Source organism: Melitaea cinxia, chromosome 12 (assembly GCF_905220565.1).
Source record: "Melitaea cinxia chromosome 12, ilMelCinx1.1, whole genome shotgun sequence".
NCBI lineage: Eukaryota > Metazoa > Arthropoda > Insecta > Lepidoptera > Nymphalidae > Melitaea > Melitaea cinxia.
The window spans coordinates 8,340,726-8,401,673 of record NC_059405.1 but is presented as its reverse complement, the minus strand read 5'-3'; the positions used below and the strand labels follow the sequence as shown (position 1 = coordinate 8,401,673).

The 60,948-nt window shown below is 33.1% G+C and overlaps 2 protein-coding genes across 3 annotated transcripts; one reads left to right on the top strand and one right to left on the bottom strand.

The window, feature by feature from the left end:
* Positions 1-222: 222 nt before the first annotated feature.
* LOC123658369 lies at positions 223-25,058 on the top strand. 2 transcript variants are annotated; one of them, XM_045593801.1, is made up of 7 exons: positions 10,624-10,739; positions 10,776-10,851; positions 11,143-11,384; positions 18,019-18,107; positions 19,456-19,637; positions 21,517-21,659; positions 22,463-25,058. In XM_045593801.1, exons 2-7 carry the CDS (start codon positions 10,796-10,798, stop codon positions 22,636-22,638), a joined length of 888 nt encoding a protein of 295 aa, XP_045449757.1. In that variant the 5' UTR covers positions 10,624-10,739; positions 10,776-10,795; the 3' UTR covers positions 22,639-25,058. The 2 variants fall into 2 exon arrangements, with proteins under 2 accessions (XP_045449756.1, XP_045449757.1); XM_045593800.1 differs by lacking the exons at positions 10,624-10,739; positions 10,776-10,851 and adding an exon at positions 223-320.
* LOC123658370 lies at positions 7,069-7,918 on the bottom strand. The gene is made up of 2 exons (XM_045593802.1): positions 7,671-7,918; positions 7,069-7,530 (listed from the first exon to the last, which is right to left on the bottom strand). The coding sequence occupies exons 1-2, from the start codon at positions 7,805-7,807 to the stop codon at positions 7,137-7,139; spliced, it is 531 nt and encodes a 176-aa protein (XP_045449758.1). The 5' UTR covers positions 7,808-7,918; the 3' UTR covers positions 7,069-7,136.
* Positions 25,059-60,948: the final 35,890 nt, after the last annotated feature.

The following is a 60,948-nucleotide window of genomic DNA, read 5'->3' as shown; positions in this document are numbered from 1 at the left end:
CTCAAAGAGTGTCCTGAGCGCTTATCAATAAGTTATTTATATTTAAATTTTTTATTTTAAACCAGTTATTGTAAAGTTTCGTATTTGTTGTTTTTATGTCGTTAACTATCAGTTTCTTATCATTCTGCTCAAGATAAAACACACCTAAGTGGCTAAAGTGATTTTATATTTAGTATTGTAACTACTGTGTCGCTGATAAGTTAAAGAGCGTTGTAGATTTATATTATTTGGAATTTAATAATATTAAAGATGGCATCGTCTGATCCAGAAATCAAGGATGGACTGACCCTTCCAGTTTGGATGAAATCAAAACCGACCAAGTAAGTAGAATTTTTAACATTTATTTATTAAGCTAAGACACAACTAAGATATAATAATATTTGTGTGCGTCTTTACATAGGTTAAGTAAATTTAATATTATCATAATGTTTATATTATCATTTATAAATGTATTGTCTAAAATATATAAAAGCGAAATACCACTCACTGATTAATCACGAAATCTCAGAAACTATAACACCTACAAAATTGAAATTTGGCAGGAATGTTCCTTATAGAGTTTAGGCTAGGGGTATAATACGAGAGTTGGAAGTTTGTATGAAAGTCCTATGTTTTTGAAGTAAGAGACTTGAAAAATAAAATGTACGCTTTACAGATAGTGTGGAGGTGTACTAATATGTATCTTTAGAAATTATCCACCTTTTGGGGTTAAAACAAGGAATGGTAGTTAGTATGAATGTCCAATGTTATTGAAGTTAAAGTAATTATGATAAATAGGATCAGAGAAGAGAACTGCATCTATTGTGCCGAAAACCAATTTCAATATTTTTAAGCAAACCTAAGTCTCGCTGTTTTGTAAGTTACGGTCAGTTCTGGGACTCGAACTGGTCGAAATGTTCTCAGGTCCTTCTCTGCTAACCTTCTTCTTAAGGCTCTTAGGCTCACACTTACGTTTCATACCTCAAACAAGCTCCAGTTACGAGCCTCAGAAGATGTAGCGAACCGATTTCGATGTACATCTTCGGCGACCTTTCCTTGACCTTCTTGTGCAAGAACCGGTCTTCCTGTAACACTGAAGAGCGTATTGAATTACGGTTTGTGGTTATCTAAGCATCCAGTCAATGCAACACTGGTTATACTCACCGTCCGCAAGTGACAGGCCTGGCTGCTCCAGCTGTGTCCAGGGGCTTTTTTTTTTTGGTGTAAATGAAATAATAGTACTTTACACCTCGATTTTAATCGAAGGATTGTTATCGCATTGTTTTACGACAAACGTATCCTTCTTACAGAATGTACAGCTAGTCAAACTTTTTCTTTGATCAAAAGTATGTTTAAAAACTATTTTATATTTAAAGATAAATGAAACGCGTTGCCGATTTGGAGGCTGTTATATTTTTGACTTGAATAAAATATATGAATACATTCATGTCTCTTCGAAACAAAACCACGAATTTTTTAATGTTTTATTTCCGTACTTAATTCTATGAACTGTGGTGGCAATGCTAAGTCAGCGGAACAGTTACGTACTAGTCTAAGTGGACGGTTGAGTTGACGGTTAATTGTGACTGATTATATTAGTAGATGGATATAATATGACAAATCAGGCTTAGAGTTTCTGTATTATTATTTTTTCATAAATTTTTAATATGGTACTATTATGTCTGCAGATTTTGTTATTACTTAAAAATCGCCATTCGAGAACCTAAATTGCCCATCGGTTGTCGGTTCTTCTTACAATATGGCCTACTTATTGATACATTAGCTTGCAGATTTTGAGAGATATTTTGGTGACCTTCGTTCGTCTAGGGATTTCATAATTACGGATTCTGTCGCGTAAAGAAATATCAAGTATAGCTCTTTCTATTCCTCGCTGAGCTACCTTGAGCCCATGGAAAAGGCTAACGATAAAAGGTCACGCCCCAGCGCCGTAGCTCATCACTGGTAATACACTGCTCAAACCCCTTTGCCTTCAGACACTATGGTATACTAGACGAGAAGATACTTTGTAATTCCCGAACGCTGCCCAACCGAGTTGGATTCTACGAATTGCCTCTCTCTCACAGTTGGGCTTACCTATACGGATCAGTTGCTTCAGGTAGAGTAGCACTGTCAATAACGACGAGTATGGGTGTGACATTGACCCAGATCTTTGTCTTGTCCATGGTGATCTTACGACCCACTCATTGTGAGGCGCTATGATGGTTACCTAGCATAGTGCTGAGTTCTTCTAGGGGATCTGCAAAGATTACTATATCCTCGGAAAATCTAAGGTGCATGAGGGGTTTGCCATTGATGATTTTACCTGGTCCTTCCCACTCCATCAGCTTAAACACTTCTTCCAGTGCAGCGGTAAACAGTTTCGGGGATATAATATCCCCCTTGTCGTACGCTGCAGTGGAATAGGTAGAAGCTATTGACATACTAAGAATACTACAAGCACGCTAAGTGTCCTTAAACAAATAATAATATTTTTAACGTCATTCATTAGCGGAATTGTAGGTGATAATTTGTGACGTTGCGATATTTACATCTAATGGTTTCAAGTTTGTGAAATATATTATATAGATGACTTTGAAAGAGTAAAGATTGCATAGAGTACTAAACAAATAACCTTGATTTGTAGTACATTCACCATAAGGCCCGGCCAAACCTGTATTTTAATAAAATAGTGTGGGTCGTTTGAAATTCCAATGTCATATAATGTATACAGAAATATAATATGAATTGTAAAATAATATGTCCATTAATGATTCAATAATTGTGTTTGCTTGCTTGCTAAATTAAACTGACTTAAAATTCCATCTATATGTATTATAATGAGAACAACATCAACACAGTCGAAGTAAACTAATTGCGCAGTATAACTCAAAAAGTATTTGTCAAATGTCAATCAAATTTAAATGGGACTCACTACACTACACAGAAAGCACCAGCTTTCGATGAAACAAAGAATTATCAAAATCGGTACCCACAGTAAAAAGTTACACACAAAACAACAACACACAATACAAGCTATCATTATTGGAAGCTCTAAACTTATTTCTCGCGTAAATAAGACACGATTATCTCCAGTAATTTTTAACGGTGTTGAAATTCCATGCAGCGAGAAAGTGACAAATTTAATCATATTTGATCAAAACCTCTCTTGGTGACCACAGATTTGTGAAGTAAGTCGATTTTTTTTTCTGCTGTGGAATCCCTTCGCATGCTACAAAATTTCATTCCTACGTCCACCAAAGTTGCGCTAGTACATAGTCTTCTCTTACCTATCAATGACAATGCTGACACTTTCTTTCTTCACATAACCGAGGAGCAATTGAATAAGCTTGAGTGCATTCAAAATTTATGTATCCGATTCATATTTGGTCTCCGCAAACATGATCACATTTCCGACTTTCGCAAAAAAATCAAGTGGCTCCCAATTCGCCTTCGCAGGAATACTCACATTCTCAAGCTATTATACTGCATTATGTTTGATCCGGCAACTCCCTCTTACCTAAAAGAGCGGTTAAAATATCTAAATCTAAATGATTTACATGAACGTAGTTTACGGTCGAACGACAATCTACTTCTCGAAATTCCTTCTCATTCCTCTACTTTCTACATAAAATCCTTCACCTAAAAAACTGCTCGACTTTGGAATTCTTTGTCCTTATGGATTAGCCGTTCTCAATCTCTTCCTATTTTTAAGAAATCCGTTAAACAACGCTTTCTTAAAATGAATGGGATTTAATCCTTTGCTTTAGGTTTCCAGCCTTATGATTATCTCCTTTTGTCACTATTAACTTTGTTTAAAAACTTCTTATTTATGTAGTATGAACTTATGTGTGTGTATGTGTGTGTATCTGTATCTATATGTATGTATGTATATGTACGTATGTATATGTACGTATGTATATGTACGTATGTATATGTATGTGTGTATATGTATGTATGAATATGTATGTATGTGTGTGTATATATGAATATGTGTGTGTATGCGTATGTATGTATATGTAATCAATCTATCTATAAATGTATGTATGTATGTCTATATGTCTATTTTTTAACATTAAACATTAACATTAAACTGTACACCTACACCGTCAATATATTATTATCTCCTTTGCCCTAAGGTTGCCTGGAAGGAAGGTCGCCTTTTGTACATTTTTCTACTAATTATTGTTAATGTTGCTTGTTTATTTTATTTCCTGTTTGGTGTAAAGTCTAAATAAATAAAAAAAAATCGAATTGAGAACCTCATAGATAGTGCATATGATTGCAAGCATAAGTGCAGTGTTATATAACAAAGCTGATATAGATGAATCCTTATCAGTTTTATTATGAGCAGTTTTCAAATGTTTTGACGTCATGACAATCGATCTCAACACTGTTACAGTAAAATAACCACACAATATGTTTTGTTTTGATTCTTGTACATAATATTGTCATATCAGACATGTTTATAAAACATGGGATTATTATTTACTAACATTGAATAATAAATTAAAAAACTACGTACGTCGACGTATATATATATATATATATATATATATATATATATATATATATATATATATATATATATATATATATATATACTAGCTGACCTGGCGAACTTTGTACCGCCTTCTTTATTTTTTTCTTAAATATAATAATTAATATATCAAAATAAAATATAGGCCTATCTTTCAAGTTGGATCGAACTGCACATGGTGTGCGAATTTTATTATAATCGGTTAAGTGGTTTAGGAGTCCATCGAGGACAAACATTGTGACACGAGATTTATATATATTAAGATATATATATATATATATATATATATATATATATACACACGACGTACATATACACATATATTCTTATCATTACGTCTTTAAAGTTAAGTGTTTAATAATAAAACGTGATGCTTTGAGGTGTAAATACTCATCTGATAAGATTGTCGTAGGCTATGCAGAATGATCCTTGGAGAATACCATGGTTTGATGAATTCAAACTGAGTATGAATACGTTAACCACAGCATTTAGACTCCGTTCCGGTCACATTCCACTTAATAGTGGAATGTATTCCACTTAAGTTTGCTTACCTGATGAAAAAGGTACCTTCTCCGTTGTGTACCGAATGCGGCATCATTGAAGATGCAGTTCACATTATGGTGGAATGTGTCCGAAATAAAGATATTAGAAATGATATGCTGCAAAAAATTCAAAATTTTAACGAGCTTGGAGGTTGTAATTCAATTTTGGCGTATCCTCTCTCAGAACCGGCTAAACTATTGTACAAGATTGTAAACATTGGTATGCGACGACGACCTCATTAATTTTTTGTATGTAAATGTGTGATGTTCCTATGGAGTGGCCTAGTCCTTAGATTAAAAAGATTAGAATTACTTTGTGAAGGGAACGTCTTGTTCATTAATATTATTGCTAGTTTCCATAATTATAACTTAAATTTATTACATCTAAACCAAAGAAGAAATAAAATAATAAGGATATATAGTATAGTACTTATATAGACAAAAAGTATACAACAACAACAACATTACAGCCTATACAGTCCACTGCTGGACATAGGCCTCCACAAGTTTACGCCAAAAATAACGTGAACTCATGTGTTGACAAAAAGTATGTTAAGGTATTAATAAGTAAGCCGTGATTTCGTAGTTTCCTTTACCGCTGTGGTGATTTTGACCTTCGTTATGTCAATGAGAACATATTTATGACTAGCTGCCCGGACCGATTTCGTTCGGTCAAAAGTTAACAGTAAAAATCATTTTAAAATAATATAAAAAAAAATTGTATTAAAACCTTCCGTGGGCCTTAAGGAACATACAAAAAAAGAAATTAGCCGAATTGGTCGAGCCATTCTCGAGTTTTGCGCTTAGAAACATTCATTTTTATATATATAAGACTAGCTGACCCGGCGAACTTCGTATCGCCTAACAGTCGATTCTTTAATTTTTCTCTCCGTAAGAACCACCCTCGTACTTCAAGGAATATTTTAAAAAAAGAATTAGCGAAATCGGTCCAACCTTTCTCGAGTTTTGCGCTTAGCAACACATTCAGCGACTCATTTTTATATTATAGATAGATATAAGATAGATAATGAAACTAATTGTAGAAATTAAAAAATGATGATATCAGGAAGTAACGTATACGTAAGTAATTGTTATCGGTAACAGGTGCACCAAAGATAAAACTTTCTATCATGTAATTTTTTTTTAATCCTGTAAGTATATAAAATAACTAGCTGACTCGGCAAACGTTGTCTTGCCGCTAAACGCTTTTTAAAAATAGGGGTTGGTGGTAGAAGGGTGAAAATTTGGGGTTGTATGTATTTTTTAACGCCAAATCATAATAAAATAAAAAATAAATAATTTATCAAAAAAATAAAAAAATAAAAAAATTGGGGTTGACTACCCTTAACATTTAGGAGGATGAAAAATAGATGTCCGATCCTCAGACCTACCCAATATGCACACAAAATTCCATGAGAATCTGTCAAGCCGTTTCGGAGGAGTTTAACTACAACCACCGCGACACGAGAATTTTATATATTTGATTAGATTATTTATTTTACACCAAACAAGAAATAAAATAAACAAGAAACATAATTAGTAGAAAAATGTATAAAAGGCGGCCTTATGCTAAAAAGCAATCTCTTGCAGGCAACTTTAGGGCAAAGGAAATGATATATTAAAGGTGTAGGTATAGTTTCATGTTATGGAAAATAATTTGAAAGAAAATAGACATACATACATAAAATAAATAGACATACACACATTTTTGTGATATTAAAATGGATTGGGGTAATAAAGAGAACCGAATCGCTGTGATTGCATTGCACAAAGTAGGTATGGAGCCAAATACAATTTTTAAAACTATCCATACGCTTGGTATTAGTCTAATATTAGTGTACCGAGAGTATGAGAGTATGGCTTGCTCTAAATTCCATGATAATTTGGAGTCCCTAAAACAATTCATACGATTGGTAGTGAAGAATTTTCCCACGGAAAAAGTGCATGCTTCTATTGATACCTAGCTTCAATTAAAGGACTGTATTGCAGCCAATGTAGTCGTCTTTGAATAAGCTTTACGCCGGCTCCACACGTTGGCCCCAATATAGGCCCCAACGCTACTTGTCCAACGTGTGGATCTAGAAAATGGCATTGGTCCCAACGTTGGTGCGAGCGTTGGTAGTTGGCCGCCTTGTGTCGGTTTCATCAAAGGAATCTGCGCCAACGCACGCGATCTGTCCACACGTTGGCGCTTTGCGCAGTTCTGTTGCAACAAATGCAACACGCAGCGAGTGCGTACTTCGAGCGAGAATGGCTTCCTCATCCACAAAATCGTCACCGGCATGAACAATAGCAACAGCAAGGCGTACTTTGCTTGGTATTGAGTCTCTGAATACTGCATCTTGCTTTTTTATTCTTGGTCCAATCAACTGCAGAAGGTATTCGAAATCTATCGAAGACATACGACAAAAGTTATCAAACTGTCCTGATGGCTCTTGAATCAAATTACTCAATAATCGGGTTCCATCATACCTAAAAAAGAAAGAAAATGTAAATATAGAATAGATACTTTAATATTACAGCGCCTATAGACAACTGCTGATATAATTGTAGTTTGTTGTTGACGTTATTAGAATATTTAAAATGGAGTGTATAACTAGATCTTTACTCACTGATTCCGTGTTTTATGATGTGTCGTCATCCACCATCTTCTTTGTCGTGGCTTTTTATATTTTCTCAGTAACAAATATAAATGTGCACTCAGTACTATAAAAGCGCTCAGAGCAGTTTCGATTTCTGTATCGGACATCTTCACATTGGCCCTGACGGGACAGAACTAGTTTATTAGCCAACGTGTGTACGCCTCACCTAATTTGCTGTCCAACTTTGGTACGAGCGTTGGGACCAACGTGTGGAGCCGGCCTTATATATTTTTAATGGTTTTATATTAATGTATTAAACTAACACAGTGTAATAGTAATAAATGTTACGCGCTATAGAATTTTTTTTTTTAATTTTATTTGTAACAATACTTAGGGCAAGACTATGTAGTAATCGCAGTGTAAACACGAGAAGGAATAACAAAATTATAACTCAAATAAGGAATAAAAAATATAAGTTTCTGACTGCGCAAAGTAAACGTCTCTTTTCTATAAACATCTCCTTTATATTGTATTCGCATGTATAATAAAATCCCACAAACGATTTTGCGACTGTCTTTATATAAATTGTATTAAAAAGAAATATATTATATGTAAAAAGCTTAGCTAAAGCTTATTATTCGGTGCAGGATTACATAGATGGAAAGATGCATGGACTTCGTGGCGCTGTATTGCATGCAAGATATTACCAACTTTGTATCGACACACTTTGTATTTCATTTTTAAAAGAGTACCTAACTTTGGAGTTTCTTGCCGATTCTTCCCCAATCTACATTCCAAATTGGTGGTAGCTTCACTTTAAAAAATAATAATAATCATCATCATCATCATTTAAGCCTATCACAGTCCACTGCTGGACACAGGCCTCCACAAGTTCATGCCAATAATTGTGTTTGCTCGCAAACGAAAAAAAAACCGACTTCAATTACATCGACGAGTAATACAACGTAGATCGACGAAAAAATAGTCAAGTCTACGCGTTATCAAAGATTACTCAAAAAGTCAATCAGATCAGATCTCGATAAAATTTATATGTGACCACATGACAAACATCAGCTTTCGAATAAATCAAAAATTATCAAAATTGGTACACCCAGTAAAAAGTTATTGCGGATTTTCGAGAGTTTCCCTCGATTTCTCTGCGATCCCATCATCAGATCCTGGTTTCTTTATCATGGTACCAAACTAGGGATATCTTCTTTACAACAAAAAAAGAATTATCAAAATCGGTATATCCAGTAGAAAGTTATGCGGTATAATACAACGTAGGTCGACGAAAAAAGCGTCAAGTAAAAACGCATTATTAGATATAACTCGAAAAGTAGTTGTTCGATCTCAAATAAATTTAAATGGGACCAATTGGCACACACCACCTTTCGATTAAAACAAAATTTGTCGAAATCGGTCTACCCGGTCAAAAGTTCTGATGTAACATAAATAAAAAAAAAAAAAATACAGTCGAATTGAGAACCTCCTCCTTTTTTGGAAGTCGGTTAAAAATAGCGTAAACTTATGTGTTTTGCCCATAGTCACCACGCTGGGTAGGCGGGTTGGTGACCGTAAAAATAATAGTTACTTAAAATTTTAATTTTAGAATGACAATTCAAAAATGTTTTTTGAAGCCTTTTTGTATAAAGCCATTTTAATTAACTACTATACTATATATATAGATATATAATATTTTATTCAACAATCAATTTATTACTGTCGTTCGAAAATCTTCGTTATGTAAAACGTTCGTAAACGTTCGTTCTATTAAACGGCTGGTTTTATTTTCCTAGTCGATTTGTGACGTCATAAGCATATGGGTATCAAGGTCACTTTAGCGTAGAATAGTCTGCTGATCTGCTCTTTACCGCCTAGTTTTAATTTGAAGGAGATTGTTTGTACTGGCTTCTTCCTATTTATAAATGCTATGGAAATATCGAAGTGTTGACTTTTTTATTTTGGTATATAAGAAGAAACCTTATTGATGCACTATGCACACGCAAAGTTCGAAGTGAAACTTCTTTAGGCGCAGGAGGCTAAAGTTTTTACGGATGAAACAGCAACGTTTTGATGAAACGACAACGTTTTGATGAAACGGCAACGTTTTTGTCGATGGCACTGGAACGGAAATTTGAAGCTTTAGATTTGTATAAATTTAAACGAGACTCAAAAATTAGTTTACCAAAGAAGTTTCACTTCTGACATGTGCACTTTGTACTCACGTACTTCTTTCTATGAATTTATCGCTTAAAAAAAATACGTCGTGTTGGCCGTGAACAGGTTTAAATAATATTTTCAGGTCAACATTAAATTTCATTGTGCAAAAACCGTTCCAAATTTAAAAGTTTAAATAATTAGTGATTCATTATAAATACGGTTTTAAGATAAAATTCCATGACCATTTTGCTCATTAAAGAAAAAAATCTGAGCACAATTTTGGTAGTCTTTCGGTGCTCTATAAAAATCAAAAGTTTAATTTTACTATAAATTTAACCGTCGAAATCAAAGAATTTGCTCTAACATTGATATGTAGCAGTAAAAGGAAATGTTTCTGTTTATTAGAAATTTCTGTTATTGTGACCAGTCTATTTTATTATGCAGAGATCTAGAAAGCTGTCAAAATACTCTTGTATGAAAGCCAAGTTAGTTATTTTTAGCGATAATAAAACACGCTGTCTACTTTTAAAGTTCCTCGTTGTTGCTTTCAAAAACATTTGGCACCTGATTGATTAAATTATGTGCCAAGAATAATTTTTAAACTACGAAACATTATTTATTAACAAAATTAAAAAAAAGTCATAGCTCCTGCCTGTCTCTAAATGTACAATGAATTCTTGCATATTGAAATGTCGTAAGTGTTGATTGTTGGGGGAGTGCTCGAATAAACGGACGCCATTGGCTGACTAGATACGACGTCACAAGCTATTTTTGTTTAGTTTACAACTAAATTATCGTGATAAGATTAACTCGCCAGCAATAGTATTTGCGGTATAAAATGTAAGGTGGTTTCTTAATAGCTAAGTTTGCGGCATAATTTGTGAACGTCTAGGTCTTTTTACTTCAGTGACAAGTGAATTTATGGAAACTTCTGTCTAACTATTATTATTATATTATTATTATTATTATTATTACCAATAAACATTGTTACGATGATGAAAAAGAGAAATATTGTTGCACAGTTCAGTAACTTGAATAACCTTTTGTCGTAAGTATTACTCAAGTTGATAAACTTATTGCGTTATACTAAATTGATAATATCACGAATAAAATCATTCGTTAAATGCAATTTGTTGTAAACGTTTTTGTTTATGACTTTATATAGTACGTTAATTCACTTCACGATCACGCTACTTATGATTAGTTAATATCTAATTAAGTTATAGTTAAAAAAATGGGTTTATTGTAAATCTATTTAAAAAAAAATGACTTGTTAAAACTTGTTACAGGTATACTCATAATTATTGTACGTATTTTAATGTAATGTAATTGTTCGCAGGGAATTTGAACCATTCGCTACGTCGCCTCCAGAAGATTCGTTTTTCTACATTCGATATCCAAAGACAGATGTATTGTTTGGCAAACCGAAGTTTCCCAACGAAGTTCCGAAGGTTTTGATTGAACAACCTAACGAAGTAGCAGCTTCGGCCACGTTTAATGTGATCAAAGATAAAGATTGGTCGAAACACACGAAACCCTGCCAAGAAGTTCTGCACGGAATTGCACCTATTAATACAGCTGGTAAGACTCAAAACTTTTTGCAAACTGATTAACGAACATTTTAATTGATGTTTATGAAAAAATAAGATAACCTTGTCTTGAATGCAAACTCCACAAAAACTTATTATTTAATAATAATAAATTGACGACGCGTTGGCGCATCGGTCACATTACTGGTTTGAGGCTGTTACGCTGGCGGTTCGATCCCCGTACATGACAAACATTTGTATAGGTCATACAGATGTCTACCGTGGTCTGGGTGTTTGTGCAGTCCTTGTGGGTCTCCCACCGTGCCTCGGAGAGCACGTTAAGCCATCGGTCTCGGTTGTTATAATGTACACCAGATAGCGGTCGTTAATCATAGTAGGGAATATACCTGCCAACCCGCATTAAAGCTCCGTGGTGGATTAAGTTCGGATACTTCTCCTACATGGGGAAAGAGGCCTACGCCCAGCAGTGAGATTTTTCAGGCTAAAGCGTTTTAATAATACTATTTAAGTTGAAATAGAGCGTGGTTGTTGTTTATAACAGCTATACAAATAAACAAAATTGGAGTGTCTGTTTGTAATATTAAAATAATGTGTCTGTCTGTTTGTTCCGGTTAATCTCTGAAACAGCTGGACCGATTTTGACGGGACTTTCACTGGCAGGTAGTTGATATAATGCGGAGTACTTTAAGCTATTTTTATTTTAGAAATTTATTTATTTTATAACTCTGCGAACTGAAAAATAACTTTTTTGGTAAATTCCACGCAGACGAATTCGCGGGCACAGATACTATTTAATATAAAAGTATGCCTAATTGTTTTCACAAAATTAGAGATTGGTATATTAATTTTATGATAAGTATAAACTTTTCATAACATTATTTAACATAACAAAAACTTTATTTACGTTTATATTTAACTATAATATATTATATTCTCTTGATATTATTTACATTACAAATAAAAGTTTTTAAGTATCTATCATGAAAAAATCGGATGAATTGTAGCTATTTCTTAAAAATTGAGTATTTACGGAAGTACGTAACTACTTAAATTTATTTATCATTTAAATTACTTATCAAATATGTTTTTCAATAACAGGATTATTAAAATAGTTACTTCGTATTTATACATAGATTGTTACAAAGCAATTCGTAAATATGATCACGTGTTGTAATAGAATTTTCTTTACATAATAATAATTCAATTTGCATTCGCGAACTGCTTGGTATGAACTGCTATAAACATTTTGCAACACGTGACGTATTAATTTTCTGCTGTCAGGAAATACGTTATTTAATAAACAATGATAAAGTTATTTGTATAGATTATGATGTCATTTAGTTATTATCTTTATATACATTTGTAAATATATACATGGGTAGGCATTACAGGAAGTATCCTGCTCAAGCAGGATGCTTCCTGTAGTGCTGTGCAGTAAGTATCCTACTCCAGCAGCCCGTCTGGGGAAGTACCTCGACCTTATAGAAGATCACAGCTAAATAATTCTGCTTTCAAGCAATGTTGTATTGCTGTGGTGAGTTAGCTGGCCAATGTTCCGGGGGATGGGTTTGGAGCTAGCGTCTATAACGAGCTTGCGATAATTGCTTGCCACCAGGTGAGCATTACGCTTGTTTGACGACCTATTTGTATAAAAAATACACAAATTAAAAAAAAAGTTAAGTACATATTTATTCAATTCTAGTTATCTAACGACAACTCAACTAGATAGGTAACTTTTAACGACTCGATCTTTTTAGAGTTAATTTAAAAAGTTAAACGAGCAATTCTATATATAATCTGAATCTCGGAAACTGCTCCAACGATTTTTATGTAGTATGCAGGGGATAAAGGGCGATCTAACTAGGATTCGTTTTTAGAAAATGTCGTTTTATCCGTGTTTTTAGGCAATAAAAATCTGCTACAGGGTGGGCCATTTAAGATTTGGAATTTGAATCGACTTTAAAAAAAACTAATGAATATTTTTTCAAAGTTGTGAGTTTATTAGAAAGATTGAACCTTTCCATTAAGGAATGAAAGACAACATCATTCGAATGACTGCCACGGCTAGCCTTACAATACCCCATTCGATCAGTCCAATTTTTCAGTACATTTTCGATTGTTTGGGCCTCTATTTCGTCAACTTCGATTTCATGTTTCAAGTCGTCAATCGTTTCGATGGTTAACGTAACACTTGTCCTTAACGGCTCCCTACAAAAAAAAAAAAAAAAAAAACGGCGTGAGTTAAATCGCAGCTTCGAGGTGGCCAATTAACATCAGCATTTCGGCTGATTATGCGATTTTCGAAAATAGTGCGCAAAAGATCGATTGTTACGTTAGCTGTTTGGCACGTTGCGCCGTCCTGTTGAAACCAACTGTCGTCTATGTCATCCTCTTCAATTTTGGTAAACAAAAAATCGCTTAGCATGGCGCGGTAGCGATCGCCATTCACTGTAACGGCCTTTCCTTGCTAATTTTCGAAGAAAAATGGCCCAATAATGCCGCCAGATCAAAATCCGCACCAGATAGTCACTCGTTGTGGATGCATTGGTTTCTCCACGATGACGTGGATTTTCAGCGCCCCAGATACGACAATTTTGCTTATTGACGTATCCTCCGAGGTGGAAATGAGCTTCATCTGAAAAGATGATTTTTCGGTAAAAATGCTCATCTTCGATCAAGCGGTCTTCGGCCCATTGAGCAAACCCAAAACGCATCGGATGATCATGCGGCTTCAGCTCTTGCACAAATTGAACTTTGTACGCATTCATACCGAGATCTTTATGCAAAATTCATCTCAAAGAAGTGCGTGAAATGTTCAATTCTTGAGAACGATGACGAGTTGATGTTGATGGTTGTTCATACACACTCTGAGCAACAGCAGGGATGTTTTCGGTTGAGCGTTCTGGAAGAGTACGTACACGAGTTGCTTTATCCAACAACGATCCAGTTTCACGAACTCGCTTTACAAATTGATCGACAAACTGTGTTTTTGGCACATCCTTTTTGTTAAATTTTTTTCGTAAATTTCTTCCAGTTTGAGTAGAAGAAAGTTTGAGTAGTTCCAAAGTGGTGAGCACTTTGGAAAAAAGTTTTTAATATTTCCCAACTTTGTTCAAGTGAAAAGCGACCCATTTCATAAATGTCAAACATAAAACTAACTTTCTGTCACATCGGAAATGTCATCAAACCTTCCAACCTTAAAATAACCTATAGTTCCAATTCCAAACGTTAGATGGCCCACCCCTTACAATATCATTAGAATACGAAGGTAAATTTCGCCACCATCTTTAAGTTTTATAATAGGTGGGAAATCGGCCGTTCCCGAAACGAGAAGACCACATGTCTCTAGATCGATTATTTTCTCTTTTTTTCTGGTTGCACTCGTGATTTTTAATTTAACACGTTCCCTGTCCTAGTACAAAGTTATAAAATGTATTCGTACGTCCACCTACAATTTTGCCCTAACTTGACAATAATCATTATAAGAGATTACATTTATACTAATACGGCCTAAAAAAAATTTTTTTTTCAGGAAAATAGTGTAAAAAAAAATATGACTCCCTAAGGAGTCATGAACGTGTGAACTAAAAATTGTGTGACTCTCTATGGAGTCATGTACGTGTTAACTAAAAATAGTAGTCAATCATATATTTTTTTATATGTTCTGTGGTATGAAATGTCAATATCAGCTGTGAAATGTCATCATTGTATGAATGTAAAATAAAATCTAGTGCCCACAAAATACAATTACTGCTACGCTTGTACCTGTAACAAAGTTTGAACAAAAAGTTCAAATAAAGGAGGATCTTTATTTTCATAATGGCTGCTAAGAACATTCGTGATGCTGACATAATCCGTCTAAACAGTGACCAATCGAGTTCCGAGGACGAAGATGCGCTGGTTTTTGAACGTGAGTCTGCACCAACTATTATTTATGAAACTGTAGACGATATTAGAGACTTTATCGAGGAGGAGCTACGCCAAGAAGAACAGCAGTCTAATGTGCCCATTCATGCAAATATATCCCTACAAGATCCTCGAGTAGAAAATCAATGGTTGTTTCAAGTAGATGACCTACCCCCAGAAAATTTTACAGGTTGGGATAATCTCTCTCGACAGTTTATTCACTTTGATATGAACACGGATGTATTCACTATATTCCGTCAAATTGTGAATGACAAAGTTTTAAAACTAATGGTGGAACAGACGAATATTTACGGCAGGCGTCTAAAAGAGAGAGCTTTAGGAGAATTTAGTCGCATAAAAAGATGGACTGACGTAACAGAACAAGAAATGTTAAAATTCTTAGGAATGGTGCTGTTCACTGGACTTGTCAAACTACCCACACTTGAGAGTTATTGGAAGAAAAACCCTCTATATTTCCATCCGCTCATGCACAATATAAATTTATCCTATAATCGCTACTGCATTTTACTAAAATGTTGGCATTTTGCTGATAATGAGGCTCCAAGAAATGATGATGACAGGCTTTATAAAATAAAGCCACTTGTAGACCTGATTATGGAAAACGGCCACGCAATATACACACCAGGACGTGTTATTGTTGTCGATGAATCAATGGTGCACTTTCGCGGACGCCTTTGCTTTCGGCAATACATACCATCTAAAGCTCACAAATATGGCGTTAAAATTTACAAACTATGTACAATTGATGGTTTTGTATGGGAGTATGAAATCTATTGCGGTATAAGCCAAAGAGTCTACGATTTGGATTTATCGGGAAGTATAGTCGCACGCCTTGCTGAAAACCTGCTAGATGAAGGTAGGTTGATAATAACTGATAATTTTTACACCAGTGTACCTCTAGCCAATTTTTCGAAGACCCGTCGTACTGATTTGTTAGGTACAGTGAACAAAATGCGAAGAGGCCTTCCGCAACAAGTTACTGGACGTAAATTGAAGAAAGGGGAGATTGCAGCTATGCAGAAAGGCAATATTACTGTGCTAAAATGGCACGATAAACGTGACGTTTTACTTCTTTCTACATGCCATGGAAAAGAAATGAAAATGAGTAGTGGGCGAAGACCAGTACTCAAACCTGAAATGGTTTTAGAGTATAATAGAGGGAAAAAAGGTATCGATGTGTCGGATCAGTTGAGTAGCTATAATAGTCCTACAAGAAAATCGATAACTTGGTACAAAAAAATTGCCGTAGACTTGCTGTCAATTGCGGTGGTAAACTCGTGCCTTATTTTCAATGAACTGCAAAGGAACTCGGGACAAAAGAAGCTTGCCATGTTATCGGCACATGAAATAATAATAAAAAATCTGCTACAGGTAAGAGACGAAAACCAAACATATGTTGGACGCCCGCAGTCGTTACCTGAAAACAAACACACCTTCGAGAAAATGACCAAGGAACCAGGTCGTAAAACGAATAAAAAACGATGCAAAGGCTGCTACAATAAGCTCATTTCAGATTGACAATCTTCAAAACTTGCTGGTACAAAGGCTTCTAAAGTGATAACGTGGTACCCCAAGTGTAGTGTAATAGTACTCTGCCGTCCATGTTATAATACATTACATTGATTTAAATAAATAAACAACATTGCCTCCAAAAAAAATAGTTTTATTTTACCCTCTTCATATATGGGAAACTGGCAAACATTTTACGGCGGCTCTTTTAAATTTTCGGTAGCTTTGTTATCTAACCATACGTCCATGAGAAATTTTTTCCTCTTATTCATACGTCCAGTCAAATAAAAAACATTGAATTTACTTATAGATTATGACTCCAACTAGAGTCATGGACATATGAGTTTGGTACAAATGTGACTCCTTTGGAGTCATTGGACAGTGAACGTGTTAAATAACCAGTTCATATTTTTTATTATTATGTCGGTAAGATCGAAAAAATATGATTCATATTTTGATGAATGTATGTAAATAAAATTTTCATAAATACACGATTTATCAAAAAAAAAAAAAAAATCCGAGCTAAGCATGGTTATCGAGGTATTAATAATTCTATATATTTATATATTGTTTAAGAATACACACGTTGTGAAACGTAGTGAATTTTTTTAAAATCGTCTCTTCTGGATAACTGGTTTTCTGGATATAATGAAATGGAAAATTAATGAAAAGAAGGAAACGTCAAATAAAAGTAACGATAAAAGTCAATCGGTCGGTAAATGAGTAAAAAAAGTATAATAACGGTTTTTTTATTACATGTTGTATTGTATCGTTCGAAACTAGTTGACATTTCGATTTTTTATTATTATAAGAAACATATTATAAGTATAAATAACTGGATATACTTCATTGGTCGTTGAACTAAACTGGACAAGATTCTCAATTTGCTTTTTATAAAAAAAAAAAACAAAAGTCACGCGCACATTTAAGTCTGCCTGATTATGACGCTCGAACAATTTGTCAGTATTTCCTTTTAACCATTTATTGAAAATACTACTTACTACTACTACTCGTTGCATTTGAATTGAAATATTGCTAGCTTGTCAACATAAAGCATTATTTTATTTTTAACATTAATGTCATTCAGTTCATCTTTCGTCATATTAAATTGACAAATTTTTGTGCTTGTGAAAAGTCAGTGATAAGAGTGATTAAGAATGATTAATCACAATGACTTATAATTTTTTTGTGTAAAATTTTTATCGTTAATTTATATTCACCTATTTCAGCAAATTCAAACAATGTTAAACCTAAGCCCGCGGGTGTAGACGATGGCTTCAAAGGAGAAGGCGCGGCGTGTGCTACTTCTATCGTCAAGGTCAGTCAAGATAACATTATTGATAAAGTGAAACTTATTTGTCACCTATGATGGTGACATCGTCTGGACGATTATTATTAAGTGAAAGTGTTTTTTTCATGGAAATAAAATATTCTAATGAACAGCTTATTAAGAAATTAGAAGCAGATTACAACTACCTTGATTTTGGTATTTGTAAAATTATAAATAAAATTCTATAACTGTTATTACAACAAATATTTAATGCTTGTATATAGTATACATATGTGATATAACTTAATGCTTATCGCTTATATCCACTCACTACATGTTTGATATACTGTTTTGACTATTTTGTATACTGTTTTCATTGTATGTACCTTGTCTGAACTTAACAATAATTATAAGTAAAATGAGTGCATTTTTCCAGTCACTACTCACCAGTCTGCAAAAAAGTAGATCTAGCCATATCTCAGTGATTAATTGCATTCAAGGTACTTCCGAGCGTTATTCTATTTCAAATGCGCTCGCGAAGTGACTCAGCGAATACATTCTCTCCTTTTCTGTTCGACATACATTTGAGATGAAATTCCTATTTGTTTTTTATTACGTTTTTATGGAGGTCTCGACGATGTTCAATTGTATGAGAACTAAAATCTACTTAAAATTGATTGTTCTAGAATTTTATCGTAACTAATTGAGATGAGCGAAACGATAAAAGTCATTTTTGTCAATTTTTTACATTTACGTTATATAAATACGTATAAAGTCTCGAAATTGTACACAGTATTGCGGTCATTACGTTTTTGTGACTTTATTACATATACAGGTAACGCTAGTTAAGGTTTTTAAGTCATTAACTGACTTTGAAACTGCTATATTTTTCATTACTTTTGTGCACCGTGTTAAATTGTGTTAGTCGTTTATCTAATCTAAAATCAAAATTCGCTTGAACTGTTTGTTTTTATGATTGTATTTATTTTCCTCAAAAAGTTTAGAAATAGAGTTAAGAAAATTATAAGGAACAGAGTCCAGACTAGTTCAAAAGCATAAAGTTGCCTTGAATATGAGGATTGGTTACGAAAAGAAAAATATTATAGAAATTTATAAGTGGCTTGAAGGTTTTACGTCTATTGAGATACGGTACAGCATGATATATCTTGCTCAAAATCTGGAACAGCCCGACTCCTTCAAGCAGTCTTGTGTTCCTATGGTGAGTTAAGGTGGCCAGAGATCCTGGGGAGGGTCGGGGGTAGAGTAGCTGTGCTTCTGGTGAATGCCTGTAAGCTACCGTAATAGCTTACTATCAGGTGAGCCGTATGCTTGTTTGTCGACCTAGTTTTGCATAACTATTAGGATACGAGGTTAATAGGGTTTTCTGATATTTTAGGTCGCAAGTCAGATGACACAGACTCGCTCGCCCCGTGGCTTTACAGTAGCGACTCCTCTAGAGGACAGTGGGGAGTTACAGCCGAGACACTTAGCAAGGCGAAACAGTAAGAGCCTGCCCGCCACTCCGGCACACTCGCCACCCACAAGCCCAACTTCTCGTAGAAGGATGAATGGCAACCGGTAAGAATCTTATGCTCTGTACTGCTGTGGTTAGGTGAAAGGATTTGTTTGAGCTAAATAAATGGTAATATATGTTTAATATAATTGTTTAGTCGCCGGAGTATTTTCGGTCATGCGTTGTATTTTGCTTCAGTTCATCTGGTAGAATGTCAATTTTTTTCCCTCCAGGAAATATTTTGGAGAGAACCTTGTTACAGCATGTTCAGTTTCGTTATATTTTTCTGTGCATTCGTGAGCAATAGTTGTCCAAACAATTTCATCCTTCCTTTCATTAATCTTGCAACGAATTTTATTCACCAATGTTTGGTTTAACCTTTCATTCAATTCATTTGAAAATGGTGCATTTACTGCAGTGAAAACTATAGGTATGTTTTCCTTTTCTAATTTTTTTTTTTTAATCTTTCGATTTTATGCCTGGATAGCTGATAAAATCAAGTCAATTTTGTAATCTTTTATTACTTTTTGTACAAGTTTTATAAAATCATTCGCGCTTTGGGTTTTGGATGTCTAAATATAGGCGTAACGAGTGAAGTGATCTACTAGAAGATGTAAATATTTATTAATATTAATTTTATGTATATGCACTGACGCCGGTTATTTTAAAAATATTTTATAAATATTTTTGAAATAACCGGCGTCAGTACAGTTGACATCATATTGAGTTAGCTAATGCAATTCAAGAGTCCATTCGATACTTCGTGAGGGTTAATCTCAAGATATATGAGATTAGTGTTATTTAAATAGCAGTAAATTTAAGATAACATAAAGAATCCATTTCCCACGAGTTTGGGAATTCAGCTGATAAAGCCGTATCTAACAATAGTTTTTTAATTGTGATTTTACATTTAAAATGAAACATATGTACTAAGTGTAAATATAATATTTGATAAGAATTGCATAAAAAATTTGCTGAGCTGAGATCTCGACATGCCTAAAGAAAAACAGTCGTGGTTACGTGTATTTATATTTCACTTTACATCCAGAAGTAATATCACTGAACATCATAATGACTTGTTATGACATAATATACATATAATAATATTGTTTCTTAAACGCACAGAAGCAAGTTGAGCTATACACCCCCTTGCGCAATATATATATATGTAATTGCAAAATGATTATAATAAAATGACGTGTTAGAAAACGTAACGCTGATATAACCGATCATGTTTAGTGTTTCTGTCATCAGATTTTATTACATCGTGATATCGTGATGACGAAAGGGTACAAAACGAAAAATAATTATAAGTACACCTATTGAGTATTAATGATTAATTTATGGTTGATATGTTATGATATTCATAAAAAAATGATTTGTTTGAACTTTCAAGAAGTTGATTTGTATTTGATTTTGGTCTGTATATAGATACATCAATCAAGTATATCAATGACAACCACTTATAATATAAATAGAGTAGCTGATAAAGATTAGTTCCTATTAAAAGCTTTTATTTAATTTGAAATGTATGTAACTATGTATGTTTGTAAGGGAATCTTGCATTTCACTTTGAAGCGTATGTATCTTTAACCCATCGAGCTGAAATTTTGTATACACACTTACTTTGGATGACAATGTAAATCGTGTAATGACGTTATATGTTAGTAGTAAAAGTTTTAAATGTTGTAGATATTTATATTTATTATTATTAAACAAAGATGTTTACTTTTAATTTATTTTGATCATATTTAGTCAGAGATTTATTTTATTCGGTTTTGGTCAGTCTGTAAATATCTCTAATATAGTAAAAGAAATTAAAGACACATCTTGATTTCATTAAGTTATAATAAAAACAATTTCAGAACTAAATTATTTTTTAGAGAGAATTTTGATTGTTTTTACACAAAAATGAACTAAAAGAGGTGTATAAATTTTTCGCAGATTCTTCACATCGCCGTTTGAGCCAGTAGGAGACGCCAACAATCGATCATGGCTCACAATGGCGTTGCTTGGCTACAAAAAAGATCTCACAACATCTTCGTCAACACTAGCTGAGGAAGACACTATTGAAAATAGATTACATGGTAAATTATCAAAATAGAAATTAAGAATAGAATATATTGCTGAACTGTCGATTGTGATTAGGATGGTTATGTTATATAATGGGACTAACATTTTTAGCTTTGCTGAAAATAGTTCCTGAATTAAAATGGAACTTGAAAACAAAAAGTCCACAATTTACCTGACAGTTTTTTGATCAACATAAGTTTTTTTCAATAAAAATAACTCTTAATGAGCATATGCATAATGAAGTGAGTGAAATGTTCTCAAAGTGATCTCTAATGACACCCAGAGGTCAATTTGTAACTAGTAACGTCGGATATGGGCTATATCTTTTAAATATCTATTGTACTGTGTGGCTACTGTACTAAAGAATATAGCCACCCCCTCTCTTCCCGTGGGTGTCGTAAGAGGCGACTAAGGGATAACACAGTTCCGCCACCACCTTGGAACTTAAAAAGCCGACTTCCGTCGACCGTCTTCGGTGCGACAAAGCCAGTACTGCGGTCACCAACCCGCCTGCCCAGCGTGGTGACTATGGGCAAAACACATGAGTTCACGTTATTTTTGGCGTAAACATGTGGAGGCCTATGTCCAGCAGTGGACTGTATAGGTTGTAATGATGATGATGATGATGATGATGATGATGATGATCTATTGAGCTACTGTATTATTGTACTGTTTGTTTCCTAAATAAAATAAAATAGTAAAGTTATGTAAATTACGAAAAATTAGGACATCTACATTAAAAAAAGATTTAACCCTATTTTTTGAATTAAATTTTAGTTAAAATCAATTTAAAATGTATTTTTTTTTATTTCTGCAGGTGGTTCCTTAGCAGAGTCCGTAGAAAGTCTCGGACCAGCTCCTAAAGTGGATCCAAAAATAATCTCCAATAATCCGCCGAGTCAGCAACCCAAGTTAACGAAACCGTCGACCACCTTCCGCCCGAAACCCACTGAGTTTCGAGAAATGAATTTCTGGTCACCTACTTCGATGTAAATTAACCAATCTTTATTGTTTTTTATGGTTTCTCCACCATGTACTTCAGATTAAGTTTTCAGTCTGATTTACATTGTATTGTGTCGTTATAGGACCAAAAATGACAGTGTTTTTGGCATGTCTTTAAAGTTATGCCGTAGTTTTATTTAAATGGACATATTACAGTATTTTACGTTTGTTAGCAAATAAAAAAAAAAAAAAAACAAGCCTACGAATGAATATGTGACAAGTAATGGTTTCAAATAATTTGTTAGTTTTTATTAATAAGTGCGTATAATTTATGCAACAGTGTCGAATTGATTACATATCACAAAAACAGATTATTATCGTTTTTAGTCCTGTACCTACAATCTAACGACTGATTGCGTCATGTTTATGTTTGTAGACGAAATTTAACAGTGACAAACAACCTTTTTATCTTTATAATGCTATATTACAAAATAAATCTGTTCTTTTGTAATATTTGCAAGATTTTATGTTTTTAAATCGTATCAAGTGCTACATTTATGTTTACAATGATTTGGTTTGTTATTATTACAATAAGAAAATAAATTTTAATCAATTACATAATTCTAAATCATATCTAAATGGACAGTAATTAAGATCTTTTCTCTAAATACAAGTGTCTCTTTGTTGGGATAGTAATGGACTGTTGCTAATTTAGGTTAACTGGCATATATTTGTTTATTAGGTACATTAATAATAACAATATTTGTTACCTTTAACCTGATATTATATCAAAATTTATTTTAAAATTTATTATTAATACTCCATTAAGATAACAATTCATTTACATAATAATACACAAAAATAATATGAACACTAATTTATGACCACATACAAAAATGCTTTCGACCAATAGATCATATTTAAGTGAAGTATTTTTTATCACTATGTTAAGTTCATAAAGTAATAGTTAATAATAAAGAAATCATACAAATAGAATGGACCTACAGGGGAGTAAACGAAAAATAAATAAATTAGTTTACTAGTGTTACTTATAAAAAAAGAACACATTTTTTGATACCATGTGATATTCAAAAGCATTTATAACTTTGCAACCACTGTGTTGCTTTTGGTAAAGATATGCCAATGGTGGAATCAAAAATGAATAACCCAATAATATTATTCTATGTGATAATAGTAAAAGTTGGATTTATCTAAATATGACGGTCGAGAGTAACTTCATGTATGCTAATCTAGGTTTTATTATTATTGTAAGTTTTACATTAACGATAGTACGATTAGCAGTAATGATGCCTATGAATTCATTTAAGAACATGTAAAAAAATAAAACAATTATATTGGTATTACTCAGAATATACAACTGTACTCAGGTCAGAGTTAACATCTTGTAGGGATTTATCGCAATTATAACTGTGCTACCATGTTAGGTTAAGCATAATTTCTATATTTAAAAATACGATTCATTTTGCATACCAACGGTTTGTCTGTAGAACGAACATTTTTTTTAAATATAGGAACAGTGCTTAGGAACTCTTGTTGACCTAGCAATAGTTAGTTTTGAGAACCATTAAACCGCGTGAATTTGTTAGTTAAGAGACCATTGAAATAGCTATAGAATATTCAACTTACTAAGCCATATATAAATGTTATAGTATCTCAATCATCTTATCACAGTAGAGACAGACTTTATCCTACAATATATCATGAATTACATAATTTAATGCACAGAGTATAACTCCTGTTGTTAAATTCAACCAGTATATTAAATTTCGAGGTAAATCCCGAGTACTGTAGATACAATACAATAGCCTAGTTTAAATCTACAAGATTTTCATTTTCCTTTCTAGTGGGTAAAGATAGGGTAACCTTGTACGTATTACAGTGTGAAAATGTCTTGAATACGTGATACTTTTGTATGAATATGCGCATAATGTAATATTTTTGTATAAAAATGGTGTGTATGTAAATTTAAATATCGTGGCTCTTTAGATTTCGAAATCTTTGTGATATATTTGATCCTCTACAGTGACAGTGTATAACGTCAGTAATATTATCGCTTTTACTTTATTGTTTAAAATTACTATTTTTTTTTTAATGCATATTGATTTAGAAATACTCGTAATTTCAGATACATTTTAATGTGAATGAAATTAAAATGAATTACTATTTGAGTGCGATAAAATTGGGATTACTGAAAGTTTAATGATTTGTGTTGCTGTATAATAAAATTTTACTAAAAATATGGAGTAATGAGTATTACTAAATTAATAAAAAATGAATAATATATTTAAATTGATTGGAAGTAGAAAATTGTAATTTTTCAGTTACCTTTATATTTATTAATATCTATTAATGTAAGGTGTGTAATATCGAGAGCAGATATAATGTTCCCATTATTGACAATAGCTATTTTTCGCTATTAAGAAAAATTAAATAATTTTAAGCTAACTAAATTGGAGTTATTATTTATATAAATGTTCCATGTTCGATATTAAATTAGGGGGTCACTAGCGACTTACTGATCTCCGATGCTACACGTGAGCTGGCTCAGTCTGGGCAGATCAGCGACTCTGCAGGTACACTAATAGTTCCAATTCATGTATCGAACACTACCATAGGGACACACCAGTTCAGATATCCAGCTAAAGATATATAATGTTAATCCTTGATTAAGTTAAACGGGGGGTAGTACGTTTCGTATGCGATTGGATACAGTAATATATCGCTAAGCAACCCATTAATAATTAAAGAAAAAAAAATATTTTTGAAACATTCTTCATTGGTGCTCCGCTCCTTTTGGTCTTAGCGTGATGATATATAGCCTATAACCTTCCTCGATAAATGGGCTATCTAACACTAAAATAATTTTTCAAATTGGACCAGTAGTTTCTGAGATTAGCGCGTTCAAACAAACAAACAAACAAACTCTTCAGCTTTATAATATTAGTATAGATATATATTATGTATGTTCGGGGATAACTTCGTCGTTTATTAACTGCTTTTAATAATTCTTTTTTTGTTGGAAAGGGGATATCCCTGGTGTGGTACTTTGATAAATAAACCAGGATCTGATGATGGGATCCTAGAGAAATCGACGGAAACTCTCGAAAATCCGCATAACTTTTTACTGGGTGTATCGATTTTGATGATTTTTAAGTTAATCGAAAGCCGATGTTTATCATGTGGTCACATTTAAATTTCATCGAGATCTTACAATTACAACTTTTGGAGCAATCTTTCATAATGCGTATTTACTTGACTATTTTTTCGTCGATCTACGTTGTATGACTCGTCGATGTAATTGAAGTCGGTTTTTTTTTCGTTAGCGAGCAAACACAATTATTTCGTTACAACACAATTATATAAGAGCGTTTCAGTTTTAATCACCCTAAAAATGTTAGAACTTAAAAAAATTACTTTAATGTTAATTTAATTTTTTATAATTGTAAATAAACTTAGGCGTGAATAATATTTTTTTATTATAAAACTTAAACGTTTAAGTGTAAAAAGTTTATATCAAAGTAAAGACTAAATTAAATTTATAGTTAATACTTGATATGTAGTTCGTGCTTGAGAGTCATAATATATTTTTAGTAATTATAATATTGTGACGCAAGTGTTAGCGTGTAGTTTAATATCGCAAGTAAATTGTACGTTATCAACACGCATTCATTTCGAACTATTTTTTTACTAAAAAAAGATTGCGTGTGTCGCACGAGGAATAAGTATTATATACCTTTTTTAACCGACTTCCAAGAAAGGCGGAGTTCCGGTTATGCGATTGTATTTTTTTTATGTATGTTACCTCAAAATTTGACTAGGTAGACCGATTTCGATAAAAAAAATTTTAAACGAAAGGTGGTGCATGTCATGTGGTCCCATTTAAATAATTGAGATCTGAGAAGTACTTTTCGAGTTATATATAATAATAAGTCTTTTTTTTTCGTCGACCTACGTTGGATTATATCGCATAACTTTTCAGTGGGTGTACCGATTTTTATGATTCTTATTTTAATCGAATGCTGATACTTGTCATGTAGTCTCATTTAAATTTGATCGAGATCGGATGACAACTTCTTGGGTAATCTTTCATGAAACATATTTACTTGACTATTTTCTCGGGTACCTGCATTGTATTACTTGTCGATGTAATTGAAGTGGTTTTTTTTTTCGTTTGTAAGCAAACAATTATTCATGATATTTAGGATTAAAATTGACAAATATTTAGCAGTTATGGTAAGGTTATTTTGGAGATTGATCTTCTTGTTTATGGAGATCAGATTGACACGAAAGCTTAGTGTTGATATTGTTACGTAAAAAGGTTAGTTTGTTTTTAGAATTTTATTTCAAATGTTTCATTAAAAAATACTTTCGATATTTCAATATTTTCATATCGACAAGTTTCTTTTAGTTTCTGCTAATAGTACAATATATAACTTATCTATATATTAATAAGTGAAGCAAAAGCTTTGTACCCCTTTTTACGAAAATTGCGCAGACGGAGGAGTATGAAATTTCGTACACTTATAGTTTACTAGCTGTGCCCGCGACTTCGTCCGTGTGGAATTGGACAAAAAAGTTTTGTTTAGTTCGCAGAGTTCTAAAATAAATAAATTTCTAGAATAAAAGTAGCTAAAGTTACTCCTTACTACATCAGCTATCCGCCAGAGAAACTCTCGTCAAAAGCGGTCCAGCCGTTTCAGAGATTAGCCGGAACAAATAGACAGACAGACAGAGAGAGCTATATAGGGATTGCAATAGGGATTTTCCCTATTATATTACGGAAACTATAGACCGATCGCATACTGTCGATATTAAATAAAATCGATGAAAAGGTTATCATGGGTCAGATTAGCGAATTCTTAGAAAACAATAGTTTACTCTCAGATGCGCAGCATAGGATTAGGCGTGGGCGACAATAATTTATCACGATTCTCAGAAGTATTAACAACTTTAGTAAGTAAGAACAAGTATTACTTCAGGCCATGGATGAGTGCGGGATCAGGGGTCCGACGAGCAAATGGTTACGAAACTACTTGGATAAGAGAACCTTACAGACCTGTGTTGCTGAGGTGTCTGGGCCGGAGACGAAAGATGGACTTGGTATTTGGACCCATTGGTTACATCATGCATGTTATAGCGTCTGTAACGTAGTATGTAAGTGTAGGGTATATATCTACGCTGATAACATGTGTCTGATATATTTCTCAAAAAATATAAGGGAAGCCAGAGCTGTGTTGCAGGCAAACTTTGATGATATAACAAAGTGGGCCCACGATAACGGAATTGTAATAAACGCCAATAAAACAAAAGTTATGAATATACATTCGCCAAATAACTTAATAATAAAGTTAGTACTTTAGATATTAAGATCGTGGGTCACACTTAGAGTGTCTGTATGCAGGAATGGTCAACTGTTGTTGCTGTGATGTGTGTATCGATAAATTTAAATATTTAGGACTAATGTAGACTGAAACGTGAACTGGAGGTTGCAAGTTGATACGGTGTGCGCGAAGCTCAGGGCAGTTCTATCTAAATTTCACATGTTAGTGACAATATTAAGTAGAAAAACAATGCGTAGGGTCTACTTTGCACTTGCCGAGTCATTACTGAGCTATGGTCTGTGTACTTATAGTTGTTTAAATCCTATTTAGATAATATTAAGGTTTTACAAATTCGTTTTATGAAATATCTAGTTGACAAGAAAACTAAATTTCAGTGTAAGCATAATTATAAAAATTATTTATAATTATTAATTACTGCTGTGTGGCTACGGCACTAAAGAATTTAGCCACACCGTCTCTTCCCGTGGGTGTCGTAAGAGGCGACTAAGGGATAACAAGGTTCCACAACCACCTTGGAACTTAAGAAGCCGACCGATGGCGGGATAACCATCCAACTGCTGGCTTTGAAATACATAGGCCGAAGACGGGCAGCAGCGTCTTCGGTGCGACAAAGCCAGTAGTACTGCGGTCACCAACCCGCCTGCCCAGCGTGGTGACTATGGGCAAAACACATGAGTTCACGTTATTTTTGGCGTAAACTTGTGGAGGCCTATGTCCAGCAGTGGACTGTATAGGCTGTAATGATGATGATGATTAATTACTTCCTGTTCACAAAAAGGTTAAATATTTGTTGGTTCTGGAACATTTTAATCATGACAAGCATAAAGTATTGATGAACAACCGTTATAATACCAAAAGAGTAAGAGTACGCAAATTCGTTGAAATATCTGTAAATAATTATTATGGCAAAAGGACGAATCAGTATTTGGCACCTAAAATATTTAATAACATAGTTTAGCTTCGAAAATTAAACTGTCATAAAAAATAAGAAAGTTGACTGTAAAAAAAAAATTAAATAATTGTGTTTGCTGGCAAACGAAAAAAAAACCGACTTCAATTACATAGACCAGTAATACAACGTAGGTAGACGAATAAAACAGTCAAGTAACTACGCATTATCAAAGATTACTCCAAAAGTTGTAATCAGATCTCGATTAAATTTAAATATGACCTCATGATAAATATCGGCTTTTGATAAAATTAAAAATCATCAAAATCGGTACACCCAGTAAAAATTTATGCGGATTTCCGAGGGTTTTCCTCGACTTCTCTGGGATCCCATCATTAGATCCTGGTTTCCTTATCATGGTACCACACTTAGGATATCTCCTTTCCAACAAAAAAGAATTATCAAAATCGGCTCATAAACGACGAAGTTATCCCCGAACATACATAAAAAAATATACGGTCGAATTGAGTAACCCCCTCCTTTTTTGAAGACGTTTAAAAATGAATTACTAGCCGAGTTCGCAAAAAGCATTGATTTTCAAGTTTAAGATTATAAGTTTAGTTAAATTTTATTTTTAAAATTGTTTAGTTATGTTAAGATGTTAGATTAACTAATGATAGATATAGATTATTTTATGATAAATATATAGTAAAAAAAAAACTTCCGCCGATAAACTGCAGCAGTTTGGCCTAGGCCTATGTCCAGTAGTGGACTGCTAAAGGCTGCTGTGATAATGTGATGATGATGTGATAACGGCCATTTTAAATCGACAAGAGTTACAAAATAAGTAATGAATGTTACATTTATTCATTTAATGTTTTTTGCATATTTAGAAATTAACAAAATTTTAACTTTCCTATATGCAAGACAACAGTTAGTTATGTGAAATTGTGAAAATAAAATATCAAGACACATTGTTGAAATGAGTTCTTTATGATGTAGAATATTAATTGGATATCTATTATTTTTATAGGATTTCGGGGTGTGTTGTTAGAGGGTCATATATTAATTTATTTATTAAAACATTTTCATAATGTATTTATACATTTTATTTAATTATACCGGAAATCACTCATTAGAAGTTTTAGACTTTAGTCATACTTTAGTGTTGGTATTTAGAGTAATTTTGTATTCAGAAAACATTCGACCTCTACATTGCATGCTTCTACTGAAATCGACAATTCTTAAATAATCGTTACGATAACCGACCCGCATGGTCGGAATGAGCTTTTTATTTCATTTTCTAGCAAACAAAGCACTATTTCCTTCGCGTGACGGAATCTCGTGTACATTTTATTATTACCCAACCATTTGCCCAGTTTTGTTATCGTTTGGCTGTGACTTATAATGATACTACTCAAATTTGATCACGTCTATTATGTACATAAAGTAATTGAATGAATTTAGGGTAATTTAAAAAAAGCATTTCATTCATTTTATTTTATGTAATTTTTTAAATGTAATTGATTTTTGATTAATTGTTAATAATAATTTTACTTTTGTAAATATTCTGTAGAATATGAGGTACATAGGTACTCACATAACATATAGTTATATATATCACATAGCACATAGTATACCCGTACGGGTCGTTAAGACAAGTGAGTATAATAATATACTAGCAATACCCGTGCGAATAATTCGCACTAAATAAGTAAAAATATTACCGACCGTCAATCATGTTGACGTTGTTTCAAAATTAGAGCTATATCTAAGATATATATTTTAATAATCAATTAATTTACAAAAACAAAAGCAATAATAAATTTTTTAGTTGTGGATGCCGGTAAAACAAGCAATTAAATATCTATAAAATGATATTATATAATGTATGTGGAATAATTGTGAGGCTTTTTCTAAAAAGGGATGCAAACATCTTAAACCTTAGCGTTTTAATATAGGTATATGATGATTAATTTTTTTATTAATATTCTGTTTGTAATATCTACCTGAAAATTAAAAGAGTAGGGACGGTTTTTTAGAGTAGGTAAGGTTAATATAAAGGCGTTATAGGTACCTACTACTATTGATAACACTTTACTGTCAAATAAAGAGTGAAAGAACTCGCTTTACTTGCTCTAATCACTGTTCACGGAACTCGTCTCATGGGGGCAAGTATAATTGGTCACATTATATCATCATGTATTCACATTGGTCATACATGTGTAGATTCTTGCGTACGCAAGTATGATCTAACACATGTATGATCAATGTGAACGCAAAGATCTTGCGTTTGCAAGGATCTACAGAGGCGCGTTCCTAGTAATGACTAATGACAAACAATGCACTTCGCTTTTTGGTCCCGTACTATCTGTGTTTTTTACGTAATGTTTCTGTCGCACGAATAATCACGAATAATTACGAATAATCACGAATAATTACGAATAATTACGAATAATTACGAATAATCACGAATAATGACGAATAATCACGAATAATCACCAATAATCACGAATAATCATCAATGATCGCTGGCAGGTAGGAGGTACACGATGATGTGACAGTGTATCTTTAATAGTAGCCTAGGGTAGGGCTTTAAAGCCGTCGATGATGTCCAAGCTTATGGATAATACTACGCCCCCCCCCTGTTGATCGCATGGTCTAATAAAGAAAAAAACGCTCAAAATAGCGTCAAAACCCATTTGACTGCTGGCAATATTAGAGTCTATGCGCAGCAGTGACCTGCTGAGACGAGAGGCGATGATTTTCTCGAAGACCTTGCAAACCTCGTTCAGTAGAAATATTGGAAGATGTGCAGAAAAAGAATCCGTAGACCTGCCATCCTTCTCAAAGAGGACTAGACTCGATTTCTGAAACATTCTTGAAAATATTTGTGAAATACTAATGGATAGAACCTGAACTTTACAGTCAGAATTATACATTAATTAACTGACCTGGCTAACTTTGTACCGCCATATTTTTTTAACCGACTTCCAAATAGAGAGGAGGTTCTCAATTCATCTGTATTTTTTAAATGTACGTACATTACGTACGTACATTTCCATGATTCTTTTTCAAAAGGTGGTGCGTATCATGTGACCTTATTTAAATTTAATTGAGTTCTAACAATTACTTTTTAAGTTATTTCTAATAATACGTATTTGCTTGACTATTTTCTCGTCGATCTACGTTTAACCGGGTTTTACGGGTCAACCGATTTTGATGATTCTTGTTTTAATCGATAGCTGACACTTGTCTTTTAGTTCCTTTTAAATTTGATCAAGATATCATCACATCAGCCTATCGCAGTCCACTACTAGACATAGGCCTCTAAGTTCGAGCCAAAAATGGCGTGATCATCATGTGTTTTGCCCATAGTCACCACGCTGGCAGGCGGGTTGGTGACCGCAGGAATGGCTTTGTCGCACCGAAGACGCTGCTGCCCGTATTCGGCCTGTGTATTTCAAAGCCAGTAGTTGGATGGTTATCCTGCCATCGGTCGGCTTTTTAAGTTCCAAGGTGGTAGCGGAACTATGTTATCCCTAATACTAATGCCGTAACCACACAGCATGATCAAGATATAATGAGTCATATTTGATGACGCGTATTTATGTGACGGTGCGTACGCGTATTGGGTTCCGATATATGGCGTTATTAGAAACTATTGCGGTTCAAACTATTGATCAAATGACGTGACACGGGCGTTATCCACTAGTCGGCAGTGGCAGTTTATTGTTAATAAATAATTTTAATGATTTTTGTTTTAATCGAAAGCGGATGCTTGTCTTGTGGTCCCATTTAAATTTGATCGAGATCTGATAACTACTTTTGTAATGAAGTCAGTTTTTTTCGTTTGCGAGCAAACACAATTATTCGTGAATTCATTTTTTTTTCAAACATTCTAAAACATTTTTTGTCGTGATAGTAATGTATAAAAAATTAAAAATAATTAAATTTGATGCAGTCGTTCGAAAGTTAGCGCGTAGGTACATAAATTTTTTGTACTGGTCTATAAACTCCAGTTACAGTCACAGTGACGAGTTTGGCGCATCTCGAGTTATGCGGCCCTGGATCATGCTCAAGTTATTAAGGGTCAACAAGTCGACGGCGCGAACTCGTTGGTAGGCGAGGCCTAAATGAATGCTATTTCACCTGACATAGTGTGCGAACGGGAAAGACTCCGAGAAGAGCAGTGAGAAAATATTGCGCGCGTGCATGTGACAAGCTAGCAAATGCGTTTACGATCTCATTGACGACCTCCGTAGCGCGGTGGCTAAACCGCCACCACTATGAGTCTCGTGAGTTCCGAGTCTGGGAATCCTGTCTGGGATCCATCTGGGAGTTAATATGTAGATTTTTTATTATTATTAGTATATAACTGAAAAAAAAATTGCGTGTACATACATTTTGGCATTTCATTTTTATTTATATAAAGATATCATAATATAAATAAATGAAATGAAATAAATTAGTACGTATTATCATAGAGAAATAAATAATCAATACCTAATAATAACATTACTGAAATAATCTCAATTCAATCTCAAAAAACATCAAACAACCAGTCACATTATTAGCATTAAATCGCTACATGGTAACCCATAACAAGACTGCTTACTTTAGATGTTTTTTTTTTTATTTTATTTTTTTGAACACCAATGACAATAAAATAAAAAACATAAAATAAATAATTTGGGGCGCAACGGTAGGTAGATACCTATATGTAGGTATAAAGCGCGCGTCGGCATCGGCGTGGCTCATTTTTAACCGACTTCCAAAAAAGGAGGAGGTTCTCAATTCGACTGTATTTTTTTTTATGTATTTTACATCAGAACTTTTGACCGGGTGGACCGATTTCGACAATTTTTTTTTAATCGAAAGGTGGTGTGTGTCAATTGGTCCCATTTAAATTTATTTGAGATCTAACAACTACTTTTCGAGTTATATCTAATAATGCGTTTTTACTTGATGCTTTTTTCGTCGACCTACGTTGTATTATACCGTATAACTTTCTACTGAATGTACCGATTTTGATAATTCTTTTTTTGTTGGAAAGGGGATATCCTTAGTTTGGTATCATGGTAAGGAAACCAGGATCTGATGATGGGATCCCAGAGAAACCGAGGGAAACTCTCAAAAATCCGCATAACTTTTTACTGGGTGTACCGATTTTGATAATTTTTAATTTAATCGAAAGCCGATGTTTATCATGTGGTCACATATAAATTTTATCGAGATCTGATAACTACTTTTTGAGTCATCTTTGATTACGCGTAGTTACTTGACTATTTTTTCGTCGATCTACGTTGTATTACTCGTCGATGTAATTGAAGTCGGTTTTTTTTTCGTTTGCGAGCAAACACAATTATTTAGATTACTTACTTACCTATTTCTTTTCAAGATATTTTTGAGATATGAGCTATCACTTTCACAGTATACAACAAAGTCGCTTCGCGCTCTCTGTTTGTCCCTATGTATACTTAGATCTTTAAAACTACGCAACGGATTTTGATGCGATTTTTTTACTACATAGGGTGATTCAAGAGGATGGTTTATATGTATAATACATGCATAATATAGTAGAGAAACACTGATAATTTTAGAGGTTTCTAATGTGATGTCGTTAATAAACACATTTTTTTGCGCTTACATTGCAAACGCTCGCGCTGGCTGAAGAACCCTACGAGATGGATCAAAATATTGTACTACAGTATTGTAGATCTTAAAAAGATCTACAAAAAAGTCCGCGATGGTATATGTCTATCTCTTAGGGATAACCCACAATAAACCATTTTTTATCCTTTACTTTTTACGAGAAATAATGTCTTATTTACGAAGCAATTTTAAGCAATACAGCATTAATTCTTGTCCCATTAAGTATCTTCAATACACTGTGCATTTAATATAGATCAATATAGCTCTTTACAGCATGTAATTTAAATGAATATTTTCGAAGATATTACAAATTTAAATTGCAAGGACATAACGGTTGCGGCGGTACTACGGCCGGACAGCCGGCGGCGCGTGCCTAAATAAGTAATAATAAAAACAATAGCAAAGACATTCTGTAGTACATTTAGTATCAGCATTGCACCCGTGCGAAGCCGGGGCGGGTCGCTAGTAATGTATAAAATATTACTTACCTACTAATTGGTGATAGTTGAAGTTGATTTATATGATTTGAGGAGTAGGAAAAAACAAAGGAAATAATTTTTGTACAACGTAATCTGTATTAGTATTATTTATCTTTATTGGTCTTATCCTGTCCTGTGTATTATCTGTTTTACTTAGTTTCCAATAAAGATTAATTGTATTGTAGGTATTGTATTTGTCAGATCTGATAGGTAGATTTCGAGATTTCAGTTCCAGCCGAATTACTGATATTATGCTATACTTGTACCAAGTATAGTATAATATTATGAAGATATTCCTGTGCTTCATTTAGTCTCAAAGTGTCAAAATTTTCGGAAGTAGTGAGACTACTAACTATACTAAAATAAAGAATAACCTCCCCAAACAATCACACTAACTAAAAGCAAAGGCTTGTGTTGTTACCATGTACCTAGTGAACTAGGGGTGATCCTAGAATATTCATACATAAATATATACACACCTAGACTCGTAATATACATACTGGACGGTCCATAATCTAAAGTTTTTAGCCTAAATTTTTTTTTGTTGCGCCGTGCGGGATCGAACCTGTGGCTTCACGAGTCCCTCAGCTGGCGACTTAGCCACCGCGCTACGGAGGTTGTCAGATGTATGTAGCTAGTAAATAAATTAAAGCTACATAGGTACGCTGCGGTAGGTACGCATTGTCTACAGGATCCTACAAGGATTACAAATTAGGTACAACTAAAGGGAAAGGGAATTTACCGCAATTGTAAACTATTTTCTATAAATCACGATAAAAACAAAATTTCGATTAAATTGTTTTTTTTTTTCGTAGTATTAGGGAAAGCGATGATTTATATAAAACCCTAAATCTCTTTTTCCCAAGTGCCCCAAAGATATCATTTAGGTAAATAGTATAACTAATAAATATAGTTTTTAGAATAATTAATTTCAGATTACTTTCTAGTTTATTTCCTTGTAGAACGCAATAATAAAAAAAAACACAAAATATTTTTCACACTACTTATAAATTTCGCGCTAACACGAACAATCAACCGTTGCAATGAATAAGAGCATTCATGTTTACGTAAATACGTCTGTCTACCTTTGATGTACCTACTGCCGCGAGACGCGACAACGACGCGACTGTTGCCTATTTCTTGTCAAAAAAATATTGTGAACGGTTTAGCAAGGACCACCAATTGTCAGCGTATACCTATATCAGATTCGCATTCGAGGCTATGTTCACAGAATTCATAAAAATTTGCGAGTCTTTTAAACCTATTTAGTTATTGTGTAAAATGTTGCTGGCAGGTTACTAAGAACTTAGTAAACGACTAAAAAAGGTACTTTACTTATTGACAACATTGATAAATAATTGTGTTTGCTCGCAAACGAAAAAAAAAAACCGACTTCAATTACATCGACGAGTAATACAACGTAGATCGACGAAAAAATAGTCAAGTAACTACGCGTAATCAAAGATGACTCAAAAAGTAGTTATCAGATCTCGATAAAATTTATATGTGACCACATGATAAACATCGGCTTTCGATTAAATTAAAAATTATCAAAATCGGTACACCCAGTAAAAAGTTATGCGGATTTTTGAGAGTTTCCCTCGGTTTCTCTGGGATCCCATCATCAGATCCTGGTTTCCTTACCATGGTACCAAACTAAGGATATCCCCTTTCCAACAAAAAAAGAATTATCAAAATCGGTACATTCAGTAGAAAGTTATACGGTATAATACAACGTAGGTCGACGAAAAAAGCATCAAGTAAAAACGCATTATTAGATATAACTCGAAAAGTAGTTGTTAGATCTCAAATAAATTTAAATGGGACCAATTGACACACACCACCTTTCGATTAAAAAAAAATTGTCGAAATCGGTCCACCCGGTCAAAAGTTCTGATGTAAAATACATAAAAAAAAATACAGTCGAATTGAGAACCTCCTCCTTTTTTGGAAGTCGGTTAAAAACTATAGATCAATGATTGACAAGCATTAATTCCGCCGATAATCTGTCACGCAGTTTGGTGGATTATAAAATTGTACTGTATTTGGTCAAATAAAGAATTTATTATAATAATAATAATAATTATTATTATTGATTGTTTTATAGAGAAACAATATACAAGTCACTTCCCTTCACTGTACTAATAATAGCGATTAGCGAGACAAAGTCAAAATTCAAACGCAACGTATGTTTCACTCAAAATGGGAATTCAAAGTAATAATAAGACAGGCAGCAGAACAAGACATTGTTTAATAATAATGTAAAGCCGCGCGCGCGGATGGCGCGGCGCTTGCCTTCCCTCCCACTCCCCGCGCGTAGGTTGAAAGGCACTTAGATTTATAACTAAAACGACCGCGTAAAAAAATGTGAATAGACTTTTAGCATAACAGTTATTATAGAAAAACTTCTAGATGTATCTTTTCGAAATAAATTTATTCATCATCATTACAGCCTATACAGTCCACTGCTGGACATAGGCCTCCACAAGTTTACGCCAAAAATAACGTGAACTCATGTGTTTTGCCCATAGTCACCACGCTGGGCAGGCGGGTTGGTGACCGCAGTACTGGCTTTTTTTCGCACCGAAGACGCTGCTGCCCGTCTTCGGCCTGTGTATTTCAAAGCCAGCAGTTGGATGGTTATCCCGCCATCGGTCGGCTTCTTAAGTTCCAAGGTGGTTGTGGAACCTTGTTATCCCTTAGTCGCCTCTTACGACACCCACGGGAAGAGAGGGGGTGGCTAAATTCTTTAGTGCCGTAGCCACACAGCAAATTTATTTCCGCTTTTGAATAACTAAACTATATCGGAATGGGCTTTATTTTAGAGTTTTCTTTCTCCGTATACTATTTAATTTCGCCCAAAGTTGGGCTAAAATCAGTGTTGAAATACGAAAGTTTAGAAGCTTGTATTTTTTAAATGTACACTTTTTTTACGGTTTTGAGTACATACATACATAGATAATGACGAGATCAATTGATATTATCCTTAATTTTGAATGGTCAACGTCGAACATTGTAGTAGTTACTGTTATACCTTTGTATGGAAAGACGAGCGACTTGTTTAACCTTAAGAGATGAAATATGGCGCTGAATTTATAGTTATAAATAAAATTAATTTATTAAAATCAAATTACGGTAGTTATAGGTATATATTTTTTATATATTCTTTATTGCACTTAAAATTCTTGTACAGTTATTAATATACAAATTTAGTCAGCAACGGTGGACTTATCTCTAAAAGAGATCTCTTCCAGCCAACCTGTGATAGTGAGAACTAATGTTACATAGCAGGCTAAGAAAGCAGGCTGACATAAAAAAAAGTGCAGTAATGTAGATAATATACCGATTCTTGAAAATAAAAAGCTAATTAAATAATTTTCATAACATAATACAATATAATATGTATATACTCGTATATACACGCTACGTATACATATTATATACATATACACACTACTACTAATATAAGATTATAAACATAAATATTACATATATATCTACAAAAAATACACATAATATACATATTATATAATACACAATAACAGTACACATTAATGAAAATATATTTACGGACTAATTTGAGCAAGGTGTTGTTTCAGATTCTTTTGAAGGTATAAATAGAAGAACTAAGCTGGATATATTCAGGAAGTTAGTTTCAGAGCGAAGCACCATATACCGAAAAAGATTGCAAGCGGAATTTGGTGTTGCTCTTCGGTATGTCGAGTATTGTAGTGATGCAAGACCGCCTGGAAAGTGTGGGAGAGGGGAGAATTTGGAAACGAGAACGTAGGTATGCAGGCGAATTAGTATACTGGAGTATTCTGTAGAGGAACGACAGGATTTGCATATCACGGTGAAGGCGGATTGGGAGCCATTTAAGTTGAGCACGAAAGTTTGATATGTGGTTATACTTATGTAAGCCAAAAATAAACCGAATAGCGAGATTTGAATAGAATTTGGCCTTATCCCGTTTGACCATGACCCCTTTGATCTCAGGTGAAAGCCATGGAGCGGGACCATGTTTCATGCGCACTGGCCTGACCGCAGCATGCTTTTCGTACAATCTAATCAGTTCAGCAGTTGAGGAGTTTACCATGCTATCGATGTTATTTAACATCAATATTGCTGTCCAATCGATGTTTTTAACATCTTCTCTCAAACGTTCCAGGTCTATATGCTTGAAATTGCGCTAGCGCAAGACTTAAACTTAACTATAATAAAACTTACTTAAACTTAACTTACTTAAACTTAAGTATAATAAAAATTAATGAATATATGTATTAGGCACGAGTGTTGAATTTCAAAAAATGGTGTTAGTTATTCCTCCAATAAAGAACTTTAATAATTTTGATTGAATAGAATAACAATAATTATTATATTTTTGGGCAATATACTCGTACTTCTTTCTTATCCACTTACAGAGATAAATATTACGACTGACAGAAGCAAGCTTTCTGGAAGGCTGATTTCGGTTAAAACAAGATTTTATTATTATTAAAATTAACAAACATAAGGTAACTATTTAGTGTCACCGCTATCGTGATATAATTTAAATTTGAATTTCAATTGTCTGTATAAAGGCCTTGTTTTCACACAATTTGCTTCCGAGTTTTTAATTAGTGTCGTTTCATTACTCAAATCGGATTTGCATTCTCGCCCGCGTTTCTTGAAGACAGCCTAATTGTCTCCGTTAAAATATTATTCTGGTTTTTACAGGTTTTAGTACGTTAAGAATGTCATTTTTAATTTTTAAGTTTTTGTAGCTAACAGTATTCATTCTTATGATCATATGTATTAATAGCTTTATATCTTAAAGAGCTTAAAATCTTACTAAGTTGAACATAGGTAAAGGCAAGTAAATTATTTTTACCCTTTATAATAAAATTTTTGTTAATTAAATAATTTTATAAATAAGTTATAAGTATTTGAATTACGAATATTTAAAATTTAGCAGGTAACTACGTACATAAAACTTATTATTTATAATGAATTTTGAATGACCTTGTCTATTCGAGCTCGTTATAGAATTTTCCAATTCTTTGATTCCGGTCACGTACGCCTTTGCCTATACATCGGCTAACTTTATTTTAAATATGGCAACATTTTCTATTTTTTATCTATTTTCTTTGGTAATAAAACATATATAATAAAGAAAATAATGTGGATTAAGCTCGTGAATTACAGAGTTGAATATCTTTCATCAATGAAAATATAAATTCGCCCAAAAAAATAAAATGATGTATGTAATTGACCATCGTAGTAACGTAGCGACGGTGGGCATAGCTGAAGATGTAATAAATCTTTTTAAATTTAGATCTAAAATACACTGGAAACACACTAAGCGTATTTAATTTTCCTGCTAAATATTAGGTAATGTGGGCTGAGACACAGCGTGTAAAAATGAAATGAAATTTATACGGTCAGCCTAATGATAAGCACTAATGATAGATACCGGAGGCTATGGACGCCTGCAACACCAGGAGCATTACAAGCGCGTTGCTGACCCTAGCTCTGACTCTCCCCAGAAGTTCTGCCCACCGTGCACACCATAGGAACACAACACTACTTGAGAACAGTATTATTTAGCTGTGATCTTCTGCAAGGTTAAGATTCTCGTACTTCCCCAGACGTGCTGCCTAAAATTTAGGGCAATATATTTTCTGTGGTACCCTACTTAAAACCCTATAAAGATGAAGAAAATGTTAATAATGTTAATGTATCTAGAGATCAGCATTTTCTTGCAAATAAACTCCTACGATATTATAATACAGTAATTACCTGTCGCTACAGAAAATCATGTAGTAATTTGACTTCGATCTCCAAACCTCTGTTTGGGTTTAAGTGTCATTCAAGTTGTACAAAGTATTGATTGAGGTTTATGATATTTAGTGCTAAACGTTTGACACAAGGAGCTCTAAAGTACTGCCAAACCGGTCAATATTGCTGGATTTACGGTGAATAATCCTGTCTACCCGACCTGGGATTAAACCACATTATCATTAATCTATGTATGTTTAATTGATATAATTGGTATTCATTATTTATAAAAATTAATTATTTAGTAACACTAAATATATAGCTAATATACCGCTTATATCGAAATGAGAATAGTAATAGTGATAATGGAGGACATTTCCGGAACCAATCACGAGGAACAAGAAGTACAATGAATAATAATTGTAACTTAAGGTATGGATATTAGTTGTAATAAACTTTAAGAAATTATTATTAGTATTATTAGCAAAATACAGAGACGGTAGATAGTCGAATAATTCATAATGTTTCATTCATTAAGAGAAATCTGAAAACTATTAGGTGCTATCCGTTTATGTACTATGTATAATCAATTCAAAGTAATCAAAGTGTAGGAAATGTTGATAAATTCTTATAAGTGATAAAAAAGTATTTAGTTTTTGTCATAAGACAATCCCGATAATTATGTTATTTTATAAAAGAGCGTAACTATTATAAGGTGCGGTGAATGTCAGTGTTTTGTTAGGTAACATTCGGATCAAAATCTAGATATACGAAAATCATTTTTCGCTTGTTTGAACACAGTTGGAATAACTTGCTTTTTTTTTAGAGTTGTGTTCCTAATTGTAATACAAAAAATCGAAATCGGCTAATTATTAAATACAAAATAATGTCGAATTTACCGTTTTACAATTTTTGTCAATCTCACTTCTCATTTTGTTCATCGTTTAATTCTTCCTGACCACTTAGCTTAGATCATTTATCAAGGTGTACTTAAAAGAGAGGGAAAATATACAGGTTAATAGGACGTAGTAAACCTAATTTATCTTTAATCATTACCCAATTTTTGGCACGAGTAAGTACTAAAAATCTAGTGATAAATGGTGCAATTTATTCGCCCAATAGTCTGCGATTTGGCCTGCAGTCATGCTATTGTCACCTTAATTACCTGCAGAATGCGTTCAGTTTTTATTACCCTTTTTTAAATAGCCATAATACATTTAAACGATCGTTTAGTCCATTTCTTTCTTTCTCGTAGGTGTTTCGATTTTAAGTGAGACATATATTTATTGAACCTAAATTATTAGTTTCATTCAAAACCCACACAGTCTATAGGCTGATTAGTTACAATAGCAAAGAATATAGCCACTCCCTCTCATTTTTTTTTAAATGCTACTCCTCCGATATGTGGGTCGGAGTCTGTACTTAGGCTACTCATTTTAGTTCTCGCACTTATGCTTCTCGTACTTCCATTCTACATACTGATTTTCTTTGTTTCATCCTTCCACAATCACACGCTGGGTAGGTCCCCATCTAAGCTAATTCTATAATTCTATTTTATTCCTTAATCTATTAACACTTGGGAAAAATGAGTGGGGTTTAGGTATAATATTTAAATTTACAATATTTTTCTCTTCTTTTCTTTTTATATACAGAACCTTACATCTACTAAAATTCTTTATTTCTACTTCTATAATATACAGGTAAAACAGCTACTAATTTTTTAACTTTACTCATCTTAACCTATGAAGGCAGCACTTGCTTTAATTAACATTCATTACTTATGATTTCAACTTAATATCTATACAATTTACTTATATTTCTATGCAAAAATTATACTAATTTTACATAAAAAAATATACTGTCACTACTATTCCTACTTTAATATACAAATCACTTATGTTATACTAAATATATTAATACAATACTAAGATAACATAACTTTCTAGTTCTTATTCCTATTATTTACAGCTATTGTTAACAATGCCACCCCCTCTCTTCCCGTGGGTGTCGTAAGAGGCAACTAAGGGATAACACAGTTCCACTACCACCTTGGAACTTGAAAAGCCGCCCGATGGCAGGATAACCACCCAACTGCTGGCTTTGAAATACACAGAACGAAGTAGGGCAGCGGCGTCTTCGGTGCGACAAAGCCAGCCCTGCGGTCACCAACCCGCTTCGCTTGCCCAGCGTGGTGACTATGGGCAGAACACATGAGCCCTATGTCCAGCAGTGGACTGCGATAGGCCAATGTGTGTATCAAACAAAACCCTACTCATAGAGCGAACAAAACTATAGCTTAAAGTAATAAAGTATAAAATCAAGTCGAAATTCGAAAATGAAATACTCAAATAAATACAAATATATTTTTCGCACTTCTCTCATAAAAAAGTTCAGAACAAAATAAACATATAAAATCATTTTAGACTTTGAGTTTGACACTTTTAATGACATTTGGGATACGACAACAGAAACTTGCGCCGTATTTTATCCCAAAATACTCAGAAGAATATAGCTGTGAAAATATTGTGTAAACTTCGTAATTGAAAGGAGTAAGGAAAGATAAAAAATACTTATATGAAAGTTTTTGTAAAAAAGATAACAATTCTTAATGGTTAAGTTTTTTTAATGCATCGATTTGTATACTAGTACATATATTCGAATGTACATAAGTATGTAAATTGACGCACGAAAACATTCTTATCATATACACATGCCAATAAGTGCGACATATCGACTGATATTATTCAATAATTAGGCAACATTGTTTGCATATAAACAACGAAAACTTGAAAGTCTGCTGAGCATTAAGTGTAAATGTAGTTAAAGTAGTGCAAAATTTTACTTTATGCTCTTAAAGTTTCATCAACCTTAGGATATTGTGTAATATTTTATTTGAAGTAAAAGTGCAACAGAATACCGACTGTTTTATACTCGTATAAATAAAATATTAATAATAATAGCTGTGCTCCGCGGTTTCAATCGCGGTCATTAATGGAAATAAAATATAGCCTATATTTTAAGTTGGATAAAGTTACATATCTATCTAAAGTTTCATTAAAATCGGTCCAGTAGTGAAGGCGATTAACCCGGGCAAACTTCGTGACACGTATAACTATATATAGTTTCTTTTCGGAAATGACGTTGAATATGTACTAACCTTTATTTTAAGATAAAAAAACCAAATTAACTTTTTATATACCTAAATATTTAATAATAAATGCATTTCTAAACATTTTTGAATAAATGTGTGGGTAACACAAAAATAAAATCGTAGATAATAAATGCATTTTTTAGAAAACGTATAATTAAGAGAAATTTACAAACGCACGCGAAATGAGAGGATGCGAGTTAGGTCGTGTTGAATCAGACGCGTTCTTGGTCTACTCGCTGATTTCCCCGCAGACTGTCAATTGTGAGTTGAAACATCACTATGCTTTCTACTTGATTAAATATACATTTTTAATTAACCTCCATTTATAGTATGATGAGTGCTTATTTATTTAAAGCTATGTACACACTTCATGTTTTAATATGAATATGAAGTGGTTAATATTATAAAGTGGGGACTTTAAGCATATGAAAACAAATATACATATATTGTAGATTTTAAGGTACGAGTAGATATAAATAACGTTTTGAAATTATTAGTGTCACGAAATTGACAGTATATTTGGTTACAAAATAAAAGGTTTCATCACGAGTGCGCTTTCACGCTAAGTATCTAACAGGGTAACGGAGGTTAGCTGCCAGCTAATTTCGTTACGATGTAGATAGAGCACGGTGCCATTTACTTCAGACGCTTTTCGTTTTGCCACCTTTATAATTTTTGTTGGAACGTAGGTACTCCCATATTTTATTTTCTTATTTTTGACTTGTGCTTGCTTAGTATTTTTTATTATTTAAAGAATAAAGATAAAGCTAGTATAAGCTTTATAAAATGCTTAGTAACTAAGATATATGAAATAGTTTAATATTCTTTGTTTTTAAACCATGTATAATTAAAATAATTGTATGAAATGTTTTTCTTCGAACCACATGCTGTTTGTGTTTTACGTTTCTAGATTATGAATATTCTAATTAAAAGTGCTTTTAATGTCGAACATAAACGGTGAAAGTTTTCCTTCAATTTCGTTAATGTTAGTAACTTAAAAACGGTTTCTAGGTAACGTTTCTGTGTTGTTATTTGGAGTTTACAATCTTCATCGCGTTGTTAATTCTACTTCTTCTTCAACCTACGCAATATAGAGGAAACCACTGTAAAAAATTTTGCTAAAAAAGAAGTCTAACTATAAGTCAAGAATTAAACTAAGTTACTAATATTAATAATTTATCATTTATGTTGGTTTTGTACAAAAAATTTGAGATAATCCTAAAATAAACAAGTATGATTTATTCAATAATTGTCTGTTTGAAAATTGTATCAAACCATTTGTTACATTTTTTCCCTAATACAGAAGTGAAGTACACATCTGATTCATTTTTTCGTCGGTATTGAAGCCGAAGCTCTCAATCATCCCCCGCACAGATTTTACACTGATTGATTGATTCCACTTTAATTTTACTAACGCTCAAAATGCTTCCAAGATTGATTGAGCCGGAGTTCTGGATCAGACTTTTTTATTTTATTTCGTATATAATTTATTTTATTACTGAATTGTTGAATGAAAAAGTATTTCTCGGCAATACTCGTGAGAGATTTGAACTCCATATTTCCATAATATACATTATTTTTACTTTTGTTTGAAGAAATATGGCAGAGTTAAAATAACTATTAATGTATGTGTTACCGAAATACTTTTTGATACTTGTTATCCTTTAAGCGATAAAATATAAGACAATAATAAATTCCTTCATATTTTATAAAGCCTATTAAGCCTTTCATATAATCCATACGTTAGGTAAAATGAATACGAGGTATCCATATAACAATTCATTGTATAGTACGGTGTCTGTCTACGATACTCTGGAGTCTCGTAACAACCGAGGTATTGTGGAAGTGTAATTAATTGTTATCGAAATCTGCACACATGTACCTTAACTATAGTCCGACATAATCTTCGCAATATATAAATGTTTTGGTATATAGGTGATCATTTTTTTATTACTTTTATCTTGCTTTGAAGTATTCAAAAGTCCGCTTAAAATATCTACATATTTGAAATATAGCTATGAGTTACTTCTACTTTTTCTTAAATAGTAGTATTCGTATAATGTGGTACACGTTTTACCTTTACCTAGGTATCTATCTATTTATTAAATAGATATAACTTTAGTCAACTAAACCGTATAAAGGATTGCTAGGGTAGAAATAAGTTTTTGAGGCTGTTAGTATTTTTTATGACATTAGGGCGGTTATAGCGTATCGATTATCTAATTTGATAACTTAGCGACACGCTAGCGGCACGGAATTCATTACCACAAACTGTTCGCGTTTTCGCACTAATGAAAAGAAATTATAGAGAGAGAGTGACATCACTCACCACCGACCCCGAAATTAATTTTAATTTTCGTTTCGCTTCGGCCTCTAATATCCCACTGCTGGGCATAGTCCTCTTTCCCCATGTAGTAGAAGGTTTGGTTACGATAGAAAACGAACAGCATAATTTTTAGTTGTAAGTAAAAAATAATAAATATTTTAAAACATTCACCCACAGCCGTGTGTTCCTAAAGTAAGCAACTTAATGCTTGTGTTATAGGTAACAGCCGGCTGATATAGCTAAATATTTTTTTTAAATAATTATACATGGAAATAATTGCTGTGTGGCTACGCCAGTCTAGAGTTTAGCCACTCCCTCTCTTCCCGTGGGTGTCGTAAGAGGCGACTAAGGGATAACAAAATTCCACTACCACCTTGGAACTATTGTAGCCGACCAATGGCAGGATAACCATCCTTCAGTTGACTTTTTAAATACACAGACCGAAGACGGACAGCAGCGTTTTCGGTGCGATAAATCCAGCCCTGCGGTCACCAACCCGCCTGCCCAGCGTGGTGACTATGGGCAAAACACATGAGTTCACTCCATTTTTGGCGCGAACTTGTGGAGGCCTATGTCCAGCACCTTTGAGGGGACAAAGCCAGTCCTGCGGTCACGAACCCACCTGCCTCGCGTAGTAAGTATTATAGTTATTATATCGTGAAAATTATAAAGTTATATCTAAAGATTTATTTAGTTCTTTGCCTGGTTGTGATGTGTTCTAGTCTAGTTCTTTTTTCTGTATTATTCATGATTATTATAATCACATCTCAAATCATCTGAATCATACAATTAGTGAAAGCAAGTTTGCGTAAGTTTATATAACTGAATATTTAATATGCTTTAGGTTTGTTCTGTGAAAGTTCTATTTGAGAAACGACAGCTCCCATCGTCCAGTCTGGACGGGTTAAGTGTAGTGAGGCTGCAGAGCCGGCGCTATGCACTTTAGCCGTTGAATTTTTAATAGCACAGGTTATTCTAGCGCGAAGTGTCTAATTAGCTTTCGTTAATCAGCCTCTCGCTGTGTGCTTTATTCAATATTATAGAGACGATGCTTTGCTTTCATCTGTATTTGCTTAGACTTTATTTTCATTGTACTTACTATATTTTTTATTTTCGTCATGTTCTTATAGATAGATAGATTTCCATAGTTAACTCATTTATCTAATTGTAAATAGGTAATATAGAGAGAAAAAAAGGGAAACTTTGTGTTATTAAGCATGCAATAAGAAAGTCTGCAACTTGATCAATATATTTCAACTTCTTATTTTTATAAACATTTTTGAATATCATATCAATTAGAAGAAGTTTAGAATTCCTAATGTGGGTAACACAAAAATAAAAATCTTAGATATTCTTATTTTTATAATAAATTCAATAAACATTAATAAGTGATTGCTATTTTTGCGTGAATTTATAGCTGTTTTTTTATGTTTTTCCAAATACACTACTACTACTACTACTACTACTACTACTTTACTGCTTATCTCGTAAGTATATATTAGTAGCTTTTCGTTGAGGCTTCGCCCGCGTGGTCAACATTATTTTGACCGTTCCTTTTTGTTCTGTTACGTGAAGTGTGATAACGTAGTAATCTAAAGATGATAGTAACTGGATTTTAAAAGTTCTTTGAGTATTAATATTCAGTAATTTTGTATTTATCTATTACAAACAAACAAAAAATGAAATCCTTTCTCTTTAAAATATTGTTGTTTAAAATATTGTAGACAATGTAGCAAAGCCAAAATTAGGTAATATACTAGACAATCTTACGTGTCGGATTATGCAATTAGAGCAGATGTTGATTCACGAAATCTAACCTGAAATCGTTAATCTGAGTCCTCTGTCAAGTTATCGAATAATTGGTTAATTGACACAGCATATTCAGCTCCTTAAGACGCTTCCATATTCGCCCCCCAGTGGAGGTTTGTCCACGACAGCGCAATTTATGCATAGAGTACAGATGTTATTTATAGTCTAGTGCACATTCGCTACGGACATTGAGATGAGTCGAATTTATATCTTAATACTCTGACAAGAACGTATGATTTTCTTCAACATTGCTTCGTTATTAATGTACAAGTACTTGTCTTGCAATAAGTTTATTTTTTTTTACTATTATATGATGTAATTGATGTTGGGGCACGATTAATTAGAACAAACGGAAATTACTACGTAAGAATTAAGTCCAGACACAGTGTCGTTTCTGAGATGCGGTACGGTACGTTACCGTGTCGGACAAACACGCTGTCATGTGATATAAAGAATGGCAGTGACGCGTCAATTTTATTTGATAGAACATTCTCGAATAGAGCAGAAATTTTGTACGCTGCAAAGGTCACATTCTATTTTTTAATATATTTTTCTTTGTAACAATACGATACCTCGGCTTGTTACGATGTGATGCAGAGCCGTATCCTGTTACGGTGTGCTTAGTTAGACGGGACACTTAGAGGTAGTAGATAAGGAAATAAGTCAAGAAGTACAACAACTGCATAAAATAAATTTTGCAATAAGTACCTACAAATTGTAGTTATCTTTCGAACTTCAAACGGTTATATATAAATACATTTTTCAAATATATATTATTCCAGAGCTAATGATATTTCAAGCCTCCCAACATCGTTATCAAATTGTGACAATAGTACATACCTGTTTACAATTCAAGACATTGCCAATAATCGGATGAATGCTGGTTTTATGCGCATACTGAGCGGTAATGGGTAAAATTGGTTAGTTTAATTTTATAATTGATCTCATGTATTAGACATAATTATGTATCTATGCTGTACAGAAAAGTATTTGAATTTCTAATGAATAGGTAGGTTTCCACTGACCTACATCACTAGAAATTCTGCGATATATAAGTCCGCTATTTTGTAGTGTGGCAAAGTTTATATGTTCTAACTATCCATTTTAATAAAAGTAGGTACCTATGCAGAGAAACATATAGCAGACTGGTGATAAGGTGTTATGTAAATAAATACGTTTTTAATTGCAACTATTATTATGGCTAATCATAAGTCTATCTCACTTCAAAATTTCAATTTCAAAATTAGAATTAATCAAGTTTCCTACAGGAAATGAATGATTCAAGTTAGATACAGTATAAAAGAATGCAATATCATTTTAAAACCTTGATAAAATTTTAAAAATGAAAAATAAATTTGTTTTTTTAGAAAGCGTAATTTTACTTGTCAAAGTAAATAAGCCTAATTCGTTTAATAATAAGTTTAGTGAGTTAGGACTGTCGCTTTTGCTTTTAAAACTTTTTAAAGTTATAAAATTCGTTAATATTAAATACACTTGAGTGCTTCGTCTAAGTACAAGTACATTTTTGTTTATTGAAATAAATTCATACAATTAAAATTATTCTCGAAATAATAAAAAGTTAGATTAATATAATATAATATAATCGTAAAGAATGCACCAAATGAACTAAATATAACTAGGTTATGTTTTGTTAGACATAAATTAATTCAGTTATAGTTAAGAACCAAAGTTATAAGATTAGTAGGGAACTTAACTAAATAAATAATACATCTTTGTCTTGAATATGAGATCCGTAGCAACGTATTATCTAACACACTTATCACAGTGAAACAAGTTTGCTTCCATTTTTAAGTTAAGACATTTAATAAATGTACATTTCCCAGTCTCATTGCGGAACACATCAGTTTAACTGTCACTTCTCTTTATTCTGGTTCAAAACAATTCTAAAAATGAAATATTTTAAGGCCATTAGCTAGAAAGCCTTCCCAGTGTCTGGCTCAGGTTATCTTTTATTTATCCACCGCGAGGAGCATAAAAGTAGATGCTATTCTGAGCAAGATTCCAAATAACGAAATCGATGATCTCGTAAAGTGGTTTCTACCTCTGTATATTATACAGAGATATGTATAATGTAATAAAATATTGTTCTTCACATTTTGTAATACAAATATGAAGTTCTTTTCTTTTAAATCTAATTTTAATTACTTTTAAACTTTTGCGGATTTGCACGATTTTTTTTATAGTATTTCTTTATTATATAGTATTTCTAGAGCCTTATTTAAATCGCGTCTTCTGTTTTTGTACAGTTTTTAATCCTTTTGAATGCACGCTGCTTCTTTAAACATTCCATAATTAATAAATTTTTATTTTAGGTTAAATTTTTTAAGTAACGTAGTAAAATTTACAGAACTAGTCCGCTTAAATTAGACCAAAAAATAGGGTTGAGTTTACAAAAACAATCGACACTCACACACTTCACACTCGACTGAAAATTGATAGAATTGTTCAAAACACTATTATAAATGAAATGTGAAAAGTCCTCATCAATCCGACATCTGGGAAAAAAAAATTACGTTTTGTGACCGTTGACCCCGAATAAATTTTTTTCTAGGTGTCATAGTTTCTATGTTATTCTAGAACAAAATAAATAGAAGATCCCTGAATCTTCGCTTTATAATAGAATATATAGGTATGGGTAATATATCTTTACTAGTAATAGTTATAATGTATACATCCCTTATTCAATTTTAAAATTATAATTCTGATCAATTTAACCATATTACCCAAAGATAAAATATTTTAGCGTTAAATCCCCATTCCCAGTGGTAACCATAGTTGAGCATAGTTGGCTATTTGTGACCACAAATTCTGCTACAACTACAGAAGAGAAATATCGACAAGTCCTGTTTTCGTTGTTCGTACCCAGTCAAGTTGACAATACTTCAAAAACTTTATCTGTTCGTATAATTTATTTGTTGTACGGCTTTCATTCTCAATAATATTGTAGTATCGTATCATAAAAGTATGTAAACATTCATTTTTATCATATACTAGCTATATATCATAGTAAAGACTACATTCAATTTATAGTTTACTAGCGACCCCCCTCGGCTTCGCACAGGTACAATGCTGATACTAAATATAATATAAATACTTGCAATGTGAGTTAATAATGAAATTACAATAAAACATCTAGGAATAGGGTGAGTAGTTTAATGAATCGCAATGTATGAGAAGTAGGTATGTATAATTAAAATATATATAATTAATAATGATTGTATAATTATTTTTCATCAAATACGAGTACAATAAAAGGTTTGTATGTTATTTTGAATTTGAATATTCATTAATACCTAAGTACGTAAACTAAATATGACTAACTACTTAACTTCTGTTTTATGAAATTTATATTATAAAACATTTGAGTTCAAAATTTTTTCCAAATTAATAGAACCAGAGCCAGTAATGAAAAGACGGTCAGTTAAATAAAATATAATATTTATTTGATGTGTCTGAGTGTTAGGTACCATGGTTACCATCCCCTTGAGTTTCTAAGATGAATGAAGAAGGGAACGTTTTTGAACGGGAAAGCGAGGTCATTAAACAAACACCACTTTAGCGATACTTGGTAAGAATTTTCCTAAAATTTTAGAAAGTCGGAAAACAAAAGTTTTCAACCAGTATAAAATATTTGTAAGACAATTGCGAAAGTACTTTATGTTCATTAACTATGTAATATTTTATGGTACTTTCATATTAATACACATTTAGAGTTATTATTAGTGTGTAAAAGTCAAACTGTACGGGTTAACGAACATTGAGCAATATGATTGTCTTGCAAACTAATAACCCCCTATTTATTACGAAATTGTTATTGGACTGATGCAGATATGCGGTTCTAATGAAATTGTTATTTGTTTGCTGCGGATGACGTCTGTACTTCTGCCTATATATACTCAAAATAATCTTAATAAACTTAGTGTTAGATCGACTTTCATTGGGTTTGGTTTCCCTCATAACCTTCCCTTACATGTCGTCTTTCACTCAACCAGAGACTACCATACACACATAATAATAAAAAATTCTTATTGATTATAAGCCAAATGTTTAATTCATAAAGTAAAAAATAAAATGCTGTCGCTTATTTGCTTTAAACTTGTAATGTGCATCACTTGAGCATCACTGATCCGTTCATAATACTAACAATTTCTCAGGGAAAAAATACAATAAAATGCAACACCGAAAACTGATAAATAAGATAATATCTAAAAGTGCTTACAATTTATTTTCTGAAGGTATTTAAGCTTTTTTTTAAATTATATTTACAACATCCACGGGCTCTTAGTTGGCCATGCCATTTTTACTACATAAAATATTTGTTACTACTACGAGTATACGGCGTGCGTTTTTTTTACAATGTTTTAACTTTACACTAGCAGTTCTAAAACCATATAGAATTACTAGGATGTGTTTAAGCTTATAAAAAATAAGAAAGACAAGAATCTCTATAAATAGCTATGTACAAAAAAAACTAAGTATTTAACATACTTTGATTATTATTCTGACTTCTAATCTTACAAAATTAAGCGATTTAGGTGTTTCATTTTTGTATCTGATTAAAATGAATTTATGAACATTCGTTTGTCGCAACTTAAATTCTTTTCATAATATTTTTATAAATAGAGTGTAATGAGACAACTTTTTCGGATTTTATCGCGGTTTTTTTTGTAGGTTCCCGACGTTTCGGATACATTACAGCAACCATGGTCACGGGAGAATAATATGGAGTGTATTTATAGTCGAATGAAAATCTTAATCTGAAATTTAAATACGTGTACAAATATAATTAAATTCTTACTACATAACTATTCATTATATCGATGTAGAGCGTAATGTGTTTCAAAGGAACATATTTTAACATCGGCAATGTTATAAGTTTTACGTAAACAATGAAGTTCTCTATATTTTAAGCTTCAAGTTTACGTTTCTTCAAGGAGAGATACATGAGTCGGTAAACAAGTTTGCTACAACTTGAGAATATGAATAACAAATCTTGTTATTTTCTAATATACATACTGGAGCGAAACCAATTACTACACATTTTATTATTTTACAGTACAAGTAATACACTAAGTATACATATTTGTATACGTTGGGTTGTTATTTATATTGCATTAGAACGTTGAAATGTACAATACCATTTTAATTTTCATCGCATAAAAGCTTCTACTGAATACAGCAATAATTAAGAGATGATATTTTAAAATCAATTTGTACATTTAGAATCGTATTTTCAGCAGCGCTACAGTGCAGGAGCTAAGAGGTATATTTCAAATATCTCTTTTGTTTATTGATTTTTTTTCTTGTTATGTTTATTTTTTTTTATCAAACAACTAGTAGACCCGGCAGACGGTGTTCGGTCTTTTGCGTATGTAAAAAAATTGTCGTTACGTTTCTTGAAAATTTCCCATTTTCAGCGCAATATTTTTCATTCCGGAAGAATCTTCTATAAAGTATTTGACAACTTTTGAAAAAAAGAGTCACCAAATCATTTCAACTGTTCTCGAGTTTTGTGCTTATCAACACATCTAGCAGTTTATTTTTATTTATACAAAAATATTGCCGGTCAAGATTTCTCGTACTTCTAAAAAGAAATACAATTACTCGTACACTTTGTTTCATTTATCATGCAAAAAAATTTTTGATTGTTATTATCATTTATGTTAGGAATCAAATAAATAATGAAACAAATAAAAAAAAGTATAATTGTTTATTCAATTGGAAAGGTAATTAATTCAACATTACAAGTTGTATGTTACACCTGACTTTCTGCTGCTGATTATGGTAGATAAAAGATATAAAAATAAAAGTTAAAATGTAAATATATTTAACAATATATATGTTGTTTACTAATGTAACGGGAATTTCACTCATTATAATGAAACACCTTTTTCGGATTTTATCGCGGTTTATTACGTTTTTTACATGTCCGATGTTTAGTATACTTTAGAGTAGTCCTTAACCCGGTTATTCCTAGCAAACTTCGCCCCACCGTTACCGCGACTCTTGCTGTAGCCGGGAATAGTGGAGCTGCCGGGTACTGGGTCGAAATTTTTGGCGCATACTTATGAGTTTTGCGCATAGTCACTACGCTGGGCAAGCGAGTTAGTGACCGCAGCGCTGGTTTTTTAGCACCGAAAACGCTACTGCCCGTCTTCAGTCTGTGTATTTAAAAACCAACTAATCCAAGGTAATAGTGGAACTTTGTTATCCCTTAGTCGCCTTCTACGACACTCTCGGGAAGAGAAAGAAGAAGAGAAGAAGAGAAGAGCAATACATTAACAATAAAAAAGTAAACATAAAATATTATGATAAGTTAGAAATAAATAAACGTGCAAAAAAGAAAAAGTGTATAAAAAAGTGTGTGTGCAATTCACAAACGGCTTTTGTAAATTAGCCTCTGTAACAAAAATTTTTTGTCTCGGTGAAAAAATTCTCAGTAAAAAATAAATACTGTACATAAATACTATACAATGTATTCTATTTCATTCTCTCACCCAATTTATCCAATACATTTGTGTGTTTTTTCTTTATCGTCACGTATTTTCGTTTCATCGAGTTTCAAATCACAACGATTCTAAACAAGTTTCACTTCGAAAAATCGAAATGATTCGCGATATTTTAATTGTATAAAAACACTTACCATGTTTGACGCGAGCTCTCAATCTATCTGTACTCTATTTGGGGTAGGACGGGACGGTATCACGGGCGTCCAGTCGTGACAGGTTAAATGCAGCGGGACTGCAACGACACCGATCTGCTCTTTGCGCGCTGAATTTTTAATAGCAGAGGTTATTTGGCTCGAAGGGCCTAATTAGCTTTCGTGAATCTTGCTGCTGCATTGCGCTCCGAGCCAAAAGCTTGAATAGCTGAAATTATCGTGCCAATTCCAACCATTAGTTGCCCTACTTTATGCTACTATCATCCTTTCAATAATAGGATTAATGTGGTTACAATTTAATTTGATTGAAAGATATTTTGATGAAATGTAGGTTTTATTACAGATATAAGTAACATCTGGGAGAGTTGTAAGAAAGACAATTTTTCTCTTCTTATAATAGTTGTGATGGCAACAAAGCTCGTTTGATGCTTTGGATTTGCACTACTTGACTCATTAGTCGCCGGTACCACACGACAAGCGATAACGAAGTTATGACATCAGCGTGCAAAAAAATATGAAAAGTAAATTTTTCCTTATAATTTTAGTTGAATTTATATCTTTTCATATTATATGTGAATCGTTTTTGTTATTTTTTGTTATATTATAAAGCTTCCGCTGCGTGCGCTGATAAAACAGTTAAAGTTTCGCAAAAATCATGTATGACAGAATTGATCCTCTTTAAAAGTTCTAAAAAAAGTCCGCGTCAGCATATATCTATCTTTTAAGGTTGGCTCACTATAACCTTTTTTATGCTAACCAAGTTTGTTCTAAAAAATGCATTATTTGCGAAGATGTTTTTATAAACATGATACATATTAATCCTTATCTTAATAAATACGTTATTCATCGCAAGTATTTAATTTGAAACAAAACAGCCTTTTACATAATTCGATTTCAATGAGTATCTCAGGAGATATCGCAGTTTTAAAATAACATCGCAGCAAAATAATGATCAAGTATTGCGCGTGCCTCTGTTACACGCAAACGAAGTCGCGCGCAGAAGCTTATAGTTTATATAGAGAAGGAGTGCAGAATGCTAATATTTTCTTAAAATTAGAAATAAAAAATATATTAAATCAAAAAAGAAACATTACACACACTACCGTGTATTTGACACACACTTTGACAACAGGACCTTTTTAATGTTAAAATTTATAATTAAAATTAATGATGGTCGAATTTCGATCAATGGGCGACCACTAGTATGAATTATTATGCGGACCAAGTCGTCATTTTGAGGACCTAGGCGAGCTGTGACAGCTTTTGATAACTCTCTTATGTTAATTAATGTTTCCGCTAGTTATTTTGGCGATGTTTTTATTTTAATTTGTAATGTTTACTTAAATTAATAATTGTCATTAGCGTATTGAGATAAAATCTTAAACACTATCTAAGAAATCACACAATCTGATAAAACTTAAGTACGATCTGCAGTAAAAAGCTTGTTACAAAAAAGGTATTTTCGATAAAAAAAATATTTTATGTTGTTGTGTGTGTATGTTGCATGGCTGTTTTTTGATTTGAGAATGCAAAATTACTATAAACGAAAGACTGATAAAAGAACTACATGTGTCTAAATCAAGGACCGTGTATTTGAAGATGTTTTCTTAATAACATTGCCATTGAAGCTGTTACATCTATGTATGTCTATGTATAGCTCAAAGTCATCCTCATATTACTTGTATCTAACATATTCGCGCCAAAGTCAGTTAGACCATTTCCAAATCAGCTATGTTTACTGACTCGCCTTTAGTAAGTGTCATATATATTATTTATATAATACATGATAATTTCTTATTATTGGAATATTATGTTTTGTTAGTACCTGTGGTAAAAGATGATTAACGTATTATACGGTTTTAAAGAAAAAACTATGTTTATTTGATTTATAATATTTGTTTTGTACGACTAGGCAGGCGTACGGCCTACCTAGTAGTAAACGGTTACCGTAGCCTATTACATAGACACCTGCAACACTAGATGCGCCGCAAGCGCGTTAGCGATTCTATTCCCGACTCTCCACAGGAGTTCTGGCCATCTTATTCACCACAGGAACACAGCACTACTCGATAGCTGTGTTATTTAGCTGTGATATTCTATAAGGTTGAGGTATTTCCTCACTCGGGCTGTTCTATATATTGAGCAGTAAATATTTTACTGTGCTCTACCTCTATAAAATGTGTAATAGTTTTTTTTGTAACCAAAAAGTTTAAACACAATGCCGTCACAATTTACGTCGGTGATAGGAGATTTGTGACAGAGAGGGTAATCTTTGTTTTTGTTGAAAATCACCAAAACCGAAATACTTTCATTTTGATGATTGTTTTTGAAAGGGAAGGATTGGTGCTACATAAAATCACAAGTCATAATTGTGGAATATCACGTAAGCGGGATATGTCCCTTTAAAGTAAAAATGGTCTCAACTCTCCAACCTCCACAGGCAATTTAATTGTATAATAACACAAATAAACACTGTCTTGTTTATATTAAACGCATTTATTAAAAAACTGTAACCGGGTAATACCAATGTATGACTTGTAAATAAACAGTTAGAGATATGGTAATAATGTTGAATCTACAAAGTGATTTCACTCCAGTTTGAAGTGGCAATGTTGGGGAAAATGCGATTGAAAAATCAAAGTTTACAATGAAAGTCGGCGACAATCGGTTTGCAAGTAGTCGAGTAAGGATAATAACTGAACTGGGTATAGTCAACATTGAATAAATATTTGTTTGTGTGTTGTAATTATAATGCTTGTACCTAAATGTGTTTGTGCCGGGTATGAAAATCGTATCCTAGGAAGGGCTGAAATACAAGCTTTTTTTCTTTCATTTTTTGCAAATGTGAATATTGTTTTGGGTGTCCACAATATCTAAATTATTACGTGTGTAGGTGCAGATACGTGTAAATTAATTTTATTTTGTAGCATGATCAATCTTGCGACGGATAATTCATTGTTAGAAATCTATTGACGTTACTATAACTGAATAGTGAATACCACTAGCGGATATCGCTAATATTGTGTATGTTATACCTAATACAAATACGTATTAGCTAAACTACGCAAATTCCACACGAAATTGAATTTTATTCACACTAACAAAGAGTCCACCCTTTCAAATATTTAAAAGCAAACTCCGGATATCTCTTTAGGATTCATACACATTACAATTTGCATTTTATGGTAATGCTCATAATGCTTAATTTCCCTCAAATATCCGCAATAAAGGAGAGGATTGATTGGACTCTGATTTTGCGTTAGACCCTCGTATCAGACTTAGTACATGCTTAATTAAACTGTCAAACGTCGAGCTTTGCTATTTCAATACTATTTACATTGACCGAATTAATTACTTTTTAGTACTAGTTAATAAATAATTTTAAAGTAGGTATATAATTTTGTGAAATATTTAACACGTACAAAATAATTCGACAAATACTTAGTGCTCCCGAAGGACTAATTGCTGTTGACTCTTGTTGAAAATTGTAGATACAGAAATAAAATTTGCTATTTATTTTATTTAATAGGCATTTCTTATTTAGTTTTTTTGTAAGTCAACGTAAATTTTTTTTTCTATAAATATAAAAAACCTGGATTTTTTTTTGGTAAAATATAAGCAGTTATGTATACCTACTTATTTTTATTTACAAATATGAATTAGTAGATTGTAATCATATTACAATTTAACGGATATTGTTAATTAACCACATATTATGCTTTATGATGTGTGCGATCACATCGCGAAGGGGCGAAGATTGAATTTCGTTATCTAATCAATACTAATTCGTAGAACGTTCTGCTACTTAGGAGTTGCAGGCGTAGGGAGCCTCCGCCGGCGCGCGATTTATGGCGGCATTAGACTCGCATTTGTAGCCGCGCGCTCTCGCACACTCACAGCGACCGCTCCACGCAAAGCTGTTTACCTAATCCTGGAGAGGAACTAAATTTATTACTTATATTTCACGCTATCGCTTTAAAAAGATTCTACCTTATAAATAAATCTGAAGTTGTTAGTGTTGAGAAACTATAGCCGTCAATAAATCGTTCGGTAATTTTTATTTTGTATGCTACCTTTTAATATTGTAAAATTTATTAAATCATTTTTAATCAATTACTATAAACTGAATGTGCATTTTGAAGATGTGATATTTGATTCAAGTATTTTTCTATTTTTTTTACTTTGGATAATATATTTTAAAAAAGTGTGTGTACTTACTTATGTGTACATACGTAAGAAGTCATACTTCATTGGCTAGCTAACTTCATGCAGCTAACTTCTTCTTGCTTGACTAGCTAACTTCAGGTGTCGGTTTTTTTCGTGACTATGGTCGCGCGCATTGTAAAAATTTAGGCTCATAATTTTTCCTTAACGCGCTAAAGAAGTATACAAAAATTGAACACCGGTAATTATATTATAATTTTTCTGCTGCTTTTTCGCTATTACAGAATTATAAATAAGACTAGTAAGACGTAGCGCCATCAGGTTACACGGTGACGGCTGCGAGCGCTCGTTCGTATTCGGCATACATTACTCACTGAGTGCGCTTTCTACCAAATTAAATTTTGATGGCTGTTTGGATAACGCGGAAAAGCTGATTTTTTGTGGGAGTAATTTACGAATGTCATTTCGTAATGGTTATACATTTTTCTAGAAATGAAAAACTGGCTTATAATCTCGTTGCGTTAATATTCTAGTTTCGACACTCAAATTTCGATGGGTAAATAACTATATATATATATATATATATATATATATATATATATAATATATATAAAAGCGAAAGGTCACTCACTCATCACGAAATCTCCGAAACTATAACACCTACAAACTTGAAATTTGGCAGGTAGGCTCCTTATAGGACGTAGACATCCGCTAAGAACGGATTTTACGAAACTCGACCCCTAAGGGGGTAAAACGGGGGTTGAAAGTTTGTATGAAAGTCCTATGTTTTTGAAGTAAGAGACCTGAAATTTAAAATGTATGCTCTATAGATAATTAAAAGGCGTCCAAATAATGTATCTTTAGTAATCAACCCCTTTTTGGGGTTAAAACGGGGGATGGTAGGTAGACTCAATGATCACGAAATCTCCGAAACTATAACACCTACAAACTTGAAATTTGGCAGATAAGCTCCTTATAGGACGTAGACATCCGCTAAGAACGGATTTTACGAAACTCGACCCCTAAGGGGGTAAAACGGGGGTTGGAAGTTTGTATGAAAGTCCTATGTTTTTGAAGTAAGAGATTTGAAATTTAAAATGTATGCTCTATATATGATGAGAAGGTGTCCAAATAATGTTTCTTTAGAAATAAACTCCCTTTTAGGGTTAAAACGGGGGATGGTAAGTTGACTCACTCATCACGAAATCTCCGAAACTATGATACCTACAAACTTGACATTTGGCAGGAAGTGTTCTTATAGGGCGTAGACATCCGTTAAAAACGGTTTTTACGAAATTCGACCCCTAAGAGGATTAAACGGGGGTTGGAAGTTTGTATGAAAGTCCTAGGTTTTTGAAGTAAGAGACTTAAATTTAAAATGTACGTACGCTCTTTAGATGGTGAGAAGGTGTCCAAATAACGTATCTTTAGAAATCAACTCCTTTTTGGGGTTAAAACGGGGGATGGTAGGTTGACACACTCATCACGAAACCTCTGAAACTATAACAGCTACAAACTTGAAATTTGGCAGGTAGGTTCCTTATAGGGCGTAGACATCCGCTGGGAACTGATTTTATGAAAATCGACCCCTAAGGGGATAAAACGGGGGTTGAAAGTTTGTATGAAACTCCTATGCTTTTGAAGTAAGAGACTTGAAATTTAAAATATATGCTCTATCGATGACGAGAAGGTGTACAAATAATGTATCTTTAGAAAGCAACTCTTTTTTGGGGTTAAAACGGGGGATGGTAGATTGACTCACTCATCACGAAATCTCCGGAACTACAACAACTACAAACTTGAAATTCAGCGAGAAGGTTCCGTATAAGGCGTAGACATCCGCTAAGAACTGATTTTACGAAACTCGACCCCTAAGGGGATAAAACGGGGGTCGGAAGTTTGTATGAAAGTCCTAGGTTTTTGAAGTAAGAGACTTAAATTGAAATGTACGTACGCTCTTTAGATGGTGAGAAGGTGTCCAAATAATGCATCGTAATCTATATATATATATATATATATATATATACAGGGTTACAGGAAAAGTCGACCTAGATCCGTTAAGGGCGTATAGTACACACCATTTCTG

Coding starts and splice junctions, on each gene's coding strand:
- LOC123658370 (XM_045593802.1), bottom strand. CDS start 7,807: ATGTCCGATACAGAAATCGAAACTGCTCTGAGCGCTTTTATAGTACTG. Junction 7,531..7,670: donor CATCATAAAACACGGAATCA/GTGAGTAAAGAT, acceptor TTTCTTTTTTAG/GTATGATGGAACCCGATTAT.
- LOC123658369 (XM_045593800.1), top strand. CDS start 250: ATGGCATCGTCTGATCCAGAAATCAAGGATGGACTGACCCTTCCAGTT. Junction 11,385..18,018: donor TGCACCTATTAATACAGCTG/GTAAGACTCAAA, acceptor CACCTATTTCAG/CAAATTCAAACAATGTTAAA. Junction 19,638..21,516: donor AGAAGGATGAATGGCAACCG/GTAAGAATCTTA, acceptor AATTTTTCGCAG/ATTCTTCACATCGCCGTTTG.